We start from the raw sequence: 72089 nt of genomic DNA, 5'->3' as shown, positions 1-72089 counted from the left end.
TTGACCAGTGGAACCGATTTCTTCTTCAAAACTTTAGCATCACGCTCTAATATCTGTATTGGTTTCTCCTCAATAGATAAATCCAGCCTAACTTCAATTTCCTCAACTTCCATGACGTGTGAGGGATCAGAACGGTACCGCCTAAGCATTGAAACATGGAACACGTCATGAATTCTATCCAGTTTTGGAGGCAACTCAAGTTGATACGCGATTGGTCCTACACGCTTAAGTATCCGGTAAGGCCCAATAAATCTAGGGCTAAGCTTGCCCTTCAGTCTAAACCTCAAAATTTTCTTCCACGATGGCACTTTAAGAAAGACATAATCCCCCATAGCATACTCAATCTTTTTACGCTTTAAGTCCGCATAAGACTTCTGCCTATCAGACGCTTCTTTTAACTGGTCTCAGATCAGTTTTACCTTGTCCTCTATATCAACAATTAGTTTCGGCCCCAGAATTCGTCGCTCACCCAGTTTAGTCCAACAAGTAGGAGTACGACACTTACGACCATATAACGCTTCGTACGGTGCCATTCGAATACTGGACCGGTAGCTGTTGTTTTACGCAAACTCCGCCAACGACAATAATCCTCCCAGCTGCCCCTGAAATCAATTCACAACCTCTTAACATGTCTTCCAATATCTGAATCATCCATCTGAAGGTGGAATGTAGTACTGAAATCCAGTCGTGTACCCAAAGCCTCGTGTAGCTTCTTCCAGAACCGAAATGTGAACCTAGGATCTCTGTCAGATATGATAGAAACTGGTGCACCATGCAGTCTTACAATCTAGGCCACATACAACTTAACTAGCTTCTCTAATGAGTAGTCAGTGCGAACCAGTATAAAATGAGAAAACTTAGTTAATCGGTCCACAACCACCCAAATCAAATCATTTTTAGTAGGCGTCAAGGGTAGCCCACTCACAAAATCCGTAGTTACCCTCTCCCACTTCCAGAGTGAAATTTTAACTTGCTGCAATAACCCAGAAGGTAGTTGATGCTCAGCCTTAACTTGCTGACACGTCAGGCACTTACTTACATAATCAGTAACTTCGCATTTCAACCCTGGCCACCAATAAAACTCATGAAGAGCTCGGTATAACTTGTTCCTGTAACACCCCAAACCCGGCCTAGACGTTACGACCGAATTCAGTGTGTTACATGGGGAATGTTACTAAAGAAGTTATGTTTTATCCAAAAATATTTCTTCTAGTTTGAAGAATGTTTTGTTTTAAGTTAAAGTGAACGAAAGATGTGCACCAGGTAGGAAGCCAGAAAAGAGGAGATGAGTCTGTTGGACTGCTTAAGTACCAAGCTCTTCACGGATCCAATCCTAGACATGCACACATCCATTGCCACACTTTATGCCTGTTACTAGTCCATGAATATTTAATTAAGTTAAGTCTATTTAAAATATTCATTTCCTTTGAAAATGTTTACATTGCGGAAGCTTTGCTCGGTTATCATGATATTTTGAAAATAGGAAACTTTTATAAAACGCGGCCTAAAGCTAACCAATTTAATAACCCAAAATAAATAAAATAATAAAAAGTGCAGCCTTATTACAACTTAAACCAGAAACAAAATAATCAAAATAATAATTATGAAACTTAAAAAAACAGAAATTAATCCTCGTGGCCACTCTGAATCCCGCCCAGCTCAAAGTCCACCAACTAGGGCTCCCCTGCAAGGATGGAAGGGAAAGGGGTGAGTTTGGAAAACTCAGTGTGTAAGGAAAACCCATCCAAAGCCCAAGTTATCTCAAGCCCATTGGGCCTAAGCCCATTCAGATAACAGTGGGTATTGGGCCGAAGCCCTTTGAAGAATACAATAAACTGGACCTTAGCCCCATTTTCAGATAACAGTATGGCCCAGAGGCCCATTCCAGAACAGATCAGACATATTCGTGTATGCAAGCCCAACCCAGCCTATAACCAACCGCTACACTCCACCCGTACCAGCCCTACATTCCATGTGGGGAATAACTCAACCCACCTAGCCCTACACTCCACAGTTGCAGCATTGCTGCTCAGTTATCAGTAAGTTGAGGCAAAGCCTCCAGTACGTGGACAAGCCACTTTCAGTACTTCCTCCATCAATATCCCAGTCCCATGCATCAGATAATAATAATAACATGGCATGCAGTAAATAATAATAGTCAAACATGCATTCAGGTCAACCTTAACCCTAGGGGTATATCAGTAATTTTACTCCTAGGGGTAAATCTGTAAAGTGTCCACCTATAAAGGTATTTCAGTAATTTTATCAGTTTTAAAGGGTTTTCATGCATATTCTCACCTTTCACGTACTAACAGAAACATTTACCAAGGGTTCTACCGAATTGGGCCCGTTGGCCCATTATCCCAATTTTGGCCCATAAAGCCCAAAAATATCGAAGGCACAGAAATCATGCACTTTGCAGTCTAAACATTGTAGTTTACCAAAAACATTAATCGATTTACCTTACGAGCATTCGCACACTCGTAAGTCTACAAAATACCGGTTTTTCGGCATTTCAGCTTTTTGGCTTTTGCTGATCTAAACTATGAAAGGGTGTGTAATTGGATTACTAACACGAACTGCCTACAATTGGATTACTAACACGTTAATCTAACTATCAAAAATGAACTACGTATTAACCCCCTTACCATAATCGGCCAAAAGCACCTTAGGCACTAGCAATCCTACATTTGCCGAAATTAGCGACTAGGTTTAGATCCAGTCGTTCAACTTGTCCAAGCCTTCGATCAACAGCCTCTAGATCACACTATTATCAAAATAAAACAATTATAACATCCCTTAGAGCTACAAGCCCAAATCGACAGCCTCCCTAACCTTTAGGGACTTCGGCTTTTTCTAACTTAAAAGAAATAAGACTAGATCTGAAGTAATGAGCACTTACCACTTATTCCTCTTTGATTTCTATGCAGATCTGATGTAGATCTATCCTTTAAATGATGGCAGAACCCGAATCCAGGAGATCTGAAGTTTCGGCTATAAGCCCCTAAGTCTTATGGTATTTCGACTTTTTAAGTGGTGAAGAAGATGACGATTCGAGGCTATAACCTTGGAATAATGTTGTCGACCGGTACCAAGGGTTTAGAGAAGATGAATGTTGATCAAGACAAACAAAAATACCGAAGGATTTTGGCTTTGGAGAAATCGGCACAAGTAGTGAGTTTTAAGATTCAGCTTTTTTGGCAATCGGCTATGGAGGTTTTGTGGAGGATGGGATCGACAGAGAAGGTGAGTAGGGTGATCAGAAGGTTTCGGCTAACAGAAGAAGCATAAGGGAATAAAGAAAATGGGGAAAAAGAGAGGGAGAGAATTCGGCATCAAGAAGAGGAACTTGCGTTTTCGGCTTTTGTGAGAACTCAGAATGAATGAATGAAAACTTTCAAGTGGCTAACCCTAATCCTCCAAGACAGAAAAAGAAAAGAAACCTAACCCTAATATCAACTAAAGAAATCGGCCCAACTTCCCTAAGCCCTTGCCGAAATTCTCTTAAGTGATCATGTGCCCAGTACATGTCCAAAATTAAAAAGTAACTACATGCCTACCTTGCGACTCGAACCTTGGACTTTCAATTCCTTCCCATGCGCCATTTTTTTAGGAATCTAGTGGCGCCACCTTGCCACTTTACAAAAGCCTTATTTGTGTCATGACTTATGAAGTTCTTCTTAAAGCCCACTTAACCCAGTCTCCTATTCGCTTAAAATCCAACCTTGATATTTTACCATGTTTAACCTAGGCTTGGGCCTTCTAAAGTCCTACTAACACATTTAAACACAATTCCAATATTCAGAACACCAAAATTCCAAAATTTACCAAAAATCACAGAAACCCGAAAAAATCTTAAAATTCAGGGCGTTACAGTTCCCCCTAGGATGCATAGCATATGGACTACCATGCGCCTCTCGTAGAATAGACTGCCTCAGATCAGAATCCTTCGGTATAAACACACTTCCATGAAAACATAATACTCCTTCCCCATTCAGTCCAAAATCTGAAGTCTCACCATTTTCCACTTGTTGAAAACGAGGAATTAGCGACTCATCCAGTAACTGTTTCTCCTTAATTCGACCAGTCCAAGTAGGTCTCTCTTGCAGTTCAGCTAACAAGCTACCATCATTGAACAGGCTGAAACGAGCAAACATTTCTCTTAAATCCGACACAACTCTATGATTCAGTGCGTCAGCCACCACATTAGCTTTACCGGGGTGGTATTCAATTGAACAATCATAATCCTTAAACAACTCAATCCACCTTCTTTGCCTAAAGTTCAACTCATTCTGAGTAAAGAGGTACTTGAGGCTTTTATGGTCCGTATAAATAATCGTCCTTTCACCATATAGGTAATGCCTCCAAATATTTAGTGCAAAAACCACCACAGCTAACTCCAAATCATGAGTAGGATAATTCACCTCGTGAGGTTTAAGCTAATGGGACACATAAGCAACCACATTTCCTTCTTACATCAACACACAACCCAATCCAACGTGTGACGCATCACTATAAATAGTAAATTCCTTCCCAGGCTTTGGTTGTATCAAAACAGGGGCCTCTGTTAGAACTTTCTCCAGTTTCTCAAAACTCTCTTGCTGCTTAATAGTCCACACAAACGACACCCCTTTACGCAGTAATTTAGTCAAAGGTGCAGCAATCAGTAAAAACCTTTCCACAAAATGTCTTTAATACCCAGCCAAACCTAGAAAACTTTGAATCTCAGATACAGTCTTTGGGGGTTTCCAATCTAATACGGCTTCAATTTTTCGAGGATCAACCCTAATCCCCTCGACAGACACCACGTGACCCAAAAATGTCACCTCCTGCAGCCAGAACTCACACTTGCTGAATTTTGCATACAACTGCTTCTCCCTCAAAATTTGTAGAACAACTCAAAGATGTACATCATGATCCTTATTGGTTCTCGAATACACCAAAATATCATCTATGAACACCACCACAAACTGATCCAGATAAGGTTGAAATACTCGATTCATCATGTCCATGAAAGTAATTGGTGCATTCGTTAACCCAGATAACATTACTAGTAACTCGTAGTGACCATAACGAGTCCTAAACGCTGTCTTATACACATCAACTTCTTTAACCTTTAGCTGATGGTACCGAGATCTAAGATCTATTTTGGAGAGTACTGCAGCTCCCTGAAACTGATCAAACAAATCATCTATCCTTGGTAAAGGGTACTTGTTCTTGATGGTCAGTTTATTCAGTTCACGGTAATCAATGCACATGCGCATGGATCCATCCTTCTTCTTCACAAATAATACTGGCGCTCCCCACGGGGACACACTCGGTCGAATGAATCCTCGATCTAACAGCTCTTGAATTTGATCCTTTAACTCCAGCAGCTTCTTCGGTGCTATCCTATATGGTGCGATGGACACTAGAGCCGTTCGGGGTAGGAGTTCAATACCAAATTCAACCTCACGGTCTGGAGGCAATCTAGGAAGCTCTTCAGGAAAAACATCCAAAAACTCCTTAACAGTTCTGACATCCTCAATAGAAGAACTTTTATTCTCAGAATTATTAATGTATGCCAGGAATGCCTCACAACCCTTGCGAACCAGTTTTTCGACCTTTAACGCCGAAATCACATTAGAAAAATAATCTCTTCGCTCCTCTATCACAACCACCTCCTCTTCCTCTGAAGTCTTCAACACCAACCGCTTAGCAGCACAATCCAAATTCACACGATGTTTCTCTAGCCAATCCATGCCCAAAATAATATCAAATTCCCCAAACGGCAGTTCCATCAAATCCGCCAGAAAGACCACCCCTCAAACCTCTAAGGGCACATCCTGAATAACTTATTCACCCTAACTGATTGTCCCAGTGGACTCAACACCGTCATTTCACTAACAATATTTTCAAACTAAATACCCAGCGTCTCAGACACAGTGCATGCAACATATGAGTGTGTAAATCCAATATCAATTAAGGCAATGTATGGTAAATTATAAATCAAGAACATACCGGTTATGACGTCAGGGGCGTCACCATACTCTCGGCAACGAGCAGCATAAACCAAGGCTGGTTGTCTTGCCTCAGTGTTAGCCATGCCTCTGCCTGGTGCTCCACAACCTCGTCTGAACCCATTTCCACCCCTGGCCTGATCACGGCCTCTCGGTGGCTGTTGACCACCTCTCACAGGTTGAACATTACCCTGTCCTATAGCTTGCATCCGAGTAAGCCCTTAAGTATAGTTCTTAACCTGATGATCCTTCGATCCACATCTAAAGCATGCCCCCGTTCGTTTCCAGCACTCACCTTAGTGAGCTCTCCCACAATCAGTGCAAGGCTACGGTCTTGCAGTAAATGCAGGAACTCCAGCTCGGACTGGCCCATCAAACTTGGCCTCTTACTTCTACCCCTATCTTTCTCACGGTTCTGGCGCTCAGAGCGCTTCACCTCCTCAGTAATTTTTGCTTTTTCAACTAGGGCAGTGAAATCTCGCTCCCTCTGTGGAGCTATCAGTACCCACAACTCATCTTGGAGCTCATCCTCGAACCGCACACAGTGTTCATACTCAGTTGCAACTATCCTACGAGCATACCGACTTAGCCGTAAAAACTCTGCCTCGTATCCTGCCATAGTCTTATTTCTTTGAGTCAAGCTCAGAAATTCCTTCCTTCGGGCGTCCACATAACTTACGCCCACTTACTTCCTTGAAAAGGCTGTTTTGAAGAAATCCCATGTAAGACGGTCAGCCTGCGTACCTTCCCTCACAGTGAGCCACCATTGGTAAGCCTCATCTCGCAGTAAAGACACTGCCCCTTTTAACTTCTGTTCTCCAGTACAGTCAATGTCATCCATTATCTGCTCCGTAGCCTCTAACCAATATTTCGCCACATTCGGGGCTACACCAGAAACACCCCTAAATATTTTCGCCCCATTAGATCGGAGTCGCTCAGATATTGACCCCCAGCCCACTGATCCCGTACTCGCTCTAGCAACCCTTTCAAGAACCCGCAACATTGCCTGAGACAAAGCATCATCCCCAATTGCTCGATCATGAGACCCTGTCTCAGTTATCGGTGAAGCTGGTGTCTCTCTAGTAGGTATGTGACCCGATGCTGAAGACCCAACTCTAGCACTTCCTCGGCCTCTACCACGTCCTCGTGTACCCCTTCCACGAGTACCTCTAGTGCTTATATCGAAATACGCTTTATCTTAATTTAGAAGTTTTATGCTATCAGTTTTTAGTTCCAGTAATCATTAACAGATATTTTATGATAAACAATAATTAGAGTTTTGTTTCCACAGATCGAGATCTCACTACCATTGTCAGTCTTCTACGATCTCAATTTATCCTAACTAGAAAGTTCTAATATAGACTACTATCTATAACAGTTTCTCAGCATAACATTACAGTTTATAACAGTAAATATTGGCAGAGAACTTACAGATTTTAGAAAAACAAGTCAAATTCCATTGAAATTTTTTTTCCAAAACTAAATTTTAGAAAAACCTTTTCAAAATCCTCAATTTTGAAAGAAATAAAAACCACCCATTCCACAGTCGAGTTTTACAACTTGGCTCTGATACCATTAAATGTAACACTCCAAACCCGGCCTAGACGTTATAACCAAATTTGACGTGCCACATCAAATGCCTTAAAGACCTTGAGACTTATGGTGATAAATCGGTCGTTGAAAAAGCCTGTATAACTTTTAATGCCCGAGTATACTTAGAGTGTCATGTTATTTAAACGTGTTTAGTTTATCAAAACATTTGTTATTACTGATTCTATTATCCGACTAAAACCCTAATTTTTATCTAGTTTGAAAACTTACGAATTTAAAGCGCAGGTTTATCTTAGAAAACGTTATTATTTTGAAAACCCGATACTCCTACTTTAGCAGTTTAAAGATATGAAATCAAAGCCCAATAAAATTTAAAAATTCCCCAAATGGCCTTATTACATAAGAAACCCAAATGCAAAATATTTAAAAAATAGTTATGTAATAATCAAACAATCTACGGTCATGTGGCCACCTCTGAGTCCTTCGCGGCTTCAAATCGTCTAAGGCTGGGGATTACCTGCACAGTTAAACAGAAGGGTGAGTTTACGAAAACTCAGTGTGTAATCCCCTACCAATCAATTAGTAATCAATACATACAATACGGTCTGGGCTTGAGCCCTATTCAATAACAATACAGTCCGAGCCTAAGCCCTATATAGTGACAAAGCGAGCATTGCCCATATCTGTAGTACAGCACAAATACGCAACCCATCCCAATCCAACCGTCTCACCTCCCGTACCAACCATCTCACCATGTGGGGATTAAATTGACCCACCCAGCCAGTACACTAGTATCGCAGCGAGGCTGCTAAAAGTAACGTAGCAGAGCTGCTAATAATAATAAACATGGTGTAGCCACTAATGTTAGAATACATGGCAAAGCCACTAGAACGGTTAAAAGTGGCAAAGCCACTAGTACAGTACTTCCTCCGAATCAAAATCCCAACCCCAATGCAAAATGTCATGACATAATATTATGTGTATGCAAAGCTTCACACCCAGATACAATCATACATATAACATTCATCCATCCATCAACCTACCTCTAGGGCATAATAGTCATTTCCGTGCATGAGAGGTAAAATAGTAATTTTTACCCATCAGGGGTATTTCGGTCATATACAAATTTTAAGGTCTCGATAAAAATAACGACCCTTTAAATGGTCCACAATCGTCTCGACCGACTCAGCTAACCTATATGGCCCAAATGGTGTAAAGGGCCCAAAGCCCATTCTCAGCCCAAGTGGGCCCACACGCACGTGTGGCCCAAACAGTCCATTTCTAGTTGCGACTATGTGGCCTTCATAGTCATTTACATTATTTGTCACTTACCGTAACCTTTATCTACGTAGGGCCTACGAGCCCATTGGGCCCGTTCGGCCCATCTCGGTCCAACAAGGCCCATAATGACCCCAATCCACGAAAACACACGTAGTGGCCTTTACATTCTAACGCCCATGACATGTGGGCTCGATTTTTCCACACGAACAATTGCACGCTCGCGAGGCCTCAACTATCAGAATTTTGGCTTTTCGGCTCTTCAGCTTTTGCCGATTAAAATAGCCTTGGTGTGAATACACACATGTGTTCATTGTTTGACAGTGGTATAAGGTTGGATATACGATTACACACCTTTGTGGAGAGGGAAACGACAATCACCACACGCTCAACCTAAATCCCAAAACAACGATCCAAAGTCAGCTTTCAATTAGTAGGATTAACCACTCTTCTAATAACTCTTAATTCCCATCATAATATACCGCTTACCTTGATAATACGAGTAGGGTTCAAATCACCCTTATCCCACTATCACTCACCTATAGGCAACAATCTGCATTAAAGCCCACTTGTTACACAACCTTAAACATAATCCACTTAACCATATAAACTTCTTACCGAAACAAAGACTAAGAAGGAAAAGTAGTAGTATTCGACCTATCATAACAAAAACTATGATCGAGCACACGATGCCATGAACGCATCCTTTAACAGTAAGCGATAAAAAGAAAGGGATTTGAGGAAAACTAATATAGCAAAAGGAAGAGAAGTGGCATAACTCAATTACCTTGATCAAGCAGAGGAAGGTTCGGCTAGGCAAAAGAGTATTCAGCTAGCATAGAGAAAAACCCAAATGAGCCAAAAGGGAAAGGAGACAAGAGGGATTCGACCAAGATTTCAAGAAGGAAAATGCAGTTAAGAGTAAGAGGGAGAATAGAGAAAGATTAGGATATATTCGACCAAGCAACAAATGGGTGAGGGGAGAGGTGAAGTTCGGCCAAAAAAGATTGTAACCAAGAGAAAAGAAGAAAATAGATATTAAAGGAAAAGAGAATTCGGACAAAGATTTAGAAGAAAAGGGAGGAGCAAGTCATACCATTCAGCACAAGGTGAAATCAAAATAGAGAAATAAAGACAAGAAAATTCGGTTTAAATCCCGAAAGGCACGAAAAGAAAATGGCACAAGAGAAAATTGTACCAAAATGTCAAAAAAGAGTAAACTCGAAATGAAGAGGAGGGATTCGACACCTACACTTACCCACCAATTGCCGAAAATGCATTCTCAAAATCCCCTTGGCCGAAATTGCACTCACGAGCACCCCTATTCGGCTACAACTCCTTTCAATTTCAAATTCCCAGAAAATCTCCAAGATTTTCTCCCCTTATCCCTCCATAATCTTCTCCCAACAATTCATGACCAGTTCAAACTTCCATATAGTAGAGTTCGAACCCTCTTCAAACTCTTGCCGACCCAAGTAGCAAAATTAACATCCGTTGCCTTCCAAGGGATTCGAACCCCAGCCTTTACAGTTGCCAAATCACGCCACAAGCCACCAAGCCACAAGACTCTTTGTGCTAGCATACATCCACATTTATTTAAATGGCCTAGGTGCCAGCGTTCAGGTTCTTTAAAGAGAAAATAAAAAATTTAGCAAAAGCCAAAACTTGAACCCAGGACTTCCCTGACACCCCCAAACACACCCAAATCACTCAACCACCACACCAAGCATGCAATTTGTCTTAGACCAAACAAACTTACAGACCCTAAATTTTTGGGGCGTTACAAAGATGGCTAGGTAAATAGCCTATTCTAGTCCACAGGGGCGTGTGTCTCAGCCGTTTGTGACACATGGTTAGGTTACACGGTCGCGTGTGTAACATCCCTTACCCATATTCAACGCCGAAACAGGGTAAGAGACATTACTGGACTTACAACGCAAGTATTCACACAAATTCGAGTCATAAATTTGCATCCAAATTAAAACCATTTGCATTCAACCATAAAGTCCCTATTACGAGCCTACGAGGCCAAAAACATACTTTATAAGTGGTCCGGGACTAAACCGAGAACTTTAGAAATTTTTACAAAACTTAGAAATTTTTTGCTATAAACAGGGGTCACACGCCCATGTGGGCAGGCCGTGTGGTCATACACGCATGTGTCCCTAACCCGTGTAACTCTCTGTTTTGCAATGCATAAACAAATTAATGTCACGTGGCTAAGTCACATGCCCGTGTGGTAGACCATGTGGATAATGAAATTTTCACAAAATAGGTGCAGACTTCATACGCCCAGGACACACGCCCGTGCCTAGGGCCGTGTCATTCACACGGTTGAGACACACGCCCGTGTATCTGCTTGTGTGCTCAATTTTGAGCATTCTATTTCTAAAAATTTAGGTACAGGAGACACACAACCAAAACACATGCCCATAGGGTAGACCGTTTGTCACACACGGCCTAGACACACGCCCGTGTGTATACCTGTGTGACAAAATAAAGGCTATTTAGCAAGCCATTTTCCACCCTCATTTATACCTACACTTACACCAACTCAATAGCACAATTAATGGCATACTTAGGCAACCAAAACATCCACAATTATGACCAACACATGCCAATACAATAACAACATCCATCATACTCACAACATTTATTATGCCCTAACTCAATCAAGCAAATTTCACATTCATTAAGCCTCAATTTATTACCATCAAGACACCTAATTGTGCACAATCTTATCATCTCATCAATATATCACATTTCCAAACATTTCATATTCATGCTATGAATCACATTCCATCATTCACCAAACATACCATGGCCATATCGCCAAAGATATTGGCGTATATATGAATATACTTACGTTTACAACCATATTAGCCAAAATAAGCCAATTAACATGCCAAGGTACCAAATCAACCAATAGCTATTACAAGCCAATACATTTGGCCAATCATAATAACACATTTAACAAAATGACCAAATCCCTATACATGCCATACTTTCAAAATACTAAGATCATCAATACCCAAAATGAAATTTTGATAGTGTGATTTGAATCTTCAATGACCTCCAATCTGAGCTAGTTTGGTGACAATATAAAAAAATGGAAAATAAACAGAGTAAGTTATATAGCTTAGCACGCTCGTATGTAAGAAATAAGCAACCTTACCATGCATATAACATTTAAATATTATAACATAATTAAATGTAAATTTACCATAGTCTCATGATCATAATTCATTCCATCACCAAACTTACCTCATTTTCATCATTTTAAGCATTTAATAAACATGAGCTTTACGTACATACCTGAACCATCTCAAAATGAAACACATATTATTATCTTTGACATACCCGTGAACCACTCAGAATAAAAAAGTCGAATACTCAGGAAATTTTCACACTAAGTGCTACATATGTAGCCAAAACTACCCAAGTCTCTTATCACATAGTTGCTCACTCTTGAGCTATCAACGGACCTGCTCACACAAGCTGTCAGTCAAGGCGTAGCTACGCGATGTTGCTCACACAAGCTATCAAGTATCCACAACATATGCCGGTATACTCAGCCACCGGTAGGACGTACAAGACCAGCAACCAGATCACATAATCACATAACACGTAATGACCCTAGTGACATGTCACTTGTATCCTACCCTATTCCTAAGGTTCAAACAGGATTTCTTGCTTGTCGATTCGTTGTCAACCTCGTTCATAGAGATAAACTCATTCACATCATCAAACATACAATTCATGCAATATTAAAGCATTAAAGTACAATTATTCTAAAGCTTATTTTTAACATACGAACTGACCTCGGTACAAAATGGCTAATAGTTCGATTTAGTCCACAACTTTGTTCTTTCCCCGGTCTAGGTTAAAACCTCATCTTTCTTGAGCTATAATACCACATTTAACTCATTCAATCATCACATTATTCAATTTAATCCCAAAAACACCTTATGGCAAAAATTACATTTTTGCCCTAACTTTTCAACTTTTTACATTTTAGTTCCTAGGCTCGTAAAATGATTTTCATTCGATTTCTTCATTACCCTAGCCTAGCCAAATATTATTAGTACTCAAATCAACCTACATTTTTCATTTATTCATATTTTTACACACATTTTACAACTTTTACAAATAGGTCCCTATTTGATATTTTCATTAAAAATCACTTGGTAAATGTTGTTTATCTAACACCAAACACGCATTTTCTACCATTAAACATCAAAATGCACAAATATTTAACATAGGTAAAATTTTATACTTTGATTTTCTTTCAAATTAGTCCTTAGAATAGCTACATCAAGTTACAACATTCACAAAAACGTAAAAATCATTAAAAACGGGACAAAGACAGACTTACAATCGAGCTCGAAAGTTTTCCAAACCCTAGCTATGTCTCCCTTAGTGATTTTCGACCATGGGGGACTAAATTATGGAAGATGACATCTTTTTATTTGATATTTTTTTCTTTATTTACCAAATGACCGAAATGCCCTTCATTTAAAACTTTGTAATTTTGTCTAACCTCGTACATTTTTGTCCAAATTAAAGTATAATGGTCTAATTACCATTTAAGGACCTCTAATTTAAAATTTCACAGCAATTAGACGCCTCTAGTTTCTAAAACACACATTTTGCACCTATTGCAATTTAGTCCTATTAGTCAAATTAGACACTCTATCGATAAAATTTCTTAACGAAACTTTCACACAATCATTAAATCATACTGTAGACCTTAAAGAAATAATAAAAATAAATTTTTGTACTTCGAATTGTGGTCCTAAAACCACTGTTTCGATTTGACCTTAAAACAGGCTGTTACAGCCTGTCCCTTGGTGATGACTTAAAAACCAAGTCAGTATGTTCCACACAGCCTCACACACAAGGGTGTGATATGGTCATGTAGCATAAGTCAGTATACCCTACAGGATTATCACGGCCTAGTACACGGCCTGGCACACGGGTATGTATGGCCATTTTTAGGGCACACGGGCTAGCCACACGGTCGTGTGTGTTGGTTGTGTGACCCAAGTCAAAGAGTTACACGGGGTTGGACACAGACTGGGATACGGCCATGTGCTCCCATTTCGAATGTTCACACGGCCTATGACACGGGCGTGTCTGTTGGCCGTGTGAGACATATGGGCAGACCATATGGACGTGTGTCCCCTGTTTTATGCAAAAAATTTCTAAGTGTTGAAAAATTTCATGAGTTATCAGTCTAGTCTCGAACCACTTCCAATGCATGCTTTGGGCCTCGTAGGCTCGTATTAGGGACAAAGTTATTGGTTGTGAATGAAATGTATATGAACTGACAAATTGAATGTGAAATGCAAGTTTAAATGTGATGTCAGTTTGGTAATGCTCTGTTACCATATTTTGGCTTGAATACGGGTGAGGGGTGTTGCACTTAACCTCCCGATTTGGTGGTAATCTTGGTAATTCCTCGGGAAACACATCAGGAAATTCACAAACAGTTTGAATTTTACTGCAGTGGCTATCATTAGAATTCGAGTTGATAACACAAACTAGATCACAACCTTGATTAAGAAGTTTAGCAGCTCGAATTGCTGAAATGATACAAGTTGAACCACTCGTTCGAACACCATTCACCTTAATCATATCATCGCCTTTACTCTGAACAACAAACTTCTTTTTACAACAATCCAAAATCACTCTGCTCTCCTAAGGCAATCCATACCCAAATCATATCAAAATCGCCAAACGGCATTATCAACAAATCAACAGGGAAGATTATATTTTTTATCACTAACGGACATCTCCTGCACATCTGATCAACTAACACAGATTGTCTTAATAGACTAGACACCACTATTGATACTCTAGATGTCTCAGAGTTTAAACTTTTTGACTTAACCAATTCAGTATTAACATACGAATATGAAGATCCCGGATCTATCAAAGCATAAAAGGTTCTGAATGTAATAAAAAGATACTTGTCACAACATCATTATCATCGCCATCCTCAAGAGTCCGCACAAGATAAGCTCGATCTGGCATTCTAACCTCCGACTGACGAGTAATAACATCATTTCCCTTTCTAGCACCCCTTCACAAAAATGAATCACTTCGACTCGACCCGCGACCCCTAGGATCAGGCATAGATCTCTGACAAGTAATGAGTGTAACTTTCTCATTCTTCGGACACTCTCTAGCAAAATGTTTCATAGATCCACAACGAAAACAGCCTCGAGTTAACTTCCAACATTCACCACGATGCTTTTTCTTACAGTGCTCACAATTTGGAATATCAATATTCCTGGATGGACTCGTTCACTACCCGTAGACACAGTCGGTTGTCTATCACAATTTCTATCAGCTGTGTCTGACCTAAAATTTGATCTCCAGCTACCATGAAATTCTTTTGATCTCTTCAGTTGTGGATTTGAACTTGCAGCTCCAGGACACTTTCCAACAATACGAGTATTTTTAGTTTTTTATCAAAACCTAGAACTTGTTCTACCGTTCTTGCCCATTCAACTAGGTCCATAAACTTAGCAATTTTGTACGATACTAACTGTACTCATAACTCATCGTGTAAACTACACAGAAATCGCTTGCAACTATCAATTTTAGTCAGCACAAACTCAACAGCGTACCAATTAAGTCACGAAAACTCTTATTCATAATCAACCACAGATATTCCACCTTGTTTCAACATCAAAAACTCTTGTCTTCTATCTTCGATATACAATACGGCAACGTATTTCTTTTGGAATTCCTTTTGAAAGAATTCCCAATTAGCCTGACCTACAGATACATGACATGTCACTGACTGCCACCAGGTATGTACTTCTCCTTGCAGTAGAGAAACAACACATATTACGCTTTCACGCGGGTTGTATTCAAGTTGTTGCAAGATGCGTTTAGTGGATTCAATCCAAACATCAGCTGTGCAAGGATCAACTCCTTTCAATCTTAAGAATTCAGTTGCACCATATTTACGTAACTCTTTAATCGGAGGTTGAGGAGAAGTAGGTGCAGATGCCGTAACGAATGTAGTTCCCGCCACACACTGAAGAGCATCAGCAATAGCTCTATGTAACTATGAATCATCTCTTTCCTCAATATTACCTCGCTCAACGTTAGCTTGTTGAGTACTAACTGGATTAACACTTCGTGTTACCAATTTGGTTCCACTTAACTCATTGGACACATCATCTCCAGTATACATCTCTTGATCAACATCGTCATTATAATCATCTGACATTTTCAACTATAAAACAAAAGCAAATATATCAGCATCCAAATTTTGACTCAATTTGACTCAATTATGGTATGTACCTCTAGACTCAATTCTGAGCTTGATTTAGTCCAAGAATTGGCTAAACTTGTAAAACATTGATACCACTAAATGTAACATCCCTAACTCGTATCTATCGTTAAAATAGGGTTTTAGGATATTACCGAGTAATCGTAATCTAATCATTCATTTCAAACATTTCAAAGGTAATAAAATAATTTAACATTAACATGCATAGAGTCCCTTAATAAGCCTTTGAGAGTTTGAAAACACTTTAGAAACAGTTTTAGACTAAATCGAAAACATTTGAAAATTTTTGGAAAAAGTTTTAGCCCATGTCTAGACGTATGGGCATTCGAAGTAGGGAAACATGGTCGTGTCTTAGCCCGTGCCTATACCCGTGTAACTCTCTAACTTGGGTTACACGGCCAAGCCACATGTCCGTGTGCCAGGCTGTGTACCCTTTGAAATGGCCTCGCACGCCTGTGTGGTAGTCGTATGTCTCACACGGCTAAGTCACACACCCGTGTGTCTGGCCGTGTGGACCTAAAATGTGCCTTAAACAAAAAATTTACCATTCCCTACAAGCTTGAACATTAAAAAATTCAAAAAAATCGTTTGACCTGTTCAAAACATGATCAAACACATTCAAAACATGCTAAACCAATCATCCTAGGTGCCTAACCAATGTACCCTTATTGGTACCACATTTATATCATCAAAACATATCATCAATTCATTATTCAACTTAAAATTCTAAACATGCCAAAATCCATCAATTTGGCCTAACTCATATCTACCTAAAACATTAACTTGAATTCCCATGTACATACTAAGCTTTAGTTCAATTTACCATACCATACTATGGCTTCAAACACAAACACATATTTATATATATATATACCAAACGAACATTACACTTATAACCTAATTTACAATCCATCCACAACATAACTATCATTTAGACATCCTAGGTACATGCCGACACAAAAGATAAACATCACTACATTTGAGTTCAAGATCACTATTGGTTGTTGAATCGACGATCAAAAGTGAAGTACCTAGTCTGTGCACGGAAAAACAAAATCATACGCTGATTAAAACTTAGTGGTATTTCTATAATCCGAATATTTAAAGACAAGATAATATAATATGCACAATTGAACTTTAAGCACATATCAATGTACAGTATCATGACTATCATATGCTATCATATTTCATTTTTAAAATAAATGTCCTAATTCACACAATTTTTATATAAATAGTTATTCACATATCAAACCACATTTATTTGTACAATGGCATTAGCCATTCAATACTCAACTCAAGAATACATCATTTCATACCAGACTCAATTCTCATCACTTACTATATAATAGCTTTTCATAATTTGATCCACATATCATTTAAACAATAACATTATCCATTCCATATCCAATTCATGAGTACATAACTCATGTATCTCATTTTCATGTTTCATATCACTATCTCATTTTAAATTCACATACAATATCATCCAATATCAATCATAGTACCATTTTTGTAACTGCCCATTTTCAATGAATCGGAATAGTGGTTTACAGTATCATCCACATACTATCTCATTCTAAAGTCAAAAAATTTATTTTATTATTATTTTATGGTCTACAGTATGATAGAAATACCGTATAAATTTAATTTGATAAAAGGGACTAAATTCTGTAAAGTGCAAAAGTTGAATTCTAATAGCTAAAGGTATTAAATAGCATAGAATTTTAAATTGGAGGTCCTTATATAGTAATTATCCATTAAAGTTGTTAGCGGATAAGCATGAGTAGTCATCATTGGAAATTGAATGAATTATTAAGGTTAATTTTTTAAATTAGTGATTAAAGTTACAATAAATAAAATAAAATAAACTATTATCATCATCTTCCACCAAAATTTTAAAAAAATAACTAGCCATGGAAGCTTGAAATTTAGGCAAGCTTATTTTGCTCAATTAGGTATGTACTTTTGTTCCATTTTTGATGATTTCTATGTTTCTGGGATCGTTGTAACTTAATCTAGCTAGGCCGGGGATTAATTTGCATAATTGTTAAAGTATTAGGGTTTTGCTTTTGATGAACATACTTGAGATTTGAAGTTTGATGATAGAAAATGAATGGTTGTTGTTAGATAAACAACTTTTGCAAAGAGAATTTTGAAGAAATCATCAATTAGTAGCTAAATTGAAAAAGGTGATAAATTTATAGTAAAATTTGTGAATTTTGTCAAATATATGGGTTGCTATTAATATGTATAAAAATTGGATAGGTTCGAGTAAGGATTAAATTGCATGAAATTCATTTTTTAGCCTAGGGACTAAATTATAAAGGAATTAAAAGTATAAGGTAAAATGGTAATTTTGCCAAAATTCCATGTTGGATTAAATTTAATGAGAATTATATTGAAATGAGTTAAATTCATTGGTATAGATCCTGTCAGACCTTGTACAAAGTGAGATCAAGACAAAGAGAAAATATCATATTAGTTGTCTTCGTATCTATTTACACTTATCAAGGTAATTTCGTGTAATTAAATTGTAAATTTATATGTTTTAAATTGAATTATATGCATGTGATTTGTATAACTGCCATGTATAAATACCGATCACATATCCGACAATTACCGAGTCCCATTTGAACCTTAGGAATTCGTAGGATACAAATGACATGTCATTACGGTTACTGATTTGGTTGAGGTCCTGCATGTGTTGCAGACACACTACAGCTCATATGAGCTTACCGATTCTTAGCTCGTGTTAGCTTATCGATTCTCAGCTCATGTGAGCTTACCGATTTACAGCTCATGAGAGCATACTAATTCATAGCTCATATGAGCACACATGTATATGAATTGACGAATTACAGTTCAGTACACCTCGTGTGTACTACCCACATATCCAATGATATTCTAAACGGTTCAATAAGCATACTTCTATTATGAGTTTCTAAGAGTTCAATACGAACTAGTACAAGTATTTACATGAATTACACGGAAATGATTTATATATGATATATGGATATATGGTATATGGAATTTGAATAGTGGTTGAATTACATGACGAACATGGTTGTTGAGCATATGTGTTTTAGGATTTTGGCCAAATTGGTATGGATATGTTTTGTATGCTTACCTTAAATGTAAATATGGTAAGTCAATTTCTTTGTTATACGAACTTTCTAAGTTTAAATGCTTACTCTGTGTTATTTTTTGTGTGTTGTATTAATTCGGAAGCTCGTTTGGGTTGGAAGCTTGTTGGAGCTATTTCACACTATCCATCGGCTCTTTTGGTACTTTCGGATATTTAAATTTGGTTATAATGGCATGTATAGGTTAATTTGGCCAATGTTGGCACATAAGTGTTTTGTTGAGATTAGCCACTTAAATGGCTTGTGTTTGGTATATTTTGATGTATATATATATGTGGTCTTATCATATTGATGTTTGTTAGAATGGTATATTTTGTACTATTTGGGATTATGCATATATGTATTTGGTTATTTAGGTAAGTTTGGATACTTGGTTGACATGTTTTTAAGTTGTCACTTGAGGTATCTAAAGGCATATTGGTTGTATGTGGTGATAATACATGTTTAAGAATTGATTTTAGCTTGTTTTGAATGCCTTGTTATGAATTGGTTATATGCAAATTGTTGAGTTTAGGTTGGTACCAAATTGGGTGAGAAATGTGGCTTGAAAAATGGCCTATTTTCTTTCACATGGGTAGAGACACGGGCGTGTGTCTCAGCCGGTGTGACACACGGCCAAGTGATATGGTCGTGTGTCCCCTGTATCTTCTTAAGAATGCAACTCAGTATGCTCACACAGCCTAGAACACGGGCGTGCGACTTGGCCATGTGACCCAAGTCAGAGAGTTACAGGGGCACGGACACGGGCTAGGACACAGCTGTGTGTCCCTATTTCAAATGTCCACACGGCCTAAGACACGGGTGTATCTCTTGGCCCTGTGAATCACACGGTCTGGTCACACGGCAATGTGACCCCCGCAGCTTTGAAAAACTTCGATGTTTTTTGAAAAATTCTTTGAGTACCAGGTCTAGTCCCGACTTGTTTCTAACACATATTTTAGGTCTCGAGGGCTTGTATAAGGGACAATATGTTTCATTTTGATTGGTTTCTGACATGAATGTATATGATATGAATCTATAAACACCAGTAATGCTCCGTAATCCTGTTCAGGCAATGGCTACTGGTTAGGGGTGTTATAGTTTTATTTAATTACCCCTATTAATATGACTCAGACTCAAATGGATACACGGATCCAACCAGCACACCAGTTTGGCACCTAGTGCCTCATTGAAAAAATTCAAAGTAATAACTACGCCCAACGCTATATAATTTGACACCCAGGGTCTCATCAGTTAAACCGAAGTAAATTGGCACCCAGTGCCTCATCAACTCGAGGTCGAAGAAATTCCTGAACTCTTCATATCCTATGGCATGCCATCTATATCCGACTCAGCCCGATACAGTTAAGATGGTTTAATTTCACATTCCAGATATAACCCATATCCAATACTAATTTTTCATATAATCACATATATACACATGAGTTAAATTCAATTTATAATAATCAATACATTCAATATGTATCTACCAATTCAATCCCTTTCAATCAATTATCAAAATATCAATTACTCACCTCAACACTTACAGTATGCATTAAATTGAATTATAACAATTAACAACTAAGTTTGGATTATAGAAATACAAACCGTGAATTCCAAGCTATTCCACGTCGATTTTATCTTTCCCCTTTTTAGTCGAGGATTTCGGTACGATGTTAGCTAGGAATTAAAACAATTAAAATTCATCAATACAATAAAATTTCAATTTCATATTGAATATTTAAATTTTTACTTAATATTTTTCTAAATTCCAATTTAGTCCCTAAACTGAGACTAATTTTTATTCTTCACATTTAATTCTATATTTTCATACAAATTCCATTTTAAACTAAATTTAACTCCCTATTTTCACTTAAACCCCTAAATTTGAATTTTTTCACAATTTAGTCTCTATTACTCAAAATTTACAATTTGTTCTACAGTTTAATCATTATCCATTTCTAACTTAACAATCTATCAATTTAATCACTAATACTAAAATTATTCAACATTAACAACACTTAATAATTGCTAAAATTTCGACATGGGTAGGGTAACCCTAGGTACCAGGATTCCAAAAACATAAAAATTACAAGAAAATAAACTAAATTGACTAACCAATTAAACTTTGAAAATTTGGAGCCCTAGCTTTGCATGGCTTCTTCTTTTCTTCTTTCTCTTTTTCTTTCTATTTTTTTCTTAATTTTTATGTTTTTATCTTTCTTTATTTCTTTTTTTTTATACTTATCTTTCTTTATTTCTTTTTTTATACTAACTTTTGTTTTATTATACTTTAATTTATTATATTATTGTATAATATATATACATTTACTTAATTATTAAGATAACATATTTTATTATAATATATAAATTAAATTACATATAATTTATATAGATAATTCACTAACCGTCCCATTTAAAGAAACAATGGTAAAATTACTTCTTTAGTCCCTTTAATTATTCTTTAATCTATAATTCAACAATCACCCTATACACGATTTAGTCCCTATGCCTAATTATTTTTAATTCAAGTAAATTCACTTAACCGAAACCTAATTAACTACAAAACTAACTTCGTAAATATTTATTAAAAATATTTATGAGTCTGATTTATGGGAACGGAGTCCTGGGAATTCACTTTCCGACACCCCTGTCTATTGGATCGTTACATTTGTTACTTTTTCCTTCTCAGGCTTGCTAACTGAAGGAAGGTTTTGTTAGGACTACGCTAGAGTGCTACTACTATTGTAAGCTGACTGTTTTGTTTCGTATCATGCATGACTCGTGGAGATGGTGCATAAGTGTATTTGGAAATGATTTGTACAAAGAACTTCTGTTTTGATAAGACTATGTTTTTATGATATTTCTATGAAGTATTAATGCTTGGTTTTGAATTAATACATTTTGTTTAATGAAGTTATTATTTTGAACTTATACGCCATATGGCTTGTATATTATTTTTAAAGTGTTGATGTTTTCATTCAAACCTTGGTAAAATAATAGCTAAAATATGTTTTATATTTATAACTTTGAAAGAATTATATAAAGCTTTCGTAAAATGTTTTAAAGTTAGTTTGATTTTAAGTAGTGACACTCCATACTCAGATCCTATAATAGGGTCAGGTTTGGTGTGTTACAAGTTTGGTATTAGAGCCAACGTTGACCCAATTATCAAAAAATCAAAGGCTAATTCACGCCCCATCATGCATAATATGCCTCTGGCTCACTCCCTGGGTGTGTTAAACTAATTTAAATTTTCTTGTAGTATTGAAAAATATGTTTGAAGGGTCTAAAGAAGCGTCTAGAGAAGAAATTGAAAGTCATGTACCTCTTTTTCCAAAATAAGCACCTACAACTTACTTGAAAGCAGCTAGAAATGCTTTTAGGAATGTTGTCTTTACAATGATGACACAGATGTTTGACCTGTTTATGGGGAATACTCAAGCACCCCAACCACAACAGCCTCAGCAACCACAACTAGAAGCGATTCACCCAACACAACCTACACCACTAGTACCTATTGTGACTCCACCTAAAGGAGACCATGTGAAAGAAATTTGTAAGAGGGCTGCTAAAGAATTTATGAGTGACAAAGGTGATGATCCCATTATGGCTGATCAGCGATTGTCTCAAGTTTGTAGGGTGATAAAAGAACTGAAATTTACACCAAAAGATAATCTCTTGTGTGTTATGTCTCTGTTGGAAAGAGAAGTTTATCATTTGTGAGAAACATTGATTAATGTGACTCTTGAAAAGATTATTGATTAAGAGTTCTTCAATAAGGAAGGATGTCTGTGATGGAATATGAACGAGAATTTGTTAGACTCAGTAAATATGCTAAAAACATGTTCCAGTCAGAAAAGGAAATGTGTAATAAGTTTTAGTGGGGATTAAGAGATGAAATTTGTGCTCTGGTAGCAGCTTCTGAATGTAAAAGTTTAGCAGTTATTGCAACCAAAGCTCATAAGATGGAAACAATTGTTAGAAACAGAAGTAGAAACTTTGAAAGAGAAACGGTAAAAAAAAAATAATGTCCAGCCCTCCACCTCTAGTAAGTTTTAAAAAGCTCAAATATCAAACTTTTTCAACTTCAAGAAGATATTCATAACCTATGAGTTTCAGGCGTGAAGGATTTAGTAGACCAACTATTTTTATGGCAAGCTCTGGAGGGTCTAGAGTAATAAGAAATGTTAACTATGATCATTGTGGTAGAAGCCATGGAGGATACTGTTGGAGACATTCTTGGGCAGGTTATGGATCCAATGATCATTGATTAATTATTGTCCCTCCAAGATAGAAGCAAGCACAGAGTAGTCTGTTCATGGGCCTTAGAAGTTTCAATAAGAGATCAGATCTGGAGTGGCAGCAATGTTTGACTCAATGCATGGAGCACTAAGGAAAAATTCTAGTAAGCCAAGTTCTTGAGTGTTCATCCAAGTGTATGTAATGAAAGAAAAAGAAGATGTTGATACATTAAAAGTTATAACGGATAAATTTTCTTTCCTTGAAAACAATATTTATGCATTGATAGATCCAAGATCCACTCATTCTTATATTTGTACTAAGGTTGTAGAGGGTCTAAGACTTGAAGTTGTATATTTTGAAACAAATTTGTTAGTAACCAATCCACTTGGTCAGTACCGTGGTTAATAAAATGATAAAGATTTTCCCGTTGGTGCTTGGTGAATACATTTTCTTGGCAAACTTGTTTTTAATGAGTTTTCATAAGTTTGATGCTATCTTAGGATTGGATTGGCAGACTAGACATAAATCTATGGTAGGTTTTCGTGCTAGAGGTGTGCGTTTGTTGAGATTTGAGGGTAATGAGGTATTAATGCCCGACGTACAGACTAGTTTTGCAAATATAATAATTTTTGTTGTATCCGCCAAAAAATTAATAGTTATAAGTACATATACTTATTTGGCGTTGTAACATCCTAAAATAGAGCCTAGGTGTTTTAGGGGTATTTTAGGAATTTTGGCTTACATGAGCTTGGAATTTCGTAAGGTTGGTACTCGATAATGATTTCGACTTTGGCATCTTAACTATTAAATCAATTTTTTAAAAAGTGATCTAGAAACCCTTAATTTTGAGAAAGGACTGATTTGTAACAAATTTAAAATAGTAGGCATTTATGTTGCAGTTTTACCATTTTGTAAAATTGAACCTATTTCTTCCCATCAACATGTTTTTCACGTCTGTTTCTTTTCCCTTCATTGTGCTTATCGCCCCTTGCCATATCCCTAGCTATTTCATTGATTTTTTATTCCCAAACCACAATACCTTGATTTCTTATCATTCCTAAGCTATTTATTACCATAAACCTTCAAGAAAAATATCCAAAATTCCATAGATTTCACCATCTTCTTCAATCGAAGGATTTTTAGATTTTTGTCAAAACCCATTCATTCTTCCAACAAATGTAATCATTCATATTTCTATTGGTTTTTAATGTTATTTAGACTCTAAAACTGAATTAATAGCCCTCCAATCGCATTTTTTAAATAAAAGCCAAAAATCGAGCCATTAATGGTGGATTTCAGGATTTTGAGTCAAAACTTGGTTTCAAAGTATTTTTCAACTTTTTTTAGCATGATTAGAAAGTTTTTAAACTCATCTTGAAGTTTCGATAATGATTTCCCATGTTTTTTTATGAAATTTGTGAAAATGGCCTAAAAGATGTTGAAAAATATCGATACTATGAATTGAGTAAATTTGTCTAGTTTAAAGGTTGTGAATTAAGCATAGATGATTAAGTAGATGAACGAAACTGATTTTAATCAAAAAGGTTAAGTATAGATCGAGATATTAGTACATAAAGTTTGTTATGTTAATAATTTAAGTTACATGGGAACTTAGCTTAAAGCTTGTGTTTTAGTTGGTTTGAGTGAATATTTGGTTTCTATTTGACTATGGTTATTGTATGATTTACGTATGTAAAGCTTTAGATTCTTAGAGCTTGCTACGAGCTAGGGAAGCGCTAGTTGAGCTTTCAGCAAAAGCATAAAATGGTGAGTGTATGGAATTGCTACTCGTAAACACGATTCATGTGTTATTTGGGAATTTAGATGTAGCCTAAACCCCTACTCTAACTTTCAAGTGTAAGCTTTTTTGAAACTATACTTATCTTGTGGTTAAATGGTTAAATAATATGCATGATATGTGATATGTGGATATGATTATTATTGTGTCAAGTGCTATGATATGCATGTAACAAATGTGTAATATATATTTTATATGACTATTCTAGTGTTTTGAAAAAGACGCTAATATGCAGTGATAGTACGCGGATAATCGGTAAGTAATATGTGTTGTTTTTCAGATACTTTGGCCTTGTGATCTTGGAACTATCTAATATAGTTGGCATGCCATGGGATTGTGAGTACTCACTTATATGTATAGAGGTTTTGAGCATTGAAGCTCTGGGGCATGCTTGGAGGGATAAAGGAATAAGAGCTAAGCTCCATTCAACGGAACATGAAAGTGGAAATAATGAGAGTGTTAGCTAAACGCTTCACTTTTGGAGCATGTTGACTCTTTGAGTCTATGTGGTATAACGGAGATCCATGTATCCGATTAGTGATGATAAAGCTCACTGTATGTTTCATAACTCAAGTATCAATCTATCTTATCGTTTATAAATGTAGAAATGTGTATCTATGTGTTATGTGAAGTATGCCTAAATAAGCATGTTTGCATTGTGAAAATGATTTATTAGAAGATGCATGATTTAATACTATACGATGCTAGACTTAAAAATGGGGTACTCGTGAGTAAATGGTTGGTTGTGTTCCATGATGACATATTTGTGTTGTGGAAATTCTTGCATTCACTGAGCTTGTTAAAGCTCACCCACTCATATTAACCTATGTAGATTAGTGACGACACGATGTGGGCGGTGTGGTTTCCGAGGGAGTGATCCAAGGAAGTCTGATTATTCTTCATAGGTGCTTTATTTCATTTATTTATTTTGGGGAAACAGGCAATGTGGTAGACTTACTATAGTTACGTTGATTTCTCAACAATTGACTTGGTTTCTAAGAATATCGTGCTATTATTATTACTTAGGATTGTAGACATTAAGGTTGGTGTGATCATACTTGTTCGGACTCGTTTTTTTAATGTTATGTACTCTTGTTGAAGTCGTATGATTGGTTATTTAACTTAGTACTTGATTCATGTTGTCTAGGAACTATTTGAGATGAATTATTTGCCTTTCTGTGCTGTATTTTTAGCTCCAGTAGTAGAGGTATCAATATTAGGCTTTGAAAATCGATACCTCTAAGAATTAAAACATACAGGAAACAAAATAGAGATTTGGTATTGATACCTTTGCTCGAGTATTGATACTCGGAGAATAAATATCAATACTTTTTTTGGTGGTACCGATAATTTTTTATAGTTGGGTTTTTAATCGAGAAAAAGTATGCTCATTTGGTATCGGTTTTCCAAGTGGTATCAATACCACTCATGGAAAACATCGATACCTAGATATTCGTACCGATACCTACAAACATTTTTAGGAAATTTTGCTAATTAGCCCTTATGCATGTTTCTAATATATGTAAGACTGATCAACGAATGGTTTGCATGTAATAGTATTAATTAATTATTTGGACGACTTAATACTTACACAACTTAACAAAAGATAACCAGTTTGCTAGAATCTAGCTTCCTATTTTATGAAAATGAGACGAGACAGTACTACGGCATCCCGTATCTGAGCTTGGTAACCAAGCCGGGTATTAGGTGTTATAGGCGTACATTATAGATTCATTTTAGTCAAGAAAGGACATCAGTCATGTTCTAGTGGTAAGGGAATGGAGAGCTTTCAGGGATGACACTTAAGAGAGATGTATGGTTTTCAATTGAACTGGAACCTGGTACAACAACTATCTCATATACTCCCTATAGAATGGAGCCGTTAGAATTGAAAGAGTTGAAAGCACAGTTACAAGATTTGTTGGATAAGGGATTTATAAGACTGAGTGTGTCACCATGGGGTGCACCAATTCTGTTTAAGAAGAAAAAAGATGGAACATTGTGCCTCTGTATAGAATATCTCTAGTTGAATAAGGTAACTATAAAAAATAAGAATCATCTATCCATAATTAAAGATTTGTTTGATCAGTTGTGTGGGGCTACATCTTGATATGAGATTTGGATATTATCAAGTGAAGATCAAAGGTGATGATGTGTCTAACACTATCTTTTGATTAAAATGTGTCTATTATGAATTTTTAGTAATGCTTTTTGGTTTAACTAATGCTCTTACAGTATTCATGGACTTAATGAATAGAGTATTTTAGCCATATTTAGAACAAGTTGTGCTAGTTTTTATCGGTGATATTTTAGCTTGCTCTAAAAATGAAGCTAAACATGAAGAACATTTGAAAATTGTGTTGAGAAAATTACGTGAAATCAGTAATATGCTAGGTTCAGTAAGTGTGAATTTTGGTTGAGAGAAGTACATTTTTTTGGGCCATGTGATCTTTGCTAAAGGAATTAAATTAGATCTTGGTAAGGTGAAAGCAATACTTGAATGAAATTTGCCCAAAAATGTCATTAAAGTTCGCAACTTTTTAGGGCTAGAAGGCTATTACAGAAGGTTTGTGAAAGGATTTTCAATGTTGGCAACTCCTCTTACTAAACTGTTGAAAAAGAAATAAAGGTTTGAATGGACATATGAGTGTCAGCAAATTTTTGAGAAGTTGAAAGCAATATTGACTGAAGCTCCAGTTTTAGCATAATTAGAGTCTGGTATAGAGTATATTGTTTATACTGATACATCTCTGAATGGGCTTGGATGTGTGCTTATACAGAAGGGAGATTTATAGCTTATACGTCACGTCAACTCAAACCTCATGAGAAGAACTATCAAACCCATGATTTGGAACTGACAGCAATAGTATTGGTGTTGAAGATATAGAGACACTAACAGTGTAACAACCCAGTTTAGACCTTAGTCGAAATAGTGGTTTCGAGACCACGAATCCAAGTCAAAAAAATATTTTAATATTATATTTTGTGCTTAAAGTATGTGAATTGATGTGTGAAATTTAAATGTAACACTCCAAACCCGACCCAAATGTTACGACCGAATCCGGCGTGTCACATCGAAACGTTACTAGAAAACTCATGTTTTATCTAAAGTCTTTCTTAGTGTTTAAAGAATATCCTCGTTATAGATTAAAGTAAATGGAAGCTATGCACTAGGTAGGATGCCAATAAAAAGGAGGTGAGTCAATTAGACTGCTTAAGTACCCAGCTCTCCACGGATCCAATCCTCGACATGCACACAACCATTGCCACACTTTAACTGAGTGATTGTTTAGGGAAAACCAATTCGTTTAAAACCATTTAAAAAGGTTATTAATTTTGAAAATGTTTTCATTGCGGAAGCTTTGCCTTGTTATCGCGATATTTTAAAATCAAGTAACCTTTTTAAAGCGCGCCCTGGAGCTATTCAATTTCAAACAATTAAAACAATATCATAGCTAAGCTAACAAAACATACTAAAAACAATTAAAAATAATTAAAGCGGCCTTATTACAAATTAAAAATGCAAAAACATAAAGGAAATAATCTAAAATAAAAGTGAAAGTATAAACACTTATTTTAAACAATCTACATGGCCACTCTGAATCCCTCCAACTCCAAGTCCACCGATTTAAGGCTCACCTGCAAAGATGGGGAAAAGGGGGTGAGTTTGGAAAACTTAGTGTGTAAAGTATCCCAACCAGAGCCCAAATCAATTCAAGCTTTACAAAGCCTAAGCCCTATTTAGAAATCAGAGTTAACTGGGCCTTAGCCCATATCAATATTAATCTGGGCCATAGCCCCTTACAATAACAGAGTATACTGGGCCTAGCCCATATCAGTATCAATCTGGGTCGTAGCCCTATTACAAGTCGAGATATATTGGGCCTTGCCCATATTAACACAGTTGGGCCCATTTCAATACAGTTGGCCCATAACAAAACAGTCTCATATGATTAATACATGATAACCCCATCCAACCCTGCACTTGCCTTCGTCCATCCCTACACTTCCTGTGGGGAATAAATCACCCACGCCATCCCTACACTTACAGTGTTAGCACCGCTTGCAGCACTAACTATAATCCACAGCAAAGCTGCTTATATCAGAATATGTGGCACAGCCACCAGAACGGGTTCTTCCTCCATAACAAAACCCAACCCCATGCAGTATGACATGTATGCAAAATATATATAATTAACAAGGCATGCTTCAGAAAGACAGTCAGATTATAACATAAGAACAGTTATTTACCCTCGAGGGGCGTAATCGTAAACTTACCCCTTCAAGGGTATTACGGTAATTCTACATTACAGAGGTATTTCAGTAATTTTATCAGTGTTTTTTGGGTTTTATTCTCATTACAATTATTAACGTATTAACAGAAACACTTACCGAGCATTTTTACCGAATTGGGCCCGTTGGCCCATTAACCTGATTTCGGCCCATTAAGCCCAAATATACCGAAGTGCATGAAATTGCGCACTCTGCAATCTTATCGTTGAAGTTACCAAAATTATCAATACAAACAATCCCACGAGCGTTCGCACGCTCGCAAGTTCTCGAAATGTCAGCTTTTCGGCTTTCGCCGATCTAGTCTACTAGTGGGTGTCGTTTACACACCTGTTTTACGACGAAACATTGATGAGTTCCACACACGAGCAGCCTACAATCGGTTACTATAACATTAGATTAAAACTCGATAACTTAACACATCAAACCCTTACCATATTCGGCCATAGTCCATATCTTTAACCCTTACCCTTATCGATCTCCAACTACCAGATCTAGATGCTCCAAAAGTGTCAACCCTCTATGCTCCTTGATTGCTTGTCCTTAAATCCACACTAAATACATAACAGAACAATAAACAAAACCAATAACCCTTTAGTCTTAGTCGATAGCCACCCTATGCGTATAGGGGTTTTCGACTTTTCTTAAAAACCTGAAATAACGAATGGACAGAAAGAACTGAGCACTTACCGATGATCTACTTTCCAGAAACATTTCGAAGTACCTTCCTATTCCAGATTTGTTGTAGATCTAACCCAAAATACGAATAGAGAATAGATCTAGGTGATTTGGCTTTTGAAGAAACGAGATGGAGAGTAGAAGTTTGTGAAGTAGAGGGGAGATGTCGGCAGAAGGATAAGAGAGCTGTGAGGTTCGGCTTTTTGCACGGAGAAAAGTCTCTATATTCGGCAATAATGAGAAGAGAATCAAAGAGAAAGGACTTATGAGTAGGAGTAGAAGATTAAGCTTGGTGAAGAAAAGATGAACAAAAAGAATGAAGGTCGATCTCAAAAATAATAATAGATGTGAATGGCCCCAACCTAAATTGACTAACACTAAGCTTGGTGAAGAAAAGATGAACAAAAAGAATGAAGGTCGATCTCAAAAATAATAATAGATGTGAATGGCCCCAACCTAAATTGACTAACACTTAAAAATTCCCGAAACTAAACAAAGAAGAAAAACAACCCATACAAGCCAAAATTTTGGTCCTTCGCGCGCACAGCAACTCAAACTCCAGACCTCATTCTGTCCTTGCGCTCCACATCCTGCTGCTGGCCACTACACCAAGCTTTCCTTTACACCATAATAGGGTCACAAATAATCTTAATCTATTCCTGCTGAAGCCTCGGTTACTTGCGAAATAAAAAGGAAATTTTGCCTGCTACATCTCGAACTTGCAACCTTTTAAAGACACATACGCTACTTACCACTGCACCAAAGTTTCTTTCATGACATAATCTTCTCACAATTAACTTATAACCCTTACCTGCTTCAGTTCTAGCCCTCTTTTAAAAATAAAACAAAATTTGCCCGCGCAAGGACTCGAACCTGCACTCTGTCCGCGTGCCTAGCACGCTATTGCCGCTACGCCATAGGCACTCCTTGTGTTGGATTATGTTCACAACTCCTCTTAACCCCTATTTTAATCGCAACCTGAATACTAAAATAAAAACAACCCTTTTGCGCGCACCATGCCTTGAACCCAGGCACCTCCCACGCCCTCCTAGCGTACTTAGCCACTGGACCAGGTGCTTGTTTGTGCTAAAACTCAGTCCAAATTATTAATAATGCCTACTGCCCAGATTCCCTTAAGAGGCAAAATTTAAGAATTTTGCTAAAGCTATGGGCCAAGCCCCGGACTTTTTCCCACACCATAAACCCTTCGTAATTTATTTAATTACTAAACTAAACATACTAAATAATAATAATAATCAAAACATCCAATTTATTCGGGCCGTCTACTACCCGAACCCAGACTCAAGGCCCATTACTTTTAGGCCCAAAAATTGGGGCGTTACATTTCATATGAAAATTTTATCATTTGTGTGCTCAATTTGCAAAAAGGACTTAATCGCGTAAATTGTAAAAGTGGCTAGTTATTTGTTAAAGTGTTATAATGATATGTTCTTTTAATGTGGAGGCCTTAAAATGAAATTAGGCCATTAATTCATAGCTTGGACGGTTATGGGCATATGTTATAAGGTTTTCTAATTAAATTACAAAGGTTAAAATGGTAAATGTTATATTATTATGAAATAAATAAATAAAAATCACAAAGATAATGGGTATTCATCCTTTTTCATGACCGAATGTGGAGAATAAAATAAGCCAAGGTTGTGTTTAAGTTTCAACACTTAGGAAGCCAAAATCGGGTATGCGTTTTGCTCGGTTTTCGATAATTTTTACGTTTTTGAGATCGTTGCTTTGAATATTACTTAGCCCATGCTTTTAATTTTTAGAATTGGTGATGAATTTGAGATTTTCCATTGTTGATAATGTGATGAAATTGTTCTTTGATGATAAAGAATAAATCTTTGATGCTTGATTTTCATGTTTAATTAAGTGATTTTTGATAAAAATGTGTATTAAGGACTAAATTGAGAAATTTGTAAATTGAGGGGTCAAAATGTGAAATAAATGAAAGAAATGGGCTGCTAGGGACCTTAATGAAATTTGGCTAAGCATGGGTGTGGTCAAATTTTGAATATTTTGTGTTTTGTGAAATATGGACTAAATTGTAAAAAATGTAAAATATTAGGGGCTAAAGTGTAAATTACCCATTTATGTGTTTTTGGATGAATTTGAGTAAATATGTGATTAAATAAGTTAAATTTGTATTGAATTAGATCAAGAAATGAGGAAATCGGATTTGGATCGGAGAAAGTCAAAAATTGTTGAATAGTCGTTTCGGTCTGTTCGTGTCCATACGAGGTAAGTTCATAAGTAAATAAATGTTGTTAAATTGAAATGTATGTGCATTATAGTGCTATATTGAATTATTACTTGTGTATATGTATATGTCGAATTGAATTAAGCATGGGAGCAATATTTACTAACTTGAATCGATCGAGTTACGACGTCTGAAAACCCCTACGAACCTTAGGAATAGTGAGGATACATATGTCATGACATAGGATTCCAATATGTTTTATCGTGTAAGACCACGTCTAGGACGTTGGCATCAATTTGTAATTTACGTGTAAGACCATGTCTGCGACATTGGCATCGTATATGATTTCGTATAAGACCCTATTTGGGACAGTGGCATCGATATTTGATTACATGTAAGACCACATCTGGGACGTTGGCATTGTACGAGCTTATGAGCTATCCAAGTATCCTTATTGATTCTGAATGGTTCAACGAGCATTCCAAGAAATAAATGTGTATATGAATATGTATCCAAATCAGGTATGTTGCGATGTATATGAAATTAAGCAATGAAAGTGAGTAAGATTATGATCAGTTGATATATGATCTATGTGAAAATGAGATGTGGATTCTAGCTAGTGAACTATGATTAAATGAATTATATGAAAAATGTGGTATTGTAACTGTGTTTTGCCATATATGATTCAGGTATATGTGATTAGTATATGAAATTCTGATATGAAATGTGAGTATGATTCAAAAGACGATATATGAAATATATAATAATGAATGACATGTTATATATGGTCATTATATGAAATTGTGGCTCTATGTTTCGGACATAAGAATTACGGAAAAATGGAACATGGTTTAGATGTGTGATTTGTTATGGCTATTCGGGTTTTGAAATGCATAAAAAGAAATTGATATATTTCTATGCATGAAATGTAATAAATGACCATGTTTCGGTTGGTTATGTAATGAAATTATGCAAGTTTAATTTATATGAATGATCTAATGGCCGTTATTTGAAATTGAAAGAATGGTTTATATGTTCACCGATAAAAAAGCCTAATGAAGTTACTTAACATGGTGATGTCCGATTATATAAGATAAATGATTGAATATGTGTATGAAGTTAACTAAATTTGGCATATTTAAGTTGAATTATATACATGATCTTGTGAAGATTTATTTGCTTATGGCTTACTAAGCTCTCGAAGCTTATTTTGTGTGTTTTTCCTATGTTTATAGATTTTCAGAGATCTGCTTAGGTTGGAAGTCGATGGAGACGTCATCACACTATCCGGTTATCATTTTGGTAAATAATGTTTTGAGATTTGGTTCTGTGGCATGTATAGGCTAGAAGTATGTGAATATGTTTGGAGATGTAAATATATGTTCCTCCAAGTGATATGGCCTGATAATGAATGTGAATGTGGTTTGGTTTTGTTATGGTTTATATGATGAGAAAATGGTATGATTTGATGCATATGAATGACTAAATGAAATGGTCAATTTGGTATATGCTTAATTGTTAAATTTGGTATAAGTTTGGCATGAAGGTGGATAAGAAAATTAAGATGTTGGTAATGTATGATTGAATGAATTTGGCTTATGATTTTGGTATGTTTTGGTATAAATATTGAGCATGAAATAGATTGATGATTACACGACTTGAATGGTGTATGTTTTGAGATTGAAATTGGCTAAAAATATGGTATATTGATGCTTGAATGATGCTTGTATGGAGGACTCATATTGAGTGGAATTTTGGCCTTGTAAATGGCCTATTTTGTGCCTACACGGGCAAGGACACGAGCGTGTATCTCTGCCATGTTTCTCGAGGGCCATTTCGAAATGAGCCTAGGTAGACCACACGGTCGCACACACACGGAAGTGTGCCAAGCCATGTGGCCAAGTCAGTTTTGACCACGAGCTAGACACACGAGCGTGTCTTGTGGCCGTGTGGATAAGTCGGTATGTATGCCCTGTTTTGCCACGGTCTAGGCACACGGGTGTGTCTAATGTCGTGTGTGGCACACAGCCTGTTTACACGGGCGTGTGATCTTTGTAACTTAGAAAATTGTTAAGTTTTCAAAAAAAATTATATGTGTTTTATTTAGTCCCGACCCCTTCCTAATGCATGTTTAAAGTCTCGTTGACATGAGAATGGGATTTTATGTTGATTTTTATTATGAAATGATGATGTATGACTTTTGATTTCTAAATATTTCGATATGTCTGGTAATGCCTCTTAACCCTAGTCCGGCGACGGATACGAGTTAAGGGTGTTACAATCAGTATGGAGAAAAGTGTCATGTATTCTCTAATCACAAGAGTTTGAAGTATTTTTTGACACAAAAAGATTTGAATCTACGCCAAAGACGTTGGATGGAACTGCTGAAAGATTATGATTTCGCTATAGGGTATCACCCTGGAAAAGAAAATGTTATGGTTGATGTTTTGAGTAGAAAAACAGTGGCAACATTAACGTCACTACGAGAAAAAAGTGAGTATGGTTGATGATGGATCATTATTGGTAGAGTTAACTATCAAACCAACTTTTCTCTCTCAAATTCTGGAAGAGCAGATGAAGGATGCATAATGTGATATGTATAACCAATGTATCATGTCTATTAATGCCACAAATTTCAGTCTAGGTAAAAAAAGTGAACTACGATTCATGAGAAGAATGTATGTACCGTTTGAGAATGGCTTAAGAAAAGAAGTGCTAAGGGAAGCTCATCAGGGATCTTGTTCACTCCATCCAGGGAGTATCAAGATGTATAAAGATTTGAAAAGCTTATGCTAGTGGCCTAGAATGAAGAGGGAAATCACATAATATGTTTCCACCTGTTTGACTTGCCAAAAAGTTAAAGGAGAACATCAAGTTCCCTCGGGTAAGTTGTATCCTTTTGAGACATTAGAATGGAAATGAGAGAGAATTACCATGGATTTTATGTCAAGTTTACCCCTCAGTCCTTCAAAAAAGAATTCTGTTTGGGTGATAATAGATCGGCTTACTAAGTTAGCTCATTTTCTGCCAAATTTTCTACCAAAGCACACTACTTATTTCATAGGAAGATTAGCTAAGATCTATGTTTATGAGATAGTATGCCTGCATGGAATCGTATCTTCCATAGTTTCAGACAGAGACCTCAGGTTTACTTCAAGATTTTGGAAGCAATTATAGGGATCATTGGGAACTAAGTTGCAATTCAATACTTCATTCCACCCTCAGACAGATGGTCAGTCTAAAAGAGTAATTCAAGTTTTGAAGGATATGTTAAGAAGTTGTGTAATTGACTTTAGGTTGAATTGGGAAAAGTATCTTCTTTTAGTCAAATTTGCATATAACAATAGTTATCATACTAGTCTGAAATTGTCTCTATTTGAAACTTTGTATGGTACGTTCAACCAAGCGTTTTAATTAAATACATAACATTAATCAATTAATCAATTAAAAGCACTCCTATACTTCCCATACACATGTTGTAATTCCATTATATTAACTTCCATATCACGTAACCACAATATTCAGCAACTATCGAATGTTCATTTCTCATTTGTATTTTAATTGTAGCATTTAAATTTTTACAACTTACTAACAAAGTTTCACATTAAGTACAATTAACCAACATATATTAACACAAGTTATAAGTAAGTACACATACATATTTTTACAGTATAAACTTACCTAGATTATGCTTTTAGTTGACTCATAGGGATTAATCCGTAATTTTTCTTTTTGCCCGATTATCCTTCGTACAATTCAATTCTTGATCTATATAGTAATTAAATTCAATATATCAAATTCAAATATAATATCGAACCTATTTCTATACATATGCCCTTAAATTTTCATTATTTTTACAATTTTTATAACAACTTGATTTTGGGCCTAGTTGGAACAGTGGTTTTGAGATCACAAATCCGAAGTCGAGAAAATTATTTTATTAATTTTTTTGGGTTATAGCCTGATTATAAGGGTGTATGAAAAATTTGGTAAAGTAATTTTAGCATTTGAGGGCTTAATTTCGAAAAAGGACTAAATCGCATAAAGTGCAAAAGTCCTATTTTAACAGATAAAGGTTCCAAATAGCTAGAAAACCTAAATTGGGGGTCTTTAAAAGATAATTAGATCCTAAGGTAGTGCATGGCTGGCCATAGGAGACAATTTGGTCAAAAAGTCCAAGTTTGGTGGGTTTGGTGGCTAATTTGACTAAAATAGAAATAAAATAAGAAAAAGATAATATCACATTCTCATCTTCTTCACTACCACCAATTTTTCAGCCATTTTTAAGATTTTTAAGCTTCAAAAATTTCAGCAACTTATTCCTCTTGCAAGTAAGTGATTTACATACTTTTGTTGATGATCTTTACATTTTTGGACCCCTTAAAGCATAAGCTTTCTATTAAGGGGGCTATTTTGTAAAATGGTTGAGAGTTTAGGGTTTTTCCATGAAATAATATGTGTAGTTTTCTGAAATTTTATGGAATAATATGAGTATTAGATGTGTAATAAATAGTTTTTGTGAAGGGATTTCTCATGAAAACCCTCATAGGGACAATTTTGCATAAGTTGAAAATTTGATGATAAATGAGTGAGATAGTGGAAATTTTGGATTTTCTATAAGAGAAAAAGGGGTTCGGCTAGGCTTTTGATATGAGGAAATTCGATAAAAATCAATTTTCGAACCTGGGGGTAAAATGGTCATTTTGCCCAAGTATAGATTATTGAGTGCCTAGATCGATAAAGTGATTAAATTTGTGAATTTTTGTTATTATAGATCAAGAAATTCAAACTCTGAACTTAGACCGATGGAAGGCCAAGCAAATTGATTATACCGACTAGACACCATATTTTGTAATTGAAGTAAGTTGTATGCAAATAATACAACTACATTGTCATTATATGTGATGAGTTAATTTAGCATGAATTGCTTGATTTTGGAAATGAGAATGCATGATGATAATTTAGATAGTGGAATTTTCGTTTGAACCATAAGAAATAAATCGGATATTCATGCCATGACGTATGGGTTATTGTGAGCTAGTGTAAGACATGTCTTGGACATGCATCAGCCACATTACAAGAACCAGTGTAAGGCCATGTCTGGGACATGGCATCAGCATTGAGACAAGAGCTAGTGTAAGACATGTCTGGGACATGCATCAGCCTCGAGACATAAGCCAGTGTAAAACATGTCTGGGACATGCATCGACTACGAGTTGAGCTAGTGTAAGACCATGTCCGGGACATGGCATCGGCATCCTACCCCATGTTGAGGCTCATTGAATATCCGATAGTGTTTCGAATGGTTCAACGGTGAAAGTTATGGTTTAAAATCAAGAGAAAAGTATAACCATGTTATAAGTGATACAGGTACCTATTTAGTCTGTCTAAGATGTGAGTTCAATATATATTATATGATGAGTATTGGATTGTGATGAGTAAGTTGTGTTTATGCCTATTTACATCAAGAGCATGTTGATGAATGGTATAGTTGTTGCTATGTGTTTGCATACTTCTTACTAAGCTTTTTGCTTACTCCCTCTCTTCTCCATTTTCTTATAGTGTTAACTAAATAGCTCGAGGATCAACAGACGTCGGAGGCCACGATCACACTATCACTCGAAGCACTCGGTATAGTTAGATTTCTTGTTTTTATGTATGGCATGTATAGGGCTAGAATTTAATGTTTTGTGTCATTGTGAAATAGCCAAATGTGTTGGCTTGGGATAAATACATTTATTTTGTATAAGACTATGGATAATGGTCAATGTTTACTTTGATATTTATACAAAAGATATTATTTTCATGGATGAGTAAAACGCACAAATAAAATGTTGTCCATCGTGGTTAGTTTGGCTATGTGATGTGCCCTTATTTTGGTATAGATTGATTTTATGCAGATTATGTAAATAAGGGTGGCAAAGAGGCTTGGTAAATAGCCTTATTTTGTCCACAAGGGTAGGCACACGGGCGTGTGTCTAGGACGTGTGTGACACACAGTCCGCCACATGGGCTTGTGATCCAGCCGTGTGTCCCCTGCACGTAAAATTTGTAAGTCAGTATGCATGGTAGTAATCACACGGGCAGAGACACGGCTGTGTGTCTCAACCGTGTGAAAAGCACGACCTAGCACACGGGCGTGTGCCTTGGCCGTGTGACCCTTAAGAATTACTGACGTCAGAAACAGAATGTCCAGGTTTTTGCACACGGGCTAGGACACAAGCGTGTCATGGCCGTGTGAAGGACATGGGCATGTGCCAAGCCGCGTGAAAACCCCTGTAGGTGTGAATTTAGAATTAATTCCACATGTGTGAGGGACACGGGCATGTCCCTGTATTGCTTGGGCCGTGTGAGTTACACGGGTCAATAGCACGACCATGTCGAATTGGTCACACGGGCGTTTTGCCCCTCCCACACGGGCATGTGCCCCTGTGGCTAGTAAAATTTTTCAAGGTTCATGGTACGACCTGGATCATTCCCGAATGGTTTTAAATGAACGTTTAGAGCCTAGTAGGCCTTTATTATGGAGTTTTCGATTTAAAGTGGAAAAGTTTTAAATTTGACCAAATTTTGATGACTAAGAAACGTGTGAATGTATGTGACCGAGTTAGGTAACACCTCGTATTCTGTCCTAATGTAGGGTATGGGTGTGGGGTGTTACAATTTTTCCCTAAAATTTTGCATTTCTTTCAGTTTAGCCTCTAAAGCCAAAACTATTTAAATTTACACATTTCATTCCTGATATTTAAAATCGAACAACATATCACCCTCAAATACCCTTAAAAAATTTAAAATTTAATAAGCTAAATTTTACAAAATTTCATATTAGTCCCTAAATTCAAAACTATCAAAATTTCCTTTACAAAATAGTCCTAAAAAACAACCAAGATTATAAATCTTTCATCTAACATCAAAACTAACTAAAAATCATCAATGGTAATTTCCAAATTTTTTAACAGTTTTACAAAATAATCTTTGGGTTAGCTAGATTAAGTTATGACGATCTTAAATTCGCTAAAAACGGACAAAGAATTCATACCATGCAAGGGTAGAAGAGATGACCGAAGCTTTTAGTTAAAAAAACCATGGTGTTTTGGGTTTCCAAATGTTGAAGAAGAAAGATGATAATGCTTAACTCCTTTTCTTTTCTTTTTTTTTTCTTATTCTTATTATTTAACTTAAGTTTTAACATATAAAATTATAATTTTATGCTTTAACCGTCCACCAACACTACTATTTTCCATAAAAATCCTTCCACTTAAATTAATTAAGTCATTCAATCATTAAAATCCAATAGCGATTAAGTTTTACGTCTTTTACAAATTAGTCATTTTTCTTTAATTAACTAATTGAACAATAAAATTTCTGAACCGAACATTCACATACCTAAATAGTTTTTAAATATTCAATAAAAATATTTACGAACTCATTTTTATAGAAACGAGATCCTATTACTTATTTTTTGAAATCATTTTATTTTGAGGACAAACCGCTTAAACTTAATTATTTATTCTTTTAGCTAAAATTCATTAGGAATTCAATATAAAATTATAGTGGACTCATATGGATTAAATAATAATTATTATGAACTTACTCATCGGATTTGTTATCTCAAAACCACGATTTTCCGACATCACTGGGTGTTTTTCGACACTTATCCATGCATTAAAAGATTGCCCGAATGCCAAGACCATTCTTACAGAGGGTTGGATAACAAGCTTGTCATGAAGAATTATGCTTGCTGCATCGATTGGCTCGAGGATGTGTTGCGCGTGCTGGATAAAAAAGTTGCTGCTGACTTCTTCACTACTCTTTGGAACAACCGGAACAACCGCAATAACTACATTTTCCGGGGCAAAGAGGATGAAGCTAGGGTTGTTTGGGAGAGAGCTAAAACTCTCAGCAACGAGTTCTGTATCCATAATTTCGTAAACAACCCTTTGATCCCGATTGCCCCTGCTTGTCATAAATGGAAAAAGCCTCCTTGCGGGTTCATAAAAGTTAAACTTCGATGCTGCTGTTGCTCCAAATAGAACTGGTTATGGGATGATTGCTAGGGACAAAGATGGCTTTGTTATTGGAGGAGGAGGGGGCTTTAAAGAGGAAGCGTTGACCGTTGAATGGGCGGAAATCTATGCTCCCGAGGAAAGCTTGAAGCTGGCAAGGACTATGAATATTTCAAAAGCTTTAATCGTATGAATATTTCAAAAGCTTTAATCGAGACTAACTGCGCCAGTATAACAAACTGGGTAAAAAAATGTGGGCACGCGCATCAAGGAGATTCTTAAAACTATGGAAATGTTTGAGTCTGTTTCAATTTGTTGGACCAGCCATAATTGTAATAAGGTGGCCAATTTTATTTGTAAAGATGCCATTAATAAATCTTGTAATTGGACATTTGCGATGGATTATCCCGAAAATATCCATGCATTGGTGATCAAAGATTCTATTAATTGAGTAGACCTTTTTTCGGTCCTTTTTTCCAAAAAAAAAAAAACAAACCAAATTTATTTAAATGCTAAAATTTAAACTAAAATGCATGTATAACCTATCATGGAACCTAAGTAAACAACACTAAAATGAGACTAAATTTAAGCAATTTTACTTTAAAACAAATTAAAACACAAAAGTGCAAATAACTCAAAAACATATCATAAATATGCACTTATTATGGAAGTATTCACATATACACTTATCATGGAGGTACAATCATACTGTGACGTTTGACAAAATAAATATTAATTTATGCCCCTTCAAATCATGTAAAAATAATTGCAAAGCATAGTAAGTTAAAAATGTGTTTGGCTAAAGCTACATGTATAACTCAATTAAAAGTAAGATACATTAAAAAAAAAAAGAACAAAGCATATTTCACCTAAATTATTTTTTCCCATATCCTTGAAAAAAAATAGAAATTAAACATATTCATCCCAAGTAATAACTTAACAAATCAAGGCATTATCAGCTATAATATTTGGAGAGTTAGTAAACAAAATTGAAACACATTTACTCAAAGATGTTAAATGATATTGTCATCTTTTCCTTTTAACCATGGATTTGTTGAATTAAATTACAAGAAAACTTGCGACTTTCTTCATAATTTTTTATCTCACAAGATTTGTTTACCTAATAAAACTTTCAAGGAGCATTATAAATCCTAAATGAAAGTGGATGTATGTAATAAATTCTATAACACCAAAAGGAGATTTAATTATCATATTCGCATTATGACATGATAATTGAGGATCTATATTCAAACTTATGTAGTCCAATAAAAGAGTATTATCTTCCCATTGTCTTATATTTTCTTTTTCCTTTTTCTTCTTACTATAAGTTTCATACGTTTTTTTATAGCACAGTTTTGAATTATACAATTATTCTCATCGAAAATATATATTATTTATTTTAAGAAGAAGAAGATATACAACTCTACCGTCAAGTAAGACACCATCACCCAATCATAATTTTTTTTTTTTAAAAAAAGTATGGAGAAATGAAACAATTAGTTCTTTCCCCTCTTTATCCTTGAACCTCTAGAATGAATAAAGAAAACAAAGATTTTTTATAAATATACATATAATATAATCATTAAGCAAGCTAAGCAAAATACCATTAGAAAGACCATTTGAGAGCCCCCATTACGATATTTCCTATAATTTGAACGCCCAAGATCCGGTATTTTCTTTCCTTCTGTTTGATTGTAATTTCCTTTCAAATTCCATTTCCTTTTGATTTGATTTCTTCTTTTTTCGCACCAAGAACATTAAGTAAAGAAACAGGAAAGGGTACAAAAGAGACCCCTGTATGTATCATGGTCTGTGTGCTGGACCGTCCCCAAGGCTGCCCATGACATATGTAGGGGAAGCTAATGTTGGTTAGCATCACATGTACAGATTTTGCAGCAAATACTAGATAAAATGAGCATATATTAGATTCTAGTACCTGAAATATGGAGGCCGATCAAAGGATAGATCTGAAGTTTTCGACAGGGTCTGACTCTTCGAGCATTGATGCTGCCTGGAGGCAATCTATGGCATCTGCAAGGCGACCATCATCCTTATGTACCATACCTAAGTGATACCAAGCCTTACGGTTGGTAGGTTCAATCCTCAAAGCATCTGAGAGTAAGGTTCTCGCCACAGGCAATGAGTTCGATCCCAACTTGGACAACAATGCACCAATCCATACCTTGGATGGAACATAGAAAGGGTCTAGCAAACTAGCATTGATATATGAAGCCAGTGCTTCTTGAATTTCTCCACGTTCTTGATGCATAAAGCCTGGAATGTTCGTTAAACAAACTATTAGTACCATTATTATTATCTAGATTCTGGAATTTCTGCCATTTAGTTCTCTGCATAATTATAACTCTAAAAACATAATTGTTCCCTTCTTTAACATTTAAGAAACCAATTCATAAACTTTTTTATAAATTATTTCCTACAAATAGATTTACATACACATACATACACTAATATCATAAACAGCACTGAATATAAAAGAACACTAGTTCATTAACAAAATCCTACTGAAGGGAATGAACATTGTACAATCTCCACTCCATTTCATTATATTAGAAATGAAGCCCACCGTGCTTGACTTCCTACACAATGATGGTAAGAACCATAAGCAATGACACTTAATCTGATCTAGTCATATACTTAATTCTATGAAATAATATAATGCTGTTGTAGAAATCAAATCAAAGAACATATAACAAGTAAATACCCAAACATAATGACATAATGCAAAAGCAAACTACACATTATGTATCCGTTCTTAAATTCTTTTGTTAGCCTTTTGAACATTAAGGACTGTAAACCTTGATTGCACCAAAGTCGCAAGCCAAACTAACCAAATCAGGTCTTGGTTTAGCCAAGAAAAGTTTTGTTTATATTAGCCACATCAATTACAAAGATAAATAGAGCAGAAATAAGTACACAAAGAGTTCCATTTTATTGATGAGGTAACTGCTAACCCTCCTCTAGTCATTATATAGTCAAAACTACATAGCAGTGCATCACTCCAACCCCATGATATTTCTTAAGCTAAGCTAGAATTAACCACATAAACAAAATTTAATCATGATGATGTAAATAATTTGAGATAAATAGTTAAAAAAACCTTACAACAAAATAGGATAAATTTATTGTAAACAGTTCTTTGACCTAAAATAAAAGCTCACCAAGAATAGAAGACCCAAAGTAAGTCTCAACATTAACCTCCCACCATTCTAGAAAAGATGTAATTTCTGAAGCTCTTTTGAGTTGTTAATTTTGCATTATACTTTTTGCCTTATTGCATTTAAAGCAAAAAAACAAAGAAGAAGAAGAAGAAGCAAATATTGCATTTTGGATACAAAAACAAAGTAATACTTTTGAAGAATTAAGAACATCATTTTCATGAATATAGAAACGCATGATTCAGTTTCAAGCAGAGCCATTATGTTTGAATTTCCTTTTGTCATTTTCTCATTTTCAGTCATAAATATGAATTTTATATTTTTATTATTTGCTTGCAGCAACTTCAGAGGATACCAATAGCATATAGAAAAAAGAATTGCAGCTTAAACTATCTGACTTCTAATGTTTGGACAGCAAAAGATAGAAGCCCCTTTTGATCACGTGCTAAGGATTTCATATGGTTATTTTAACTTACCTAAGTTCTAAAGAAGACCAACATTACTTAACCTAGATCTTTTTTCCCCCTTTTTCCTGACAATCATCTTGTCAAGAGGATAAGTTTTCTCCCCAGTAGAAGACACAACAGATTTTAAATATTCGGTGAACATGTCCAAGAAATGTCCTGAATGCAGCTGTAGTTATTTAAGTTACCTATATCCAAGTGTTCTAACATTTCAGCCTCATACATCATTGCCAAAGCATATATGATATCTACCAAATCTATTAGAAGGTAGTCCATGAGAACTGCTAGGTTGACTTGAATGTATAGAGCTGATTTCATAAATAGATTAGCAAATTAAGGAGTAACTATAAGCTTAACAAGTTGAAAGTACAGGTGAAAAAGATGGTTCATTTGGTAAAATAAGGTTTTAATTCTTGCCTTCTGTATGCACGAGTTCCGCAGAATACTGTTTCATCTCCCTGGCTTTTTTCACACATACTTCTACATCCTTCCAGTGTGAAAGACTAGAGTACAGAGCTGCAAGGCCATACCAAACTTCAAATTCTTTCACCTTATCATCCTCAACCTATCAGGTAAAAAAAAGAGAATTAATTTAGAAGTAATAACAACCAAAGTATCAAACTTTTATAACACTCAGAGGATAGGCCTAACCCAAACTTTAAGTCATGAAGGAGAAAAGAGAAAATAAGAAATCTAACAATAATAGCAAGGTAATAGAAAATATTGAAAAGAGCAATGTCATCAAATTCCAACATAGAGCCTTTTGACTAAAAACAACAGTGACAAATTAAGCCTTTTTTTTCCAATAAATAGGGTTGATCAAATAGACCCTGTTATGCGACTGCCCTCGGTTTGGATCCATACATAAGATCAGTAAAAGCAAGGGCTTTTCTGGTTGTTCCTTGTAATGCCTCTATGGCTGTTCCCTCCCTCCTTTGGTAAGGATCCTGAATTAAGTCAGAACTTACTTCTTAGAATAGGACTTTGTCTCACATATTAATTGACAGTAAATCATCCACATTTCTAGGCTTGCCATACAAACATTGCATTGCAATTTTCTTTCTTCTTCTTCTTCTTCTACATTTTTTTTTTTTTTTTTGCTTGCTAATTGCAATTTTATAATTGTATAACCTTGACGTAGAACAAGTAGGGGACTGAGATAGAAAATAGAAAATAAGATGGAAAATAAGAAAACAGACAAAAAACTTGGAAGTAACATAGAACATTAGGGAAGAAACTGACGTAGGAAAGAAAAATCACAGAGAATCAGGGAAGAAACTATAAGGAACCAATAGAAGAGAAAGAAAAACACAAAGAATCATGGGAGAATACCATAATGAATCAATAGAGAAGAAAATCTCAAAAATCAATATCTCACATGTTCATTATCCTTCAATCCAAAAAAACAAATGTTCGTCACCCAGAACCTAATCAAAACTAAAATAACATATGCATTTATAAGCTAGCTAGACCTGCAAATACCAAATATAACACTAAAAAACTAATACTTGGAAATTAAATAAATTAAAACTAGCCTACATTTCTGAAAAATTATAATCAAGTTTGTAAAGCATAAAAGAAAGTCCTAGATAAATTAATCCCTCAACTAGCATATTTCCGTCCTCTATCAAACCAGGTCATCATCCCTCATATATCACGCACAATGGCCTGACAAGTATAAAAAAAAAACACTAAGTTGTGGCGTCTGCTCTAGAAAAACCATCTTCCATGAGACAGTTATGTGGACTCATTTTCACTATTGTTTCAAGGGAGAGCTTTACAGTTAACAACTTGACACAAGCATCTGATGTTTGAAACCCAAAACCAACAGAATAGTTTTAATTGGTAACACAATTAAAGCACATTGATGTCATAATTCGCATGTGTGTGTATACATTCTTAAAATAAGAACCTTGCTTCATCAGTTCAAGAAACAGAGTGATTTACTGAGCTTGATTTCTATGGAAAATGATGCAATTTGACAACCTACGCCACTTGGTACTACTAATGCAGACATATTGCACTAGGGACATGTAAATGTGGCAAAAGCAACCACAAAAACATTCAAAATAAACATTATTAAGAAAAAGCTTTTTCTTTCTTTGACAACATTTAAGAAATTAAAATTCAGATTTGAACCTGAGAATCAATTTTCATAGGACCAAATGATTTTCTTTGGGCCTGAACCAAAGCAAGGAGGTAACGGTAAGTTTCAATAGCTTCCATGGGTCGTGACTGGGAGACCTTCAATTTTGCTTTCAGCCTGAGCAGTGGTCCTTGCTCCCATTTGCCAGTCTCATCCAATGCAGCATCAATGACCACCTCAGCCTCTGCAAATCGCTGTTGAGCCGACAGAATTAGAGCAAGCAATCTCCAACCCTTCATTACAGAACCACCAGTTATATCAATGTACTTCTTTGCAAAACGCAAAGCAGCATTCAAATTCCGCTGCTCTGCATAATGAGCTCCCAACTCAAAGATTATATCAGGATTATCCTGCTCAAAGGAAAGTGCTGAATCTAAAGATTTAAGTGCTTCATTCTGGAGACGGGACCTTTCAAAGTCAGAGGAAGAAACTTTAGCTTGCTTTCCCAAACAAAGACCTAACATACGAAGGCCAACACCCTTCAGATGTTCATCCACCCCTTTTGCATTATCGACTGCCCTCTGTGCATATCCTACTCCCTCAGCAGCAAGCTGAGAATCCTCACTACAGATCTTGGCAGCCAACAATAATGCTGTGAGATCATTAGGTCTTTCGTTTATATGCAGAGACTTTCTTAATAGATTCATGGCAGCTTTGTTCTGTCCCACACCACTGCAACAAAGAGCTAAGAGATTCCATCGTTCAGTACGATGAAATACTCCAGGCTTGAGCTCTTCAAGTTGCTTCGATAAAACAGGAGTCTGGCTGCATAAAGAAAGCGCATACATTAAGTGATCCAAAACAGATGGATCCCACTGGATATCACCATGGTGAATTTTTCGCATAAGAACCAACAAAAGCAGAATAGCCTCTTCCAAATTATTTTTGGGTACATAAGCACCATCAGCTTGAGCACCTAAGCTGGGAGGGCCAGCCTCCAACCCACTATGCAAGAGAAAAACTGCAAATGCTTTCTGAATTCGCCCACAACAATCATTGTCTAAGTTCCATGGATTGAGCAGTACACGTCTATAAGCAGCCATTGCTTCTTGATACTTACCAGCTTGCTTCAAAAGCTCTGGAAGTAACTCAACCGCTTTACTAATCATCTCCTGCAATTTACTCTCAACTTGGGCATCAGGTATTCCTTGAGGAAATATCCTCCCCACAGCATCAAGAATATTTGTACAATCCTGAGCAGCCTCTACAAAACCAATGAAAACAAAATTCAACTTTCTTGAGGTATAGAAAAGGAAGAGAGGTTGCTATATTTCCATTCTAAGTAAGACTCAAAAGAAAGGCGAAATGCTAAACTTTTTCCCATACCAGCAAATTTTCCGAGCTTTTGAAGGGACTTGACCTTTAAGTAAACGCCTTCAAGAACGAGTCTGGCAGCTTGTTGGGACTGGGAATCAAGATTAGCACAACTATTTTCATGAGAAGAAGAATAATTAGAAGAAGAAACAGAAGAAGAATTAGGATTAAGATGCTCATTACGGAAGGTTGCAGTTTTTGGATTGCAGCTTGCAGATCAATCCCATCAAGTACCCGAAGTGCCGCTTCCACATTTCCTCTTTGATACTCTAATCTTCCCAAAAGAGTCCTCGCTTCCTTCAAAGCCAAACAAATCAAAATCCAATTTCTCCCAATTCCAGATCACCCCCGCCCCCCAAAAAAAGAAAGAAAACAAACCTCGGAATTAAGGGACAAGCGTTCGCGTAAAGAAGATTCAGCTTCTTCAATATTGCCTTTGTCGAGTTTGGCTTCGACATCAGTGGTACTCATGGAAGTCCCATTGGCAGAAAACTCTCTTGCCGTTGAGGACTCTTGGGTTTGGCTAGGGGTTTCATCATCGGCCATTGGTGTATGAGATTGTGGAATTCGTATTGTATCGGTTTCAGCTCAGCTTTATTATTCAATTAATTAGTTGGAAGAAGAAAAAAATGTGAAGACAATGCCGCATGTTTTTTGGTTAAGGATCTGCAAAAGGAAGGAAGGAAGAAAGAAAGTCAAATGAAGGAAATAGGAATGGAAGAGAGGACGAAAGATTCGGATCTGTTTGCGGTCCTAACTCGCAAAGGCCTGTCAGTCAGTCACTCCCCCTTCTCTCTGTTTTCTTTCCCTTCTTTTTTTTAGTAATTGCGCCAAAAAAACCATTTACTTTACAAATATCATCCATGTATTCAAAAACGTAATTGATTAAATTAAATAAATCATTAAACATTTATAAAAATATTTATTTCAATTTAATTCAATAAAATTTTCTGATTTAATATTTTTTTCGGATTCACTAATTTTCAGTTCATAGCTTTTTACTAGATGTGATTTGTTGAAATTTAAACATTTAATTAAATTTTGGATTAACAAAAAGAATTGCATTATATATTGTAAAAATAAAAAATAAAAATATTAAAGAATGTTTTGAAAATTAGTAAATTATCGACAAATTCATATGGTTACTTATAACTTTTTATGAAACAAAATAGGAAAGATTCATATTATTTAAAAGAAAAGATAAACATAAAATCAACTTTGAAACTAAAATTTTCGGCTAAACATATGTATGCCTCTCATTTTTTATTAGGCATATAAGCCTATTTTTTTTAAAAAAATTAGGGTAATAAGTTGTTTTTGGATAAAGAAAGGGAAAGCGCATCCAGCTGGGCGTACTTTCCCTTACTTTCTTTCAGGCTTAAGGTTTTTAATAATTTTAGGTTTAGGGTTTTCGATTGAAATCGCAAAATTTCATAGTTAGTTTTGAGGAGTCGGGGATATGATAACATGCCTCATAATACATACATTTCATACGTCATGGCGGGATAGGACTATCACCTCAGAAACTCATTCGAGGGAAATTTGGTTTTGCAGTGATTGTGTTTGATAAGATCAAGGGTTGAAGTCTAAATGAAACCCCATTCAGCAGTCATGATGCGATCACAGGTTCGAGTATAACCAAGGGCCAGTTGACGGTCGTTATGTGGTCACGAGTTTAAGCTTTTTCGATACCCCACAGATGATGCCTTATAAATACCATACATAATATTGAGGTTATAATCATAAGGAAAAATGGAGGGATTTCTAGTCTAATCAAAGTAATTTTCTCTCTATCTCCATGTTGTCAATATCTTTAACCTTACATTCTTATCTGAAAGCTGACACTGAGGTGGACACAAGAAGACTTTCAGGGGGAGAGTGGATGTTTTGGCGGAAGTAGAGGTCAAACCCAAGTCAGTGCAATCGCTGTTGTAGTTATTAATAGGTTGTTTAATATGACAACCGCTGTCAGCCCAAAAGGAGAATCACATTTACTCCACCGAAACAGTCGTTCCCAACCTGAGAGTCCTCCTATATTCGCGACGGTGCCGACTTTTAGATAAGAATGAAGGTTAAAGGTACTAGGTGCCTGGAAATGGAGAAAATAATTACTCCGATAATAGTGGAAAGGCCAACAGTTTTTCTGTATGATTATGCCCTCAAACTTTTGTATGTTATTTATAAGGCAATATTTTTGGGTGCTTGAAAAGTTTGAGCTCGTAGTTGCGTAACGATCGTTAACTGGCTCCCCCATTATACTTTGATTCATGACTGCATAACGGCTATTGGTTGAGACCACCATGTATACTTCCACTCGTGACCGTACAAAGTAAAATCACCCCAGAACCCGACTTCCCCAAGATAGGCTTCGGAGGAAATGGTCTCATCTCGGCATGATATATGAAATGTGTACAGCTTGAAGAGATATGGTGTGGCAGCCCTAAAGTGACCTTAGTCGGAAAGCGGTTTCGGGACCGCTAAACCGAGTCACCAAATTATTTGAATATGATATTTATTGTCTAAAATATGTGAATATGAATGTGTGAAAGTTTTAAGCTTCGATTTAGTCGATTGCATGTGAATTCAGTTAATAGGACTTATGTGTGACACTTTTGAAATGTGATAGGTTAATCTATAAGGATCTATTAGTGCATGTAATAAAAGGGTGGACTTGCATGTCAATTTCCCCCTTAATTTAGTAGTGGCCGGCCATGACAAGGAAGGTGGACAAAATGTTATGGACAAAACATGTCATAAACATGTTATGTTAGTGATTTATGTTAGGAAAAATAAAATAAGGAGTATGGGTAATAAAATAATAATGGGAAGGTAAATGATGATGAAAAAAAGAAAAGAGAAAGAAAAAGAAAAAAAAAGGAAAGGCTCTCATGTTGTTCTTGGCCGAATAGAAGAAAGAGAAGAATGGGGAAGAGCTTGAGAAAATCGGCTATGGTGGTTTGCTAGACTAAGGTATGTTTGATGTTGTCCATGAGATTCATGCATGTTTTTAGTTGTTAGTTTGAGTTCTACCTAGCCCATGGTTTAAATCTTTGCTATGAGATGGAGATGATATTCGGCCATGGGTGTTGTCTTCTTGGTTGATGTTTGATGTTGTGGTGATGAGGCATGAAGATGAGTTAAGTTTCAGCTAAGGTGGATTTGTGTTGATATCATTTGCATGCTAAGTGTGAAGCCTTGTAATGATACATGTGATGGTGATTGATGACTCTTGGATTTTCTTTTTGGCATTTTTGAGTTAGACATTAAGTTCTTTGTGTAACCCATGACCAAAATTGAATGGTATGGTGTCTTGATGCATTCGGCCATGGTAGAAAGTAGATGTGAAATGGTAGTAAGGTGAAGTGCAAAATGTTAGTATTTGATTACTAGTGTATATATGCGTATTAGCCGAGTTTTGAACTTGAAACAAGATGATATATAATCAATACAAGTAACCATACTTGTAGGAAGTATTAAGCATATAATCGGCCTACATAGACATGCATATTCGGCCATAGGAAGAAGATTGGTGTTGCATGTATTCGGTTAGAGGCAAGCATATTGATGCTTTTATCTTGGCATAGAAAATCGGCTAAAAGGGAGTGTGGGTTAATATGTTGAGTTGATTCATGACTTCATATGTATGTGACTTTAATGTCTAATGTATATATATAGGCTAAGTACCTTGAGTTCCTCTTTTCGATGCTCAAATGATTAAATCAATTTATTTGTTAAATTAAGCTCAAGAGCAAAGGGGAACTAAATCTGATAAAGGGAAGGAAAAAGTGGTCGAATAGCCATCGAAATCGTTCGACAACATCCGAGGTAAGTTTTCGAGTAACGAGACTTAGTTTACGATTTGATTAAGTCATTACGTATGAGCATAACAAATATACGGTGATATGATGATTCTACTTGAATTATATGTTGAGTTAATTAGTCTATACGTATGACGGGTAGCCGTATGTGCATAGAGATCGTGTCATAAAGCAAACTAAACCATGCTGTTTGTATGTGGCTAGTGAGCCGAAAATGGGATTGCTTAATACGTGACTTGTGTTTGAACTCTAATTATGAAAATGAAATATAGATGTGTCATGATTTATTGATATGTGCATGAATATTTGATGATAACCGGGCTAAGTCCCGAAGGCGTTTGCGCTAATGACTAGTTCCGAGCTAAGTCCCGAAGGCATTTGTGCGAGTTACTATATCCGGGCTAAGTCCCAAAGGCATTCGTGCGAGTTACTATATCCGGGCTAAGTTCCGAAGGCATTTGTACGAGTTACTATATCCGGGCTATGTCCCGAAGGCATTCGAGCGAGTAGCTATATCCGGTTAAATCCCGAAGGTACTTGGCTTGGGAATGAGCGACCTTGCTGTAATAGTTTCAATTAATACGCTCGTAAAATCCCAGCGATGAGGTATGTTTCGTATATGCATTGAATTAGTTGATCCCTTACAAATAGTATTCGCTCAGTCGATAAATGAGCTACCGGCCTTTGGCTAAGTTGATCTTTTGTGTATGAATATAAGGATTGGTAATGTGAAGTAAGTATGATATTGAGAATTTGTGCATATGAAATTATCCGTTTAGCCATATGAATGCTACACTTTAGTTGTGTCTAATTTCATGGCTCAAAACTTACTAAGCATTTAATGCTTACTCCGTTTCTTTGAATCTCTGTTTTATAGATTTTGGTTCGTCAGCTATCGGACTGGTGATTGTCGAAGTCAAAGTCGTCCATACTATCAAAGCCCCTTTTGGTACACTTTTGGTTGAACTTTGAAATGGCATGTATAGGACTGCCCTTTTTGATGTTCGTCATGTACCTTTCGGTATTGTACAAATTTGGATAGCCATGCGAAAATGGCTTATATCATATTTTGAGCATAATGTTATAATCATCTTGTATGTATATGGTTATTGAGAGGTGTGGACATGCTTGGCAATGATTGGCCATTGGAATGGTTAATCACAATCATATTTTGTGCTATATATGCTAAAGGGTTAGTTAAATCATGGAAACTATGTAATAGGTAAAGTCTACCCTAAAGGCAGATGCTAACAGCAGCAGTGGTGTGAATTTGAAAAATCACTAAAAATAGTAGGAATGGAGTTAAATAGTGAATAAATTATGTAATCTAACCTTGATGAATCTACTTTCATATGGAAGAAACGAAACGGTCATATGAGTCGGATTTTAAGAGATATTTAAGTTTTCGTGGAACAGGGCTAGAGCAATTTCTGGATCCCCTGATCTGACTTTGGAAATTCATTATAAATTAACCAGAGATAATTAGAAGTCATGCCATATATTTATAGATTCCTTTTTGAGTCTAGTTTCAATAGAAACAAACAGCTTAAGTATTTAAGCCCTGTACAGGGAGATATATAAGTCGTAATGCAAGAAGGTCAGAGCAGTCGAACCCTGTAACAGGGGAGACTTTAACTAATAAACTGTACTAATTGGCTCAACCAAAAATTATAGAAAAAAAATTGTAGATGGATATATGAGTCTAGTTTCAGGAAAAATTTACGGAACTGGTTTTCGAGTTTTGGAACTTGAGATATGATTTTTAAGGTGACAGTGACGCAGTTAGCCAGCTCGTCTGGAAATTTAAAATGGACTGTGCAAATAAGTGAATTAAGTCTGTTAACCCCTCGTGTCCGAATCCGGCAACGGTCTCGGGTACGGGATGTTACATATGGCATCACCGATGACTCAATAATACCTTGAACATCAACTAAAAATTTTTAGCCACAGAAATTTTTAACACCAAGAAATGTTTTATAGAGAAAGGATGGAGAGGCTAGGAGGAGAATATATTTGAGGGACGATGAAGAATAGAGTGGAAGACCCCTTTTATAGGTGTCGGGGAAGGGTTGATTACAAATTAAAAATTTCCTATGGTAAAAAATGCACCAAAGGACTAGCGTCTTCGAGGAATATATTCAAAACGTACTTAAAATCAATTGAAAAATAGGAGACAGGTTCTTTTAAAGAAAAAAGGTTAGTGAAAGCAAGCCCAGCTTGGCGTGCTTTCCTACTATGTCAGTAGGGAAGCTCGCTCAACTGGGCGTGCTTTCTCTAACCTTTTTCTTCTGTTGAAAGTTAAAAGTACCTACCCCAAAGAATAATTCTATATAGTTGACACACTTTTTAAGGCACTGAATACTTTGGGGAGCACTGTTTTTATGAAGTTATATGACTTCAGGAATGCATTTTCGAATAATGTTTTCCATTTTATCATCATTGTTTGACAAATGCATGTATTCATAAACAGATTTTGAAGCACATATTCTTTCTCTCATTGACTTATTTTCCTATTAAAAGTACGTAATTTGCATAACTTAGACATGCAGCAAATTAATATCAAATATAGAATTGTTGAGTTGCAGGAGTCGTGTGTACTTCTTTTGACAAACCTCTACTTATTTTTTTGGTTTTGTTAATTCAATTCAGGATCGATATTGAAATTAGTCGACAAGTGAAAATTTTTTATTTACTACGATGATCAAATTTGTAACATAGAGGTCGGGGTGGTATTTGTAGGAGCACAATATGTGGAATTAGCGTTCAATCGTACCATTCAATTATGTGAGCTAAGGACTAGAATTAGGAGGAAAGTTGGAGAATCGGCCCGAGGAATAATTTTGAGGTTGCAATATAGATATCTTACTTCCGTTGACCACTATAGGTATGACCCATTTGATGTGAATGGCGAGCTCCAGCTCGAGACAGTCATATCACCGCACTACTTAAATAGAAATGTTGTAATAGAGTTATATGTCGAGTTTGTCGAGGCTGATGGATCTGGCCTATTTTCAATGATTTGAGCAAATATTGGAATTGAAGCTGAAGCAGGAAGTCCTACTATACGATTGTATAGTGGGTTCACTGGCTTGTTACAAAGCCACTACAAAGGTGTCCCCAAAATATCTATAGGTAAACACTCATCAATTTTCGGCACAAATCTAAACTTCGGTGGACAATACCAGTCAAGGTATGAGCATAACCAGAATTTCAACACTCGGGCTCAACATTCAATTAGTGCATTCGATTTCAACTACGGTGCGAGCTCAATGTCATAAGTTGGAAGCACTTATACTAAAGGTTCATCGATGTACACTAAACAAAAAATCGGTGTAGATTTTGTGGGCACATGGGTTACAAAAGAACTGATGGCTTACTCCTTTCGACAGGGACCAAAAAAGGTACATCGAACCTCTTGCTTGAAGAGGACAATAAGACCACAGATGAGGAAGAAGATGTGACTGATAAAGTAGATACAAGTGAGGAACAAGATGCAGTCGATAAAGAAGATACAGGTGAGGAATAAGGAATAGCGGATACAATTGACAGGGAGGAGTCAGACCTTGAGCCAATCCAGTGTGGTCCAAATGGTTCGGAGTGGCACTATTTTTTGAACCAAAACTGGTTACAACAGAGCTAGAACCTTGCAGGTCTGATAATAAAGGTTCGGACAATACCTTGGATCTAGATCTACGATATAAGCCATATGAACTTCTGCCCCACATGACCAATGTCGACCTATGGGTCGAAGGTGGTTTAGAGTTTTCGCGTCTACCACATAGAACACCTAGCAATGCAAGCACATAGCGCGATGATGAGTACTAGAAGTTGAAGTGGCATACCTAAACAAAGATACTTTCCTTGCTGTACTGAAGCGGTACAACTTCAAGAATGATGTGAACTATCATGTCACGAAGTCCCGTTCCCAAAAATTCAAGGAAAAGTACGCAATTCGCAACGAAAGATGCAAGTGAAAAATCATGGCATCTTTACAAAACAAGACCAAGCTGTGGACAATAAAGAAGTATTCCGGTCCACATACCTGTATTGTAAAAGGTGCAAGTCAAGATTATTCTAGGCTAGACTCAAACATGATTTCTGACATTATTCTATCGATGATGAAGGTGAGTCCCAAGATTTCCGTCTTGATGTTGATTATGAACATCTGTAGCTAGTATTACTACACTCTATCGTACTAAAAAGCGTTGGTTAGAAAATAGAAGGCTATGGATAAGTTGCATCACAATTGAGAATATTCATACAAATATCTATGGAAATGGTGTCAGGTGTTGGATCGGTATGTTCTAGATTCCATAATCGATCTATAAACACACCCAACATACTCTAACAATTGTTTAGTCCCTTGGAAAAGAGTATTCCATTGAATCTTTTGGACCTTTGAACAATGTAGAGAAGCTTTCTGGCACTGCAACCCTTTGGTGCAAATTAACGGCACCTGGCTGTACGAAAGGTATCAATATCGGTTGTTGATTTTCATTGCTTAAGATGGTAACTAGAGGATTCTACCGATTGTGTTTGTAATAACTCATGGAGAAAAGGCAGATGATTGAGATTTCTTCCTGAACAGGTTGCATCACCGTGTTTGCTCGCAGCCTGACATATGTGTTATATCAGACAGGAGAACCGGAATATTGACTGTTATTGAGTGCAAGAGAAGCCTTTGGGGTCACACCTATCATAGTTATTGCATACAACATGTTGGATCTAACTACCACTCAAAATGGCCTTTGAAAAGTGAGCGAGATATAATCATTAACATGGGTTTGTAGTTGGCACTACCTACACAGTCATGTTAAACCCTATTTTGTTCGTTGTTTGCATTCATAGGTATGCTTTTCTATACAGGTTACGAGCTCGTCCAACATCATTTCCATGAAATATTGAACAACTTGGGCACCATCAACAGCTACGGTGCTATGTACCTAGTGAACATACCATTTAAACAGTTGACGCAATCGTATGATAGGGGTTTACAGTACAAGCACATGACATCAAACTTAGCCGAGTGTATCAATTCCATACTAAAGGGGACGCATCATTTGTCGATAAACTCAGTTGTGAAAGAAAAATACTTTCGCCCAGTTGCCTTATTTCCAATGACAATGAGAGCGTGGGCTTGACAGATAACGGGTGACCATACTTGGTGTGAGGATTTAATAAAAGAAATCAGACAAAATACGATGAGTGTGAACACTATGTATGTAGTATGCCACTCGCATCGGAACCTAGAATTTTGAGTCACGGAGCATGCTAGGGTGAACTAGAACATGTCAGGGGTATCATATCGTGTCAATGTAATAGGAGAGACTTGTGATTGTGGGAGGTTCTAAAAAATTTGGTTCCTATGAGTACATATAATTGCCATATGTGGGAACCTAAGAATTGAGTACATGCATTACATCAACGATGTGTATAGTTTCAAACTCATGCATAGAGTGTGAAGTCTTCAATTCCCACTAGTCCTCGATGAGAGTACATGGCCACCAATGTTCAACGCGTTGTATGAGTTGGCACTGAACATGAACCTATGTCGCATCCCGAAAGGTAGCCAAAATATCACTCGGGTATGGAACAATATTTGAGAGATGGATGGTCAACAGAGGTTATACGGATACTATAGAAACCTGGGGTATACGAAGGCAACATGTTCTGTGTTGGGGGTACTTTGGGGCCTCAACATTGATAGCACTATTTTCTTTCAAAGAATATATTCATTATAATGCTTCTATTATTCTGATGTTTCAAATTTTTTTATTTCTTATTACCTTACGCATAACCCACGTTAGAATGTAACAAAGACAAATATAGTGTTGGAATGAAAATTTATAGTTTCTTTATTTATGCCATATATATTTACATCACAAAAGTGATAAAAAAAATCAATTGTGTCATCGAAGAGAATGTGTGCCGCAGGGCAGCGGACGACGAACGCGAAGAGGATTTCTGCGCACAATCAAATATGCGGGCCTATAAACCACGGATCATGGTATTCTTCTTCATCTTCACATTTGTCTCCATCACCCTCCTTCGTATTCGAGTGCGGTGTCTTTCTAGCCTCCCATCGTGTATCCTCTATTCCATCGATAGATAGTTACACCGATGACCCACCCCGATAAAAAAATGATGCGGGCGGTGTTTGTTTCACTATCGATGTGCAACCGTAAGGTGCCATAAACCACGGATACGTCGATATTGATATGCTCAAGAGAACTTAATTCTCAGTTGTAATATGCATACAGCGGGTCGACCTAAAGGTGGAAACTCAGGGTCAGAGTTGAATTGTAATTAAGTATGGTCACAGAATATTATTTCCAAGAATAAGTAAATATGTCAATATAGTAAAGCTACCTTTGTAGAATTTTTATAACTTAAATTAAGGTATATATATAATTGTATTAAATTCATTGGCAAAATCAATTAACTAACGTGCTATAAATAATATTTGTATTATGATATTCTGATATACTGAATGTAATAATGGTTGTTTTAGTTAAATTCGAACTTGGAACATAGCACCCTACAGTCTATATCCAGCAATCGAGTCAAGTATGGGGTGTTACAAAACTTGTTTATTCTAATAAAGTTAGTAAATGCATTTGGAAATTCAATTACAATAAAGTGAATTATCTTACGAACTCCTGGTTCACATTGTTTTGTACGAGGGTATTAGATAATTATAATTCATTCCATGTATTTTATTTATCCAACTTTTTATTCTCTCCCCCTAATAACGGGAAAACTATCTCATAATAATCAACTCATTTTATAACTAAATCTCAAATTAATAGCTAAAAAATATTTAATAATATAAGGAGACTCATATCAATGTACATTCCTAACCTCCTATGAGGGCCCATCTTTGTGCATTGTTGTGGAGATATTGAAACATATATTGCACATCCAAAAATTCTAAGAGGGAAAATTTTTAACTCCTAACTAAAATTCAATTATAATATAGAGTATTTATTATAACTTATTGGCTTAATGTGTGCAAGTGTTATAGCGTGTAATTAATTCAACATAATCTCATGTTGAAATAAGAAGCTTTGTTCTAATTAGTAATGGTTTAGATATTAACCGAAGGTGTTCAATCAATTATTTCTCTAAACCAATATGCATATAAATAAAAGGCTTTATAAAAGTTGTCCAAACTTATATACAATAATTATTAAAAGCCTGAGATATAAACTAATTGGCATTAGCAAGAATTATCTCGATTGCATAATATGAAAGTTTTTATTATTAAATTAGTCATTAAAAAAATAATCTCACAAATAAAAAGTTGTGATTTAATAATGCACATGTGATTTGTCTACTAAAATCATAAACATCCACTTGCTAGATAAATGGGCTCATAATTCTCTTGCAAATACAAGAGATTTAATTTCAACTTTTGCTAGTGAGGCTCTAACAAATCTTCTTATTTAGAACAAGTAACTATTAAGAAATCTTTAAAATGAAGAATCTTTAGGTTCTTTAATAAATATCCATGTAAATTCTCATTTGTTGCATCATTATTGATACGACCTTAGCTCGGGATGCCTCTACCAAATCCATTGAGTTGCCACAAGGGCCTATTACTAAGTCACGAGCTAAGAAATTTAAAGACACATTGGCAAGCTACGTGGAACGAGTTTGGGAAGAACGAGTTTGGGAAGAACGAGTTTGGGAAGAACAAGAAGTCGAACCCATTAATCATGCATGAGTGAACCCCATAGGCATTACTTACAATTTATTGCCAGTAGAATTTAAATTTTAATAAACTCATCTTAAGTTTAATAAATGAGTTGTTGGTTTTAATTCAACTCATCTTAGTGTATTTATTTGAGTTTTTATTGAACTTCATTTAATAAGATACTTATTTAATTAATCTAGTTACTAGGATAATTTATTGAAGTATGATTTCAAGTTTATTTAATTTTGCTTCTTTTAATTAAACTAGTTGTTGCATTAATTGATGCCTTTGTTTCTAGTTCATTTATTGAAGCCAAGTATTTAATGTGATTGAGTTTAATTAGTGAGTAATTGTGTTTAATAAAGTTCATTTTAATGTGTTTATTGCAGGTGTCCCTTCATCTCACAACCGTTACATTTCAAGGCTCTTACAACTTAATGGAAGTGACTTTTCAAGTATTTTTTTTTCAGTTATGAAGGAAAGAGCTGTTACAAGGGAGGTTTCATGCATCAATTAAGGAGTTTTAAGGAGCATTTTAACACCCTTTTAAATTCGACAGCAACCTCTTTACCTACCAGTTGATTTTGTTCTTTCAAATAATTAAAACAAGCATTCAGAACACCATTAAGTAGCTGGTGTCTTTTCAACTAGCCAAGGAACATCTCAAGAGACATTTTTCAAGCAATCAAGGATATTTATTCAGCTGAATTAAAGTGAATTCAATGATGGAGTTAATTGTTACAAGAATGCCAAAAGACTTGAGTTTAATTTCAGTTTTAATTAGCACATTAAGATGTAACTATTTAGCTAGTTTTTCTATACCTATAAATATGTGTAACCAGCCATTTTTGAAAGACGTTTAGACATTTTAATGAAACTCTGCTCATTTGGTGAGAAATACTTTTCTCCGATTTTGTTCAAAGACTTGTTGGCTTATCTACAAAGCTAGTGGCGTCAACCCGTTCTTTGCCTTTCCCAAACTTATCACTTTCGCAAGTATGGCGTTCGAATCCTATACCGAGGTTCCTATCTTTCTTGATAGTGGGTCGAGGTTTTTGACCGAATTTACAAACCTTTTCAAAAGCATATAAGTATTGGGTCGACATTAATTAGTATTGGTTTTTGCTTGCTTCTTGAACTGTTTCTTTCCATCCTTTTACCATATCCAAAACATAATAAACTTTTACCACTTATTTGATAACCAAATATTTTCCCTTTCCAATTAGCCATTTTATTTTTGATCTTTTAATCCCAGTTAAGCCTATTTCATTGATTTAGTTAGATATCCATCTAATTGAACCATACTTTCTCGTAGACGATTGGGCAACGTAAATACGACTCGACTCATCATTCGAGGTGGATTGTATCATTTGGTATCAAAGCCGTTCTTTTGGATTAACTATCAGAAATTATGTTCTTTTGAATATTGATATACTAGCTCTTCTCAACCTTCAAATTAATTTTGTACTACAAAATAGTATATTGATATTGGCTTGTTTTATTACCACGTTGATAATGTAAGTTATCTCTAATTTTCAAAGGTTATCTTTAGAACTCTTTTTGTTTTGTAGTTTCCACTTCTTGTGATGATAAAAAGTATTATGACTATTTTTATGATGGTTATTATTACGCCACCAATTTGCGTTCACTTCAGGGAATGAAATAGATCCTTTTAGATATACTTATATCCATGTGAATAGACTATTTATTTAAAAAAAGCTAATATCACAAAAAATTTCTTATTCAACATTGAGTCTTGATGATTTTATCAAGAAGTAAGCAAATTAAACTCCATTAGTAGACTTAGAATCTAATCAAAATTTATCAATTCCAAAATTTTATCCCAAAATAACTGTGGGGTGTGCCTCGCATTTATTGGACTCTTTGTAGGCACTTAGAAAGACAATCGACGAGTAACTGAAGAAGGGCCAAAACAGGCCCAACATCATACTGAGGAGCACCGGGATGTTAGGACGATGCGATGAAATCCCAAGATGAACGTGGCATCAATGTCATGACAACGAGAGCATGGACGTCATGAGGTCACAACGTTTTCCCAACTTATGCAACCGCGTTTTGACAATTTAACATGACTTCTTTTTCCTAATTAAACTCTAATTACTCTAGGAATATTTTAGACATATTAGGACTTCATTATTAGCTTATTTAAGGGGATTTTGTTATGTGAGATTTGGTGAAGAGTTTTGGGGAGAGTTTTTTAGAGAGCTTTGTATTCGAGTTTTGAGTTTTGCTCTTTTAAGGTTGTTTCTATCTTATACTCTCATTTGATGATTATTTAATGAAAATTTGAAGCCTCCTTGTCCATGTTTTTTTATCTTTTTAATTGAGGGTTTTCTACGTAAATATTTATGTATTCAATTTCCTCTATTTTTCTTGTTTATTATTTATACGAGTCGATCCCCAAAAAATAATACCAAAGCTTGGTTCAGATTTCGCAATCGACTCGTTCAAGATGGAAACAATAAAATGCAATATTGAGAAGTTCAATAGAATCACAAATTTCAATTTATGGCAAGTTCAGATGACAACAATTTTAATTCAAAATGGCTTAAAAAGGGTCGTTACTGGGCAAAAGCTAGAAAATCTAGACTAAACAAAATGGGAAAAGCTTGATGAGAAGGCTTTATCAACAATTCAGTTGTACATCACAAACAATGTGTTGTAGGAGGTGCTTACAGAAAGAACGACAACAACCTTATGGAAAAAATTAGAAACCCTATTTATGACAAAGTCTTTGGCTAATCGATTGGTGATGAAACAACACTTATACATCTTTTGAATGGACGAATGTAAGTACCTCATGGGTTACATCAATTAATTTGTTACCTTCTTAAATGATCTGAAGAATGTTGAGGTTAACATAGATAATGAAGGTTAGGCTATGCTATTATTGTGCTCTTTTCCCCTTCTTATAAAACTTTTAAGGAGACCCTAATTTATGGTAGAGATAAACTCTCATTTGAGGATGTGAAGGGTAACTTGTTGAGCAATGAAAAACTCAATAATAAGTTAGGTTCAGGTAGCAAGTCTGGTAGTCAAGCCTCGATTTTGGTTGCTAGAAACAGACAACAGTGTAAGGATCTAAGTCAAAATAAATCTAGGTTAAAATTGAAGTCAAGGAATCGTGACAAGATATGTAACTACTATAAGAAGTTGGATCACATAAAGGCAGAATGTTATAGGTTGAAAAATAAAAATAGGAGGGCTGCTAAGAGTGACAAGGAACAAAAGGTTGAGGTAATTGATACTAGTGTGGCCGAGGACAAGGGTGATGATTGGTTGTTGGTGTCTACAATCGAAAGGTCTAAACTTATGTACGAGTGGATTCTAAATTCAGGGTGTTCTTTCCATATATGTCCAAACAATGACTTGTTCTCCACATATAGTCCAGTTGAAGGTGGTTGAAGGTGGAGTTGTGCTTATGGGGAACAATTCACCCTGTAAGGTAACCAATGTTGGTACCATTTAGATAAAGATTCACGACGAAATCATTAGGACATTGTCAGATGTTAAGCATGTGCTTGATTTAAAGAAGAATCTCATCTTCTTGAGAAATTTAGGCTCGAAGGGTTGTAGGATCACCGTCGAGTCAAGCAGCATTAAGGTATCTCTTGGAGTTATTGTTCTAAAGAGAGGTCGAAATGCCGACAATCTTTATGTTCTGTAGAGTTCAATGGTGACTAGTAAAGTAACAATTTCCTTGTTTGTTAAGGAGTAGAGTCGACTCATTTGAGGCATAGGCAACTTGGTTATATAAAAGAAAAATGTATGACTATTTTGAATAAGAAAGGTTCTCTTTTAGGTGTAGGAGTTGAAAAGACATAGCATTGCATTTATGGGAAGTAAACTCGAGTCAAATTTGATTTGACACTTCAAAAAACTAAAAGTCTTCCAATTTCCAAGTTCAAGCACTGCTTGGACTCAGTTAATATCCTGCAAAGATCAAGTTAGGCTCGTGACGAGCATTGGCAAATAAGGTGTATTAAATACGAGTCAATGTGGAGATTTGTGGGGTGTGTCTCGCATTTATTAAACTCTTTATAAGCACTTAGAAAGACGATTGACAAGCAACTGAAGAAGGGCCTCGTCATGACGACGAGATGAAATCCCAAGATGAAAGTGGCATCGATGTCATGACAAATAGAGTATGGACATCACGACGTCACGACGTTTTCCCAACTTATACAGTCGTGTTTTGACAGTTCAACAGGACTTCTTTTTCCTAATTAAACTTTGATTACTCTAAGAATATTTTAGTTATATTAAGACTTTAATAGTAGGCTATTTAAAGGGTTTTTGTAACCCTGTTTTAGAGAGTTGATAAAATATCTCTTCTGTGAGACTTGATGAAAAGTTTTGGGGAGAGTTTTTTAGAGAGCTTTGTATTTGAGTTTTGAGTTTTTCGATTTTAGGGTTATTTTCTACAGCTTGTACTCTCATTCGATTGCTTGTTTAGTGAAAAAACGAGGCTTTCTTTGCCAGTGGTGTTTTATCCTCTTCACTGAGGGTTTTCCACGTAATATTTGTGTGTTCAATTTTCTTTATTTTTCTTATTTGTTGTTTATACGAGTCGATCCCCAACAATAATTTATATGACACTAATACACCCCAAGGTCAAAAACACTGAATCAAAATTCATACCGTTATTAAATCTTTTACCATCCTTAAGAACTTAAAAATAAAATAAGTTAATAAAGACATATATAATTAATCATGAATTAGTTGATTAAAAAATTAATCAGATATAAAACATTAAATAAAAGAAACTTCTTGTAAAACTTTACATTTTTCCATATAAAATTTTGAAAATTATGGAGAATAAATTTGATCATTGATAAAATGAACTATCACTCTAAGCAAAATCATGTTGATTACATATTATAAAACTAAGAAAAATATAGTAAGAACAAAAGAGAAAAGTAGATTCAAAAGTGAATAAAAATCAACTTTTTACTTAAAATATCTTAAGCTTATACATTTCCTCTATTTATAAAGTCTTAATTACCATAAATTACAAAAAAATCATAAAGAAGATAATTAAGATACCCTATAAATTATTTAAAGGTTATCTGAGTTATATAGACATCTATTTATGAATGAATTTTAACAAAAACTATTTTTTATTACCTTCCATATATATATTTGTAATTTTAAAATTTTTAAACAAAATTAGGGGTAAATGCTAATTTTAGAAAACAAATTAAAAATATTAATTGATTTCTTAATTATTTAGGGTGTTGCATGAAAGTGCGAACATACTTTAAAAAAGTGCTTTCTATTAACACATCACCATCTTTAGTTAGAAAATTAAAAGCGGGCGCGTTCATGCCTTTGGCGCAAGACCATTTCCTAACTTCAACATTTTGGGTTTTTTAAATTCACGTTATTTAAAACTTTTCTTTATTTTATTTTTCTTTCAAATTTATTTATTTATTTATTTATTTATTTTTTACTTTTTAATTAAAGCTTATAATTAATTCAACTCATATGGATTCAAGATTTTCTAGTTTTATTTTTATTTCTAATTTTTAATTAATATTTTTAGTTAATAAACACGTTTAAACTTTTTTTTAACTCATATCCTTAATTTACAACTTCTTTATTTATATAAAAAAATAAAAACTATGTAATTATATAATTAAAAAGTTATACTTATATATATGTGAATATATTTTATTTTTTAAAAACATCAATTAATTTTTAATATGTTTTCTTGATTTATAATTTTTATATGTCAAATATTTATTTTTCTATCTATATTATGGTATGGAAAATTCTAATATTATGAAATTAGATAATTATTTCAAATATTATTGTTTTTTAAAGGTAAATTCATTAATTCATTCAATGAATGGAACCATACAATTCAATGAGAAAAATATAGAAAATACTCTTCGTAGATGATGAAGGACAAACTCCATTAACATAATAAAGGCTTTAGCCTCAGCATCAATAAAACATTATGTAACACCCTAATTTTGGGCCTAGTCGAAACAGTGATTTCGGGACCACAAATCCGACAATGAATATTTTATTTTTTATTATATTTTTATTGTCTACGATTTCACGGAATAATTTCGTGAAAATTTCGTTCGAAAATTTTGACATTCGGGCACTTAATTTAGTCAAAAGGACTAAATCGTAAAAAGTACAAAAGTTGAGTTCTACATACTAGAGGTGTCCAATTGTTATGAAATTTTAAATTGAGGGTCCTTAAATGGTAATTAGACCATTGGTTAATTGCTGGACAAAAATAGACATGAAATGGGTGTAATAAAATATTTTTAAGTTAGAGGTATTTTGGTAAACTAATAATAAAAAGAATTAAAAAGGGAAATAAGCCAAATTAGCTATCATCTTCTTCATTCAACCGTTTCTACCAGCAACAGCCATGGTTAAGAGCAAGGAAAATGGAAATTCGAGCTAAAATCGACAAAATACCAAGTTGTGGACAAAATGATAAAAATGGTCATTTTCATATAGAGGTAAGTTCGTGTGTTAATAATAATACAATACCATACTTGAATTGTAATTTTCTATTGTTATGGCATAAATTGTATGATTTATTATGTTTAGGAGAAGTTGATGGATGGTGTGTATGATATGGAAAATGTGATGCTTGTTGTGTCAAGTGAAATTGAATGGCAAATTATTGTTACACATTATGACACGTTGACAATTAGTTTTGTCACAACTCAAGCACGACATATCTGGAGTAATTGCAAGCACTTAATACAATAAGGAAATCAACCCTGGATGGTTCAAAGCAACAAGTAGACAAAAACTTTTAAAACTGAAGACTTATTAAACAATGGAAAAAAAAACAAAAAGAACATAAAACTTAAGACAACAGAGGTCCAAATCGACACGTGAAATAATTTATTATTTTGAAATACTCTCAAAACAAAAACAAATTAAGAAGTTTGACGAATAGCTACCTACTTTCCAAGAAAAAACTGTTGGAAAATATGGACATCACATATATAATAAGGGTAATTACATGTTATTATTTACTATCATGATAGGTTAGCCCAAATTAAAAGTGATCTAACTTAGTTAAAGTTTTATTTGGCTTTAATTATTAAATAAAGTGTGGGTCAAATATGTGTAGATACTCTAGTAATTGAGTTCTAATTAAATTCTAATTAATGACGGGCTAATTAGGAATTAGAACTAATATGCCAAGGTTATAAATATTAGGGTTATGGTCCCTAAATTATACAAGAAGATATTTTTTCTAATATCCCATCATTAGGGAAGAGAGAGCAGATATTCTCTGAATTTCTTGTGTGCTAAATTGGAAGATCAAATCCTCAAAATCCGGTAAAACTTCAAGGAATTCATGGATTCAGGTACGCTCCGCATTTAGTTTTATTCTTAATTTATTCTTGATGATTTGACATGATAGATCCTGGTTTATTCAGTTTTATTTTAGATTTATTTTACAAATCTAACAAGTGGCATCCGAGCTTTGTCATGTTGAATCATTGAGAATGAATTGATTCTTTATTTTTTTTGGGATTGATTCGTTTTTCCTTTTTAATTTAATGGATTTGATATTTTAATTATATAGTATGTTGAATCTTTGATATTTCAGATAAATTTTTAGGTTTTGATTCTTTAAATAAAGTTTTAGGGTTTTATAAATATAATCTAGTTTAATATTTGCATATGCTATCGATAGATGAATGTTTATTTATTTATTTATAATCAATTGATAAAAATTGATTTCTGAGATTTCTTTCTCTTCTTTTCACATAATTATTTTACAAATTTTGGTTAACGTCGTTATTAAATTAAAGTTACATACTTACAACTTTTTGCTATTGAAGAATTCCAATTGGGTTGTATAATTGGTTTTGAAAGTTAATTCACTTGATAATCAAATAAATGAATGTTGGTAAGATGGTTTTTTTTTTCGCACTATTTGTTTTAAATTTTCTGTTTGTGGTTGAATATATATGGAATTATCATCTTTTGTTTTTATTCATGATGAATTATATTCACCATTGAATTTAATTCATATATACGAATGATTACTTTTGGTTTCTGTTATAATTATTTTATATAAGTTTTAGTCCTTATGAAACCTGACTAAAATTAAAATATTTGAAATTTTTTTTTAAAATATGGTTGCTATGAATTTTCATAAGTAGTTCCGCATATAAAGACTTTTATATAATTTGGGATTCTTTTTATATTTAGTGGTTATGGATTTTTTTTTAAGTATGTGTGCATATAAAGAAGTTTTTTGATAATGTCTTTAGTCATGAATATAAATTTGAGTTTACATGAAATATGTAAGGCAAGCCAATATTATTTTTATATTATTATAATTGTGTGTATATATTATATGTGTATATATATTATATGCATATCAATGATTTTGAGGATTAATGCATGATTATAGTTTGTGTGAATAGGTGTTTATAACCATTATTCAATAAGATATCTTTTATGGTTTAATTGGTGAAATTAAGTTTTGATGGATATCTTTGAAGTTGTTAATTTTTTTTTTGGTTATGGTTATATATTCAATTTTATGGGTGTTTTGGTGTAAATTCATGTCAACTATATACATATTTAAATATTTTGGTTTTAAGTTTGGTTCTATAATCTTAGATTTTGGCATCTTATGGTTCCAAATATTTGGTTAAATTATGATGATATGGTTTATTGTATGAATTGTGGGATATGCCAACTATTATAATTTTGTTTTTTTTTTGTTTTTTAGATTTATTGGCTTGAAAATATTTTTCAAGTATTCATGTGAATATTTGTTCAATCATAAATATAACTTTGGATTTACATGGTAAATTCAGGGTAAGTTTTTCTATTTAATTATGAATACATGTATATGCGTGAATTGCTTTGGTGTTTTAATCCATGCCAAAATTATGAATACATGTTCTTGTTAATTATTTGGCTTTGAACCACTACATTATTTATGTTTGGTTTTGGAACAAAAAAGAAAAGAAAAGAAATAGTCAAAAATTAAGGTTTTCAACTTTTTATTGCATTATTAAGAAAACCTTATTTTGAGTTATTTCGGAGTCTAAAAAGCAATAAAAAAATAGTTTTGACGTTTGATGTAACACCCCTATAACCCGTATCCGTCGCCGAAGTGGGTTATGAAGAGTTACCAATCCAAAACACTACATTTGTACATTCACATTTTCATAAGTTCATTAGCAATTATATGCATAGCCAAACAAAATCAAAGATCGAAATTCAGACTTATACCGACATTCAAAAGTTACCATATTCACATGGCTTATATACAACAACATCTCAAAATATCATTCACTTAAGTCTATTCTATACATGCCATACGAATTCCAAAACATAATAGTACCAAAACGATAGATAGTGTGACGAGTTGCTGACGATCCCCGAGCAAGTGGCTGGAGTCAACGATCTAAAAACAGAGAAACATAACAAACGGAGTAAGCTTCCATAAGCTTAGTAAGTTTTAAGCAATGAAACAATTAAATTCAATTATAAATCAATCAATCAAATTCTCAAGTGACATTTCTTAGTTATATTATCATTTGGCTGAATATATATACAAACATTTAAAGTATATTTAGCATATTAACTTCACTTGAATCTGAATTCATATAACATATGTAAATCAAATATTTTCACATAACTTCACATTTTGGCCGAATGTATCAGGATCATATACATATAGTCTTAATACTTATTCACATATATATCATATTACATACTTGGGATTCAATCCCAATCAAGCTCATATAAGTACAAGATACACACCTGGCCAACTTAAAGTATTATACGGTTTCAATTGTCGTTTTATCACGAAGTCTCAAAATCTTAGATTTATATCAAATCACCGGCAATTAGCGTGCTAGGTTTAAAACCCAAATTCATCATCGGCACGAAGCCTGCTAGACTTTAAGTCTGAACTCATTCACCGGCATTACGCCTGCTAGGCTCGAAGCCCGATATTGACTCATTGGCATTATAGCCTGCTAGGCTCGAAGCCTGATATTAACTTACCAGCATTATAGCCTGCTAGGCTCGAAGGCCTGAATAGTACCGTACGATAATCAAATCAACAAGTTCCATATAACATAATCATATCAATTAGGTACTAGCATCATTTGAACATATATAATTATACATCTCAAACACTTTTCTTTCATCTCATTTTCACACTTAGCATTTGATAGCTTATGCATAACATTTCACTCACCTTCATTTCAAACTTATCATTCGATTATAAAAGCACATTGCATATTTACCAACATGTTATACTTGCCATTAGGCCACATAAGCATGATCATTTCATCTTTAACATTCGGCTAAATCCATACCTTACAAGGAATACCTAATTCACATAATATATCAGATTATAATCGATTGTTATTTACATTTGATTACTTAAAACTTACCTCGGATGTTGTCGAACGATTACAATGGCTATTCGATTACTTTGTCCTTTCCCTTATCCAACTTTGGTCCCCTAAGCTTTTGAGCTAAATCAAACAAATTTACTTCATGATACATTCGACCTTGGCATAATTTCATTAAAAATCCCTCCTAGCCACTTCACAAATCAATTATATCATCTACTTAATATTTCATAACTTATCATGCTAGCCGAATATTATCTATTCAAGTTCTCATTCGGCCATAGCACACACAACATGTTATCCGATTTTCCCACTTAACATCTAATGCACATATATGCTCATTTGTCTAGCTCAAGTTCACCTATCTACCATTACTCATAAAAAGAACATGAAACAACAACCATTTCCTTCAACTCAATTCATGACCGAATGCTCACAACACAACAATTTTCAAAATTTAAACATGGGTTAACTAAGCAATGCTTTGACCATGCTAATTTCGCAAGAATATCAAGAAAATACATGGAACATACCTTTGAATCATGCTAAGTAAATGACCGAATGTGCTTGAGCTTTTTTTTACCTCTCTTTTTCTCTTAATTTCGGCTATGAAGAACAAAGTTGAACAAGCTTTGTCCTTTTCATCATTTTGTTATTTTATTTATCTTTATTTTATAAATAAAGCCATTAAATATTATAATGCTAATTTAAAATGCATATAATATATGGCCGGACACTACAAATTAAAGTGGGAAATTTGACATGCAAGTCCACCTATTTTAAACCATAAAATATTTGGCCACTACAAATTAACCTATCACATTTTCAAAATTTCTCACATAAGTCCTATTTAATAATTTCACATACAAAGGACAAAATCAAAGCATGAAATTTTCATACATGCACTTTCACATATAATAAGCATAGAATATAACATTTAATTATTTTTGTGACTCGGTTTTGTGGTCCCGAAACCACTTTCTGACTAGGGTCAAATTAGGGCTGTCACATTTGACTATTAGGGAAATTTTAAATTTGAATATTGGTATGTTTATATATATTTTAAAATAACTTAATTGAAGCAATAAGTCACCAAAGTGATTTTTTTGTATAAATTATTTTGTTTTAAAATGTAAAAGTTTGTGTGCATGTAACTTAAGTTATGTTGATATTGATTGGCCCAAATGAAGGTTAATAATATTGCATGCGCAACTATGGTGATAAACATGTGACGATTATTTGGTTTTACATGTAAGTAATAAATCGGCCCAAAGGAAGATTTATTGTTCGACATGTTCTTTGTAACATCCTGATTTTGGGCCTAGTCAGAATAATGGTTTCGAGACCATAAATCTGAAGTAGAAATAATAATTTTATGAATGTGTTAAGATCTATGATTTGTTTTCATGATTGTGTGAAAATTTCATGAAAAAAAATTATTGATAAAGTGTCTAATTTAACATGTAAGACTAAATTGCAAAAGTTGAAAAATATGTGATTCTAGAAGCTTTAAGCATGAAATAGCTATGGATTATTAATTAGAGGTCCTTAAATAGCAATTTGACCAATTTTTATTTTTATGGACAAAAATGGGCATGAATTGGTAAATTTTGAAAGTTTAGCAAAAATGGCATTTTTTTCATTTGGTCAATAAAAGAATTAAAAGGGAAAAATGAAGCAAAAGTCATGTCCATCTTCAACCTCTTGTGCCGAAAATTCTAAGGAACCATAACTAGGGTTTCTCCACTTTCCAAGCTTGATTGTAAGTCAATCCTAGCTTCGTTTTTAATGTTCTTTACATTTTTGAAGTCCTCATAACCCGATTTACTTATTTTTGGCCATATTTTGAAGTAGGGTTCATATTTGAAATTTGACCCATGTGTGACATGCTTGTATTTTGATGTTTAATGGAAAAATATGAATATTTGATGTGTGATAAACATCTTTTACTAAGTGATTTTTGATGAAAACGCCTAAAAAGGACCTTTTTGTAAAAGTTATAAAAATGGGTAGTAGAGATGTGATTTGATAAAAAAATGTGGGCTGGTACAAGCATGATATAGGTTCGGCTAGGCTTAGGTAACAAAGAAAATGAGTACATTTCATTTTACGAGCCTAGGGATTAATTTGTAAATATGTAAAATTTTAGGAGAAAAATTGTAATTTTGCCAAAATATGGTTTTTGGATTGATTTGAACAATATAATAATTAGATGAGCTAAATTTTCTATTATAGATAAAAAAAATGGAGTCTGGACCTAGACCGGGGAAATAGTAAGATTTTGGACTAAATCGAATTAGTTGTCCATATTTTGTATCGAGGTAAGTTCATGTTAAATAATGCAACTTTATATTATGCATTTAATATTTTGATATTTCATGAATTATTTAATTATTTTTATGAATAGGATAGACGAGGATTCGATGTGATAAAATTCCCGGTTGAACTTAGGAATAGTTAGGAGACAAATGTCATGACATTAGGGTTATGTGTGATTTCGTGTAAGACCATATCTGAGATATGGCATCGATATTTGATTACGTGTAAGACCATGTCTGGGACATGCATCGATACGAGATATCGT

General features: G+C 35.0%; 1 protein-coding gene across 1 annotated transcript; it reads right to left on the bottom strand.

Annotated features, from left to right (window-relative positions):
• Nucleotides 1–41865: 41865 nt before the first annotated feature.
• On the bottom strand, nt 41866–48405 carry LOC107933583 (protein NPG1-like). Its single transcript, XM_041084019.1, is given in 7 exon segments — nt 41866–42325; nt 42428–42765; nt 44549–44696; nt 46271–47481; nt 47604–47769; nt 47772–47888; nt 47970–48405. Coding segments are annotated over 6 exon segments (2130 nt in total). The 5' UTR covers nt 48138–48405; the 3' UTR covers nt 41866–42325; nt 42428–42445.
• Between the last annotated feature and the right edge of the window lie 23684 nt (nt 48406–72089).

Source organism: Gossypium hirsutum, chromosome A12 (assembly GCF_007990345.1).
Source record: "Gossypium hirsutum isolate 1008001.06 chromosome A12, Gossypium_hirsutum_v2.1, whole genome shotgun sequence".
Lineage (NCBI taxonomy): Eukaryota > Viridiplantae > Streptophyta > Magnoliopsida > Malvales > Malvaceae > Gossypium > Gossypium hirsutum.
The sequence above is the reverse complement of the archived record's forward strand: the minus strand, read 5'-3'. Positions and strand labels throughout refer to the sequence as shown.